Here is a 64,329-nt window from a genome sequence, read left to right as displayed (position 1 = left end):
AAAAGCAGAAATAGCATTATTATGAGCAAAGCAAAGCAGGCCATGCTATTCTAGGCTGCACATGCCAAAGTCCTGCATTGCTGAGCTGGACAGGAGTTGGCACTGTGTTTCTGTGCTTGGGAAGCGAGCCAGCAATATCCTTCATAGCAAGAAGGATGGAGCTCCCCAGGGGGGAAGCCACAAGGATATATGACTGAAAGCTGGGAAACAGCCTGGTGCTGTGGCCTGCATGAGTTGAAGTGCTGCTTCTCACCCTCCCCATCCAGTGCCATCAGTGCTGATGCCAAGTAGGGGCAATGCCCCAGGGAGCAGCCTACAGAAAGCACCCAGGGTTTGTGGCACGTGTTGTGCTGCTCCATGCAAAATAAAACGGAAAAAAAAAGTGTCAGCAAATTGGAGGGTCTCCAGGAAAAAGAGATAAAGATGATTAAGGGTTTAGAAGGATTGACCTATGAGGAAAGATTAAAGGAACTAATTATGTACAGCTCAGATAAAGGATGAGTAAAGAGGTGATTTAATAACGGCCTGCAAATACTCAGAAAAGTGTCAACAGTAAGGAAGGGGGAGGAATTATTTAGAGTCCTTCACTGATGAACAACACGAGATGGAATGAAAGAGGAAGGTTATGTGGGACACCAACACAACACAGAAGGAGATTTCTTGAGGGAACTGCAGGGGAGACAGGAGTACAAGTCCTCTGGAAATGTTTTGGCCTTCCATCCCTGAGTTACCTAAGAAAGCATTTCCAAATGCATTTAGGTGCTTAGAGGTGCAAGGTAGTTCTTTAATACGGTTTCCAGATGCATCTAAGCAGGTTAGGCACCAGATTTCAATGGGAGTCAGGCTTCAGTTCCATCAGATGCTTACTTATATCTCTTCACAAAGTAACTTGAAGGTCTGGCTCGAGGACTCATCACAAATTCCAGGATTGGAGGAGATTACAGCTGAATTCCACAGTGCTGGAGCAGCATTGAAGAGGGCTGGCTGATGTGCAAGAGGACATTTTGTTGGAAACCATCTTGCCTTGTCAGGGCATTGTGCATTGATCTGCACAGTCGATTTGAAAGTCAATGAGATTTAGACTCCCAGGCCCATTAAAATAAAAATTTAAAAATGCCTTTGGCAGTTCAGCACCTTGGTCAGTTAGGTAAGTCTGTGATGCAGAGTGGCTGTGGGATTTCAGAATCCAAGGTGAACCCAGACACAGGGAGAGGGGCTCTCAAAACAGCATGTTCTCCCTTGTACTTCACTTGGATGGGTCACCAGGATCTGAGGAAACATATCCCGTATTTCTACGTGCCACAGTTGAGTCACCTACTGTTTTCCTGAGGACAGGGACACCCTTCCCCTTTTGAGTGGTGAGATTACTCAACTGTCCTTGTGGATGGAGGAAGAGTGGGAAGACATTAATTACCAAAGAGAGGGGATGGGAAGACATTAGAGACCAAGTAGCATTGACAATGAAAACTGAAAGTCGAGAGGTTGCCAAGATGAAACCCCCACCAGAGATTCCAACCATTAAACCTATAGAGAGGAAATAGCACTTGTGGGGGCTTTGAAGAGGATTTCTGCTGCAGTGCCCCATGCAGACATTACCAAGGTTTCATGACCAAGCTGGTCTCCAAGAAGCTCAGCCAAGAACATCTGGGGCTCTCTGCTGTCAACAGCATGACCAATGCACTTTGCCCATGGCATCCACTTGGGCTTACTGCATCTACCTAAAGTAGGTAGCATGACCTCCCACCACACACCCTCCAGCTACTTGAGGGGAACTCTAACCCTGCACCACGCACACATTGAGCTCTACATCTCCGCCTCCAAGCCCTGAAGCACAAGAAGCTATAAAATGCAATTGGTTTCCCACTGTCCCCAGATACACATGCAAATTTTTAAAACAAGAAAAAAAAAAAGTGGAAGCCCAACCAATAGCCAGCAATTGGACTGTCACAGCTATCACAGCGAGTCCAGATAACATATGAAAACTTTGAACATGGTAATAATAGAAGGCAGAGTGAGAGGTTGTGACTTGTTCATGTTATCACCCTGAAGGATTCTTCAGGGCAAATATTCCAGAGACGGTTTTCATTAAACCACAAACTTGGCAATTTAGCCTAAAATATACATTTTTTTTTTTCCCCAAGTAATTCTTAACAAAGGGGAGATATTTCCAGAGGCCGATTAACCCTTTCACAGCACTTGAGTCCTCTTGAAACGCTATGACAGAGGAAAGTTAAATACAAAGATAAATGCATAAATGGCCAGAGTTGCTATGGAAATGTAAGAGGATGGAAATTGAAAGTCAATAGAGGACTAACTTACTGTTCAATTTTAAAAATAGTCTTTCTATACAGAAATGGAACATTTTTCAAATCTCTGTTGGCCTGTATTATACAAAATGGGAAGTGGTTTTGTAGCTGGGTACATCTATTTACTGCTGCATGTTCAATCTGAAAACTGCATGGTCAATGGAATATTCTAAGTGAGACCTGTTCTATGCTAATCTCCATCATGGCTACAGAGCCCTGCTAACAAATGCCAGCCATGAAAAGCACAGGTATGTGAGTCAAAGGCTGTGGGATATAAAGGCAAATAATTTGCAGAGATTCCAGGTCAGCTCTGTTTTTTTTTTTTTGTTTGTTTTTCCCATTTCCCAGGGGATCAAGGCTCATGTGATTGGACCAGCTGGCCCACAGGCATTGCATATCAGCTTTCTAAACCTGCTGGTCTGCAGTCAGGGCTGGCAGAAGAATACAGGTCTCAAAGGAATGAAGTTCTAACAGACTTTATAAGGAAAGATATACCCAAATTGACACTTCTTCCTGTTATCGTTCTACTTCCCACCCCACTCCCAGGCTGTGATATGGGCTTAGCCACTCTAGCTGACACCAATGGTCACACATGGGAGCCCCCATAGGAAGCCAGGCTTCCTATCCCACTGCTTGCAAGACAACCTGCTTTATTAAGACAAATGTAATGCACTTCTCTAGTTGCATTCAGAAGAGGAGAGAATTATGTTTGAACAGCATAAAGCCCTGTCCATGAGCAGCATATCAAAAGGAAAGCAGAGCTTTGAATCTGACTACACGTACATGTCTTCTCTCCATTGCCAGGTGCTGCCAAGGCTTGGTGATAGACTTCATTCACCTACAAAATGTCCCAAATTCAAGATCACCACATCTCACATCCCCAGGGCACAGCTCTTCGAGCCTCGCTGCCTTCTGTGCCTGCTTGCTGTGGCATCCTTCTTTTCTCTGCACATGAGTTTCCTACAGCTGGAGGCATCTCACTGACTTTAGCACAGCGAACCCAAAAAAAAGACACACAAGTTGTTGAAATTCAGCTCTGCAGGCAGAGAGCTGGCACGAGATTCAGCCTTGGCAAAGCAATCGCGACGCTTCCTTTTTAAGCCACATTCCCCAAGTCTAGCTCCATTCCTACATGGGGTTTGAAAGCAATCCGTGGCACCAGCAGGGTTCTCACCAGCTCTATCTCCCAGCCCAACAGAAACAGGCCTTTAAAAATAGTTCCGTGCCGCTGGGTGGGATTTTCCTCTGCAGGTGCTGCGCAATACGGAGCGAGATGAGATTCTAATCATAGCTCCCTCGCAGAGGGAAGGGTTCAGAGTTGAGCCTCATTTTCACAGCAATATCGCTATGTTCTCTGGGTGTCAGGGGAGCACATATTGCTGTCATTTCCCCATGCTGTGTTTGGGTATCGGATGCAAAGAGCAGCAATGATGCACGCAGCTTCCCCTGTTCTGACACCACAGCCCCACCCAAGTCTGCTAAAAATCCCCCACGCTGTAGAACAAAAGGTTTTTTCCCCCACATTAGTCATAATCAGCACGTTTCTCTGCACATGCAGTTGCCACCAGCTTGCTGGAGGTGTGCACCCTTCTTGGCTCCTCTTGCTGGCTCCATCACTGCCATGCCAGCAGCTGAACGCAGCTCCTGCCAGGTCCCTTCGCTGCAGAGCCAACAGCCCCTGGGAGGAGGAGAGCTCAGCATCTGCATCCCCTCGGCAGAGCAGTCAGGGCGCCACGAGACAAATGGGGGAATTCTGACAAGGTCTCTCAACCTGATCCAGCCAACGCGTCCGCCATCTGCTGAGTGCAGTGCAAGTGGGAATTGCATCACCAGTGCACAGCACAGACAATGGCATCTTCTCCTTTTGTTTTCCTCTTTATCTGGCACTGTCTCTGCTGAGCTATGCTCACTGCCTGCTCGTACAACTTGGGCTGTGGTAACTCTGCCTTCCCTATTTCTCCATTGCTGTGCTTTCAGAAGTTTGAGTTTGGCCACGCAAGGTGTATACGGCATAGCCTAAGCATTCAAGGCCAGGCTGAACGTGGCTCTGAGTATCCTGGTCTAGTGGTTGGCAACCCTGCCCAGAACAGGGGGGCTGAAACTACATGATCTTTAAGGTGCTTCTCAACCCAAACCATTGTATGATTCTGTGATTCATGGTTGAAGAACATTTCCCAATAGAGGTCCAAGCCAAAAACCCCACTCCACAGACTGTACCTGCCACAAACCCTGGGGGAGTTGTGAGAAGGGATGTACTTCTGGCACAGCATCCACCCCCGTTGGCTGCTCTGCCTGTTGTTCCTTCCTCTCTGATGTACAGACATTTTCTATGCCCCAGACTTTATGAGGATGTTTCATTTTTAGCCTTTTCCAGCATTATTAAAGCAACTCGGCTTTTTGCTTTGCTTTAAGGACATAGAAGATGACACGTGGGAACCAGCTTGGATTAGAACATGCTTGCACTGATCCTGCAGCCTGGAGTCACCTGGGTAGAGAGGCACTGGCACAGGTTGCTCAAGAGGTGGTGGATGTCCCAACCTCGCAGACAGCCAAGGTCAGGCTGTTGGGACTCTGAGCATCCCTGTTCACTGCAGGAAGTGGGACCAGATGGCCTTTAGGGGTCCCATCCAATGCAGACAATTCTATGATTCTCTGATCAAACAGGGAATGATGTGTGTATCTCAGGCCTCACCTAGAGAAGGATGGGAGCATTTAGGATCCATGCTCATCCAGCTGGGTATCCAACCTGGAGCATCCCCCCCAATCAGCACTTGCCCTGGCAAACCTGCCCATGTGCATCTGTGCCTGCAGGACCCTGTAGACCAAAATCATGGGAGAATAAATAATATTCATCACATGGAGTGAGGCAGCCACAGCCTCATCACAGCACACACAGTTTACTGCTGCCCTCCATCTCACGTCACCCACACTTTACCCACAGCCAGCAAACCACAGACAACAGCAAAGTCACAGCAGTGTGACCACAGAACTGTGACCTACTCTTAGATCCACACCTCCACATACACAGATGTTTAATCAGATGCATGACAGGGCTGGCAAATCCTGTCTCAGAGCTGTTCTGTGGTTACCAGCAGCGAAGCTATTAAGCCCCTTTTGCAGCCCCATATGCATTCACTTCATGCATTTAATCCTGACAGCCCTAGTAAATTCTTACTGAAAATAAAAGAAAGCCCTTGTTTCCCCCCTCCCTGAGCTACCACTTCTTGTTAAATGTCATTAAAAGCAGAACCCACAATAACATCAACCCTGCTGAAGGTTGAAACCACCTTGACTGCAACCCTGGCGTGGCACTGGATACAGAAAAATAAAGCAGAAAAGTAGATACTTCCTTCCACTTCTCTGTCAGCTCCACTTTGCATCAAAATCTCCTTTGTATGTCACACAGTTATTAAAGTTGTGGATTGTGGCTCACAATGTACGCGTGTGAATGTGAGTGTGCCTTGGAAACTGGGTCACCCAGAGAGCTCTGTGAAAACTCGGCCCTGACAAACCAGGCTGGCGAGGCTCAAAGATACCCCTTGTAATGCTTTCCTGCCTCCCGTCATGCTTTGAAAGGAGCAAATAATACTACTTTCTGCTATATTCTTGTATCTTTTATTCAGCAGTTTCCTGAAGGTAAATAACCTCCGGCAGGCAAATCTAAGAGGATGCTCCTATCTCGTTCGCTGTCTCCTCACACCAAAATCTTGATCTGTTTTGCTTTCATGAGGCTTTTTATAAAACATTCCCTTTTTCCATGAGAAGCAGCTATCACGGAGGGCAATCAGCTCCCCAGGTGTGGCTACAGCTCCATCCCAGCATCTCATCCTTCCATATCCCAGAGCCCCAGGAGGGCACCAACCCAGAGGGATGGGGAAAAGCATGGAGCAGGGGAACACAGCCAAGAGGCAGCTGCAAGGAAGGGTGTTTGTCAGGAGAACCAGAGGTAGGAAAGTGGTTGGAAGGGTCTGGCTTCAGGCATACACCTGTTGGCACAGTGAGAGAGCTGTAGAAGACTCTACACCCAGCCCTCCATGCTTCAGTCCATCCCAACATGCAGTAATGAACACTTGAGCCCAACGAGCAGAGGAAGCAAGGCAGGGGTCAGTAGGGTTGCTTGCTCCAGCAGTGAGCAATGGGACCTCCAAGCAATGAGCTGGCAGAGGAAATGACAGTAGGGGAATTACTGCTCATCCTCCTGCCTGGGCACTCCAAAGGATTTAAAGACTGTTTAAAAGACATTAGAAAAGGACACCCTTTTTCCAGCCTTCCTTCTTCCACGTGTTTTGGGATGTGTCAGTCACATAGAGGAGAGGGAAAGGATGAGAGAATGGGACAAGAAAGGATAAAGGTTGGAGAGCAGATCTGGAGAAAAGCCTATCTTGGCTTTGCTCTCTGGGAGCAGAGGCTGCAATTAGATCTCTTGCCATATTAATATCATTGCTAAATCTAGAGGTGCCTGCAGATGCGATTTGGGCAGCTGGTATGTGCAGACACTTTCAGGTTCATGTCTCATTTGCTAAAAATAAAGGTTTAAGGGGGAAGCAGTGCAAGAAAACTGGTTAAGGGAGCAGGTCATGCTTGTCTGAAATCACATCCAGTGATGGTAACTGCTAAAGTCTTAACTAAACTCAAATCTCTTGCAGACTGAAGTTGTAGAGAGCACTGCAAAACAGGGGAGCACTGCAGGACAGGTTTAAGGTTCCCCTAATGAACACATGAAGGTACATATATTACTTCTGGACTTCAAGGCCAGAGTTCCAGCTACTTTAAAATATGTGGTGAATATATTCTTCTTCTCCAGCTGGTGGGAACAGGATTAGTGCAGGAGGTGCATGCTGGCCCCCCTGGGAACCAACTGTACAGGGCAAATATGGAGAGGAACAGTCCAACCCCATTTTCATGCAGGATGGCTCAGGATGACTTTTCCAACCTTGGTTTAAACCCATCTTCTCAAAGATACTGATTTCAAATCATTTCCTTCTGCTATTACTCATGAAGAAAGCACTTAAAACAGACTCATCACAAAACTTCTGCCTTCCAGGTGCTTTATATACACAATCAGAGGTGTTGGAAGGGACCTCTGGTGATCATCAAGTCCAGCATGCTGCTAAAACATGTTCCCCACCTGCCTTATCAGTACTGGAAGCCCTGGGACCAAACCACCTCCAGCACTGAGCTACGGCCACATTCCTTGGGATGCTGCACGATTCCCTTTCCTATCCCTTCCATTCCTTTTCCATGATTTTCACAGCTTTTAAGAGACATCCCTGATTACTGCAATGTTTCTGTCTCTGCACGGGGAGACCAAGGCTGGCTGATAACATTGGCTGATGTAACATTGGCTTCACCCTCTGTGCAGCCTTGGAGCTGAGGGTCAGTACCAGAGGTAGATGGGCTCTTTTTCAAACCATGATTAGCTGTCATTTGTCACAATTCCCAACATGAGCTCAGACAACTGGAGAAGGAATTGCTTTTCTGCCACCCTGCTCCATCCCTCCCAGGCTCAGGCAATGAGCATGTATTGACATCACTTACCTGAGATATTTTGCAAAAGGCACTGAGTGAAATTCACTCTGTGGATCTGTCAGTGCTTTTTCACAGCCCCCCCCCACCCATGTGGTGCAGCCAGGCGATGGTTTAACATTCAAAGAGTTGGGGTGAGCTCCGTCATGGAAATGGGATTTCTGTTTGGTTAAAGGCTCCCAGCATGGCACAAAACAGGAAAAAAACAAACAAACAAAAAAAAAAACCCACAAGTCTTTCTACAAAAGCAAATAGGTGCTCTTTAATTTGCATAGGTGGAAGCATTTGTATTTCTTGCTTTTGTTATGAAAGGCTGGGCAGGTTATATTAACTGAAAGAAATCTCAAAATGAAAAGCTCTGGTGAAAAACATCAGCCTGAGACTGAAAGAGTGATGTTGTGGAGAAACATCAACCTTTTTTTTCCATTCTCTCTAGAACATATTTAAAACTGTTGTTTCCATGGGAAGTATCTACTCCAAGATGACACCTCCATGCAATGCAGAGCCAGAAACCCCACTATGGCTATTTCAGTTCTGTAGATTCTCTGCCCTACCTCATTAAATTACATAAACCACCTACAAAATAGCATCTCCCAAAGGACAAACACTCCTCTTGGAAAGTTTCAACCTGTTCCTGTCAAACATCATTCAGCTCAGAGAGAGCAGCTGCTTTTCCTCGTTGCATCATTACTTCTGACATCAGAAGTCTGTGCTGATATCTGGGGAGGCTGAGGGAGTCCTCATGCAGTGCTGCTCCCACAGCCACCCAGATCCAGGCAGCAGAAACACCAGTGGCCCTTTTCCCTTCTTAGAGAATGCCTGTGCTGCAGCATAGAGACCACAAATACAACTGTGTTAACGAGGGCTTGCTCTGTTCAGAGCCCTCATTGCAAACTACATATTCATGATGATGCTGGCATGGTGGCCTTCCTCGGAGACACTGATCTCTGCAATGCAAGTAAAACGAGAGCTACATCTATTCTGGTGCTTGGCATGTGTCAGATTAAGCACGTAGTGAAACCAGAGCACATCCCTGTTACAGATTAGATGAAATTATCTTGGCTGCAGCAGCCCTTTGGAGCTTCATCTCCATCTGTTTTTATGACCTAGGCCACAGTTGCTTTAATAATTGGAACATGCTTGGCTCCTTACATGAGAGATGAATACAGATCTGTTCACACATTCACCCACATGAGTAAATAGTAATAGCAAAGCTACCTGCTGTCCACAAAACCCAAGCAACAAAAACCCAAGTGAACTATAACACAATGGAAAGCACTGCAATGACAGCAGAGCAGCAAGGTGCTAGACTGCAGCAAGCAAGGACTTGCTCAAAAGCAACAGCCATGGGCACAGAAATAAAGGAAAAAAAGCTACTAACCTTTGGAAGGCCTTAGGTACACAGGGATCTCCAGCAGAATTCTACTGTCTCCACTGCCAACACCTAAATGAGGTCTGGGAAGGGGTGGATCCTGGCTCCAACCCTTCTGGTTGTGCACCTGAGCTCCCTTGGGTTGGCCCTGCCTTCCCAGGTGCTCAATCACTGCTTCAAGCTAGGACAGCATTTCCACGACAGCAATACATCTGAAGACATGAGAATGTTCAGTTTTCCTTTGGAGATTTGCTTCCAATAACAAGGGCAAGTGTATGTGTGTGTGAGCCACAATATTTTCCCTTTGACCCAGTACTGTTTTGATTTGAGAGGAGAATTTATTTTATTGGGGAAAGAAAATTGTTCTGGGAAGGAGGGGTTGGCTTTTTTCCCAGGTAACAGTGATAGCACAAGAGGTGATGGCCTTAAATTGTGCCAGGGGAGGTTCAGGTTGGGTATTAGGAAACACATCTCAGAACAGTGGTAATGCATTGGCACAGGGTGCCCAGGGAGTGGTGGATGTGGTCAATGGACATGGTGGGGTGGGCTGAGGTTGGACTTGGGGAACTTAGAGGTCATTTCCAATCTTAATGATTCTAGGAAAGCCAAATCTACTCTTTCTCTGCCAGGTAAATAGTGAAAATACAACTATTCTCAGCCTTTCTCTCCTCAGCTCATAAACCATGGAGTACTTTTTGGTGGCAGGTTGGGTTGGGAAGAGAGGAGAGCTGGGAGCATCTCACCCAGCAGAGCCTGCGGTGCACGGGTGGACACCCACAGCACACAGCAGCTTGGCACTGCACCCCAACATGGGCTGTTCTTGTCTTCTGCCATGCTGTTCTGCTGAGCATCATGCCTTGCAGGAAAGTATATCCTGCTTCTGATGCTGAAGATTTGGCAATAAAATAAATCATCTTGTGTCTTTTAAGCACTGACTATTATTGAGGCCAAGGGAAATATCTAAATGTATCAAGGGAAACAGGTATGATGTTGACTGAGCTCACAGAGGATAAGCCTCACCTGTTTCCCTTGTTTTCTGAATAAGGGTCTCTGCTCCAGTCTCTGCCTCGCAATCTCTCCCCTCTCACTCTTTCCTAAAGCCATGTTGGCTTTTGTTCTTTCTCTTGGGCAGCAAAAAAGCCCAGGGCAATTCACCAATCTGCCTCTGCTGTGGAGACCCCAAGTGTATTTCAAGAGGACGAGGATACTATGTGACTGCCTTCTGCTTACTTTGTACAGATGGGAGCCTCCTCTCTGCATCACCCCTGCTCTCCTCCTAAAGTTGTTTTGATATTCAACAAACCATTCCTTGTTAAACAATACTGGCCTAAACCCTTATTGTGATGCTCAGAACCACTTGCAGGGTTTCTGAAGCCCATTATTACAATTACAATCAAGAATCGTAGGATGCTGTACTCCGTGCCAGAAATACGTATGCACTGAACTGTTTGCAGAAGAGACACAAAGAAGGATGGAGAAGTGCTCAACTCAGGAGTGGTAACTCTCACCCCATTTCATTTTACTTCATTCTTTTTCTGAGGTAACTAATGATATCCAGGCTAATATTTGCTTTTCCTCCATAACTCTTGACGCAAGGAACCTAGAGCTGGGCCTGTGTCCCAGCTCTACCTCCCATAGCCCATCCCCATCCCCTGTCCTGGGTGAGGGCCTGGGGGTGCTGTGAGGTGCAGAGCTCAGAGCACATTGGTAAAGGCAGAGGTGAGGAGCATTGCACTTTGGAACTGACTGCAGCAATCCTCAGCAGGTGCAAAACAAACTGTCCAGGCAAGCAAATGCATTATCCAGCTTGGTTTTATTAAAACTTTGTCTCGTGGGTCACAGAAGACCTTAGAGAGGGCTGTGAGGTTTTTGTTAGTGTTTTTCCACTACACTACTGACAGAACACACAGAGAGGGGACTGTGGTGCAGCTTTTTCCAGCACAAGCTGTGAAATTAGCTTTCCCTCTTTTGCAAATAATGTCTGAAGTCAATCTTACCTATCGCTGGCTTGCACAGAGATGTTGCTATCTGGTGCTTAGAAAAGTGAGGTGAATCAGGCCCTTTCTTCTGAGAAAATATCAAGTCTGATTCACCACTCAATTGCTTCTGTTTTACCTCTGTAGAACGGCATCGATTATAGAGGGATTTGCAAGTTTAAGACTAGACTAATTCAGTGATTAATCCCAACCAAAGCCTTCTGTAAATAGAGAGCAATACTCCAACAGTATTCAATATCCAACACATCAATAAATTGCTCTGAACTGTGATTCAATGGCATTAAACTTTCCGTCCTTTTAGTCATGGTAGTGATGTGCTACTTTTAGTTTTGCTAACCCAGACCTAAAGGCCTCAATCTTGTTTCTTTTCCTATCGTGTTTAGAGTTTAGAAGCAATAGTTCTGTACCTTCACTGTCCTCTGGAAATCCCAGGGCCCACTCAAAGTGGCAGACTGAAATCCCCCTAAGCAAACAGCCCCTGGGCACAAGCTGAGTTTCAGAGGTAAGAACAGCCCATCCATTCTCGAATCTATTCACTCATCCCTGCATGGATTGCTGGACCAGCTTCAGCTGACTGCTACAGACAACCACAGAGCTCAGGCACCTGCAGTTTTTCGAGCTGTTGTCACTCCTAGTCTTGATAGCTGCCTGGAGGAAGGGCAATCATCAAAGTAGGTGTTTCTGTAGTGCTTTTATATTGCCTCTCTTCACTTTGTCCAACTCTGAACAGCCACAGAAGAACCAGCTTCTGAGCATCAAACATCAGCCAAGGCCAGGGTGGGAGACGGGACAGAAATGATGTTTCTTTCTCTTTACATGAGTTTTATCTCCTCGTGATTCCATTTTTTCCTTCTAGCAGGACTGATGTCAGCTCCCTCCAGAAGATATGCTTGCTTATTTCCTTGTCTTTCCACTCCAGATAAGTGTTCCTCCTCAGATATCGGGACAGTCCCAGCCTCTGCCTCAGCAAGGTCTTATCCACTTCCCCTAGTACGATCATGATGATTCCAGCCTTCCCTTCAACAAGCTGCCAGGACTGAGCAATGTCAAACTCAAAGCTACACCACTTGCTTTCCAGAAAGTCAGCTGAGATGACTGCAATGACATTTCTGCTACTCAGAAAACCTTCTTGGATTATATTAGTGACAATGGGTACCCCTGGTAAAAAATCCCTGTAGTAAAGACAAAGCTGGAAGGGAGGTTTTCCTTCTTCTAAGGGTCCCACCAGCTCTTTCATCACCCATTCTTGGTCTTTGCTGGAATGGATAACAAAGGCGTCATAGGTATCTCCCCTTTCTGCAGAGTGTTTACACCCACTGAGCAGCACCACTGAGTAGTATAGCTGAAAGTAGTACTTATAAATGAAGAATAGAAATACTCCTGCAGCAAGCAACACAGTCACTGAGCATGCTACTGTGGTTGGGTTGGGATGGCAAGAGGACATATCAAAGTCTAACAGGCTCACATTCTTCATGTAGGCAGGTGTGTGGCATATCATCGAATGCTTGTTCTGCAGTAGACCCTGCTTTTCCTTGACCCATTTCAGGAAGTTCAAGTGTATGCAGGAGCATTCAAACAAGTTATGAGAAATATCTAGCAAGACCAGACTGTCAGGCAGGATTTCCAGGGCTGAGTCCGACAGGAAAGTCAGCTGGTTGTTGCTGAAATCCAGGGCTGTAAGGGCTTGGAGTGGCTTGTAGGTTACAGGATCAAAAGTCAATAGCTTGTTGTTGCTGATGATTAGCTCTTTTAGTTCAGAGAGAGCATTAAATGTACTCTGGACCACCCATACTAATTTGCAACTTGAAATATCCAAGATGCGGAGGCGTCTTACGTTTTCAAAGTGGTTGGTCAACGTATTGTTCTCAAAGGAGTTGCCTGCCATCTTGAGCACTTGCAAGGAGTTCAAGCCATGAAAGATATGATGGGATATAACATGAGTTTTGGTGTGGGAGATATCAAGGTAAATGAGTTTCTGAAGGAGTAGAAAGACAGGGTAGGTGCCATGATGAATTAGCTTTGTGTGTTGAAGGTCCAAGTATAGCAGGTTTCTCAGATTAGCAAAATCTCCAGTCAAACTGATGTCAGAATTGAAGCTTAGGTTCAAGTGTTTCAAATTTGGAGACCTGGGAAACTTAGGGGAACAGCAGGTAAGGAAGGAGAGACGATTCTCACTCAAATCTATGACCTCCAGGTAAGTTAGAGTCCCAAAATTTTGCTCGAAGCTATTTAGGTCTTTGCTTTTGGTAATACGAAGGACTCTCAACTCCTTAAAAAGAGAGAGCTTCTCAGCAGGCAATTTCTGAAACCTACATTTCTTCCATTCCAGATGTTTCACTTGAGAAAACACAGGAACCTCTGACAATGTTTCAAGATTAAGGTCTACCAACCTAATAGTGGAGACATTGCTTATGCAGTCAAAAAGAGTGTCTGTGTCATTCTCAAACTCTCTGAAACACATTAAGACAAACTCCTGCATCTGTACCTGACACAGTCCACTCAAGAGTCCGTTCTGAAATGCTTTCATTTTCAGAATGTTAGAGAATTCTCCAACTATTAGTCTGTTGACCTGTAAACCTGCCAGGCCCTGAAGAGAAGAGTGCATCACACTGAAGTTCTCAAAAGAGGATCTCAGAACCAGTTCACCAAGGTGAATCTTTGCAAAGGATCCTGACTGGATGTACTTTATATTGTTCAGAGAAAGTACCAGTGTGAGGTTGAGCCTGTTTGTTTCCCTCAGAGCATCAAGGTCCCCTTTGGAGATATATGTAATATTATTGGAGGAAAAGCTCAGGTGCCTGAGAGAGGTTAGGTTGGCAAAATACTTAGGAAGCTTCAATGAAGCAATGTTGTTATGGCCCAGATTCAGCTCCTGCAGGGTATTCAAGTGTCCGATGGGTAGGTCAGACAGAGAAGATATGTTGGTTTCCACCAATACTAGTTTTTTCAGCGACGTTAAGCCATAGAAAGCTGCCAGACCCAGGTGCTGGAGGGAATTGGCAGTTAAAATTAAGGTGGAAAGGTTATGAAGATCCACAAAAGTGTTATCTTCTATTGTATGGATGTGGCACCTGTTGAGCAGGAAAAGAGGATAAATGTGGATGAAATAGTGTCCCTTTCACCCCACATTCACTAACACTACTGCACTAAGTACGGATGCAATGTTATCAGGCTCAGCATCACTCTGAGGTTTGGTTTGGCTTTATAGCACTGACCAGTACCCCTGAACCCAACCCCTCAAACTACAGGTGAACACTCATTTCCCAGAAAGGGGCACCATTAACAAAACAAAAAGAATTATGTAATAACAGGAGACTTCTCTCCTGTCCCTTCCTCCCTCTCTAAATCTGAAGCTCAATTGCAAAGCAAGATACCTGGAGCCATGGCAAAGGTCAGAATTCATGCAGGCAGAAGGACAGAAGACCCAAAATTCGAGGCCCAAATCCATTCTGCAATGAACTCATGAGCCTTACAGCCAACCTGCTCTGCCACTCAGTCACTTCAGAGCTGTAATTTTCATGGGATGGAGTGAAACAATTTACCCAGAGGAACCGTTGTCTCAAGCGAATGAAAACTATATATCTGTTCAAATCTGCTAATAGGCCTCCCCAGCCTCCTCCCCCAGATGTGTGAGTAGAAAGGAAAAGAGGATACGTTGATATTTTAAAGCAATCTTTTAAAAAATTAATGCACCTTCATTTTTATTTTTTATTTTACTCGTGATTAGAAAAACAGTCCACCCAACGTGTTCCACTTTGGAGTTTTTGTAACAGTGAAAAGTCTGACATTTTTCTCATTTAGAGAGAAGTGGAACATCTTCCTTCCTCCACCTCACATCCCGTTCAACAAGATCAGACTGACAGGCTCAGCTCTGGGCAGTGTGCACTCAGTATCTGGACTGAAAGCTGCAGGTCATTGCCATGGCATGGGCAGAGAGACAGAGGGATGGAGGCAAGAGTGAAACAGGAAACAGGCAAGAGCCACGAGACTCCAAAATAAGGAACTACTGAGGCCCAGATGGTGAAGACAAACCAATAACCATATAAAAAGGCTAATTACCTTGAAAGATCCAGAAGCTGCAGTTCAGGTACTGATGAAAAATGATTTGAGTTCAGCGATTGCAGATTGTTGAAACTGAGGTCCAAGTCTAGGGTGGTGTTTGGGATTTCAGCAGGAACTCCAGAAATGTTCTGTCCTGTGCATCTGAAAGCTTTGCTGGGGATGACCTGTGGCATATCTCAGTCAGCACCAAATGTCAGGAAATCATACAGCTATACAGGAAAGCAGAACCTTGTAGCTTGTTTCTAAATGAATCTTATAGCTCATTTCTAAATGAGCTGCCCTGAACTTCAGGAAATAAGCTCATATATCGAGCACTTGTCCTGTTTCTAATAGGACCAATCCTACTCCCCATTGAGAACTGCATTTATTGTTGATTGAACAGGATGGTGTTCCCTGGGGCTAAGGGTGACCCAGCAGCAACCTCTGAGAGAGCGAAACAAACACGCAGGGATGTGTGCTGTGCCCAGGACCAGCTCTCAGCTGGGTGACATTGCAGACAAGCCGGCAAAGAGAACAGAAATTTCTGAAAGTAGTAAGTAAAGTTTGTAACTGATTGGTGCCTGTTTGGGGCTTGGGGCAGTGGTGAAATCAGCGTGAATCAGGTAAAAATTGCATAATTTGCAGATGTTTTATGCAGGGCTTGGATCTCTTCCTGAAGGGAATAGAACCATAGAATAGTTTGAGTTGGAAGGGGCCCTTAAAGGCCATCAGGTCCCACTCCCTGCAGTGCACAGGGACACCCACAGCTCCATCAGTGCTCAGAGCCCCAACAGCCTGAGCTTGGCTGTCTGCAGGGATGGGGCAGCACCACCTCTCTGTGCAACCTGTGCCAGTACCTTATCATCCTTATGGCAATATAAGCTAACAATAAGGAATGGTTAAAGCTGCTTGTTCTGGTTCTCAGGTGCTTCTGAGACCAGTGTTTACTTCAAATATTTCAATCGCCTTGGTAACAGCCTTGGAAGAAAGAAGAGCTTTCCTAGGAAAACTAACACACGACAGTTTTGATGCGCAAAACCTCAAGCAGAAGAGAAAGTTGCATTGGAGAAGCGAAAGGATTTTGCAGTGGTTCGGAAATCACATACCTCCAGGCAGGGACTGGGGATGCATCCTGCCAGCAGGGACAGCACGAGCAGCAGCCGCAGCAGCACCCTGAGCGTCTGTGCAATGGGAGCCGCTCTGCTGGGCATCTCTGGGAGAAAGCACCATGGGTGGCACTCAGGGATGTGGAGTAAAGGATCCCTCCCCAAGCACTGCATGCTTCACCACGCCTGCTTCTCACTGCACGTCACTGTGGGCTGCACAGGGCAGGAAGGGAAGTCAAAGCGGTGGCTGCCCAGTTTCTAGACATGCTTGCACTGAATTCCTCTTCTAGCAGTGCTGTGCATTAAAAAAAAAAAAAAAAGGAGAAAAAGGAAGTAATTAAATGAAATGCATGGTGCACCAGTGTGATGTCACTTGATTGCCTCAGATTAGATCAGGCTAAATTAGTGAAAAAAGGAAAACTTCTCTGAAACTCTGAGCCCTGCTTCCAGAAGGCCAGATTTCACAGCCATAACACACAGCACTGACCCTGGACCAGGACTGGCTGGGCTCTGTATTCAAAGCCTTGCTACAAAATTGAGTTTGTTGAGGGCTGACTCAATGCCATCCTTAACTCAAAGCACAGACATGGCTATTGTTTCTGGAGGAAATGTTTGTAGTATTAATTTAATTCAGCTGTGAGCTTTCTAACAAAGCTCCTTGCCTTCATTTACCTTGATAAATGGTAGTGCTTTATTGTATCTACTCGTGTGTTTCTGTAGATAACTGAGAGTTGTTACTGAGAACGTAGCTGTAGGGTTGGGGGATATTACTGACACAGTGGCAAGAATGGGAAATGAGGGCAGGATATGAGTCTAGAAGTAGATAGAATAGGGAGTGGTGGCTAATCATGAAACTGAAAATTGATAGTAAATAATATAAGCTGCTACACCAGGTGAGCAGTAACACTTATAAAATCTCAGGGAGAGGAGATGGACATAGGACAAGGTCAACAGAGGGCCACTGAGAGATGAGGAAATCCTAAAATAACAGATGATCCCTATGATAAAAAACACATGGCAGCACAACGGGAGCTAAATGGGACACCCCGATATGCAGCCAGATAGAGCCCCTTAAGCCAGCAGGCAAAAAGTTTGTTGAAATTGGGCAAGTTCAACAAAATCCCTGTTCTGAAAAGCCTCTTGTGATTGCAGGTATTTCCTTTTGCAAATGGAATCAGAAGTGAATGGAAACAATCGCTGACTGCTTCTGTGCCTGGATTAAGGAAATTGGCAGAGCATCATGAGTCTGCAGAGAGGACAAATGAGCGTGTCTTTTAGTATTCAATATGCAGAATGAAGCAATCCACTTTTAATTTTTATCTAAAGCCAAGATGAGCCTGAAGTATGCTGTAGACATTAACATTTCAATGGAGACTCGCTGAAGATGTTGGAGAGTTTGGGAGCATCACAAAATCCATCCAACAGCCACGCTTAGGGGTCAAGTGGAAAGCACGATGTGAAGGACATGCAAGAAATGAGCCACTTCTGTCACAGGGGACAGCTTCACAGTGCATACCATCAATGGTTCAAGAGCAAACTGTACAGAAATTGCAAGGAATGGGCACAAGCAGAAAACACACCAGCTAGCAAATCAAACCCAGCCACCAGTTTAGAAAGTCAGTGCCAGTTAACTTCACATTCTTCAGCTTGCATACAATGTGCAATGACTGTAGAAAGCATAATGCCTCTGTAATTTCCTCTTTCAGTTCACAAGAAACAAAAGTATTATTTTGAATCCTTTAAAGTGACAAGAATAACATCTAAAATAAAACACGACTCACTGCACTGGCAATTTTCTGGTAGGATCATCAAAGATCTCTTAGGAAGGAGGTGTTAACGGAAAATCTCAGTGTTTCTAAAAACACTTGCCAGGGTAAGCCCTGTTCTCCTGATTATTATCATTCATGTAACGCAGCAGCACACGGCATATACGCAATCTCTGTCATCTGAAGGAAGATATAACCCAGCACAAGATGGCCACAACATAGTTGGACCAACAAAACACACTGCACGTTACATCAGTTAGACAGTTACTGAGTCACTGAGGTTCAGCTGAGGCATGGTCCCTCCTTATGCACAGCAACTGAGTCATCTGGCTGCAACGGGAAGGTTGTCTGAGTGGATAGAAAAAGCAAAAGGAAACATCTCAAATCCAAAATGTTGAATTTCACTGGTTATTTGCTGGGAGAAGAAAACAAATTGACAACAATTTATCTAAATCACAATGAAAAATAAAAAATAAATCCAAAAATGGCTCTATAAGATCCTCTTGCTGAGAATATCTTGCTTCCTGGAAACAGTGAGTCAGTGCCTCCCACAGCCAGCCCCGGGCAGCCATGGGTAAAGGCAGCACTGAGATGTGCCCTGTGCCAAGGCTGGGGAAGGGGTGTCACTGAAAGGGTCCTCATGCAGGCTTGGGTGCCTGCAGCTTGTGATGCTTTCCCACGTGGAATGGGTGTGATGGAAGATCAGCCTGAAATACCTCTTACCTTTGCTTCTGTATCTTGTACCTCTGAAGAACTACGTTCACACTGAGAGTAAATCTGCTTTTAGTTTGGGGGTTTAGAAAAATTGTCCGCTCTCCGTCTGAGCAGTGACTGATTCCAGTTACAGGTGATTTAACTGCTGGGCTCAAAGCAAGGGGCATCAGTGGTACAGACTGCGTGCCTGTAAGTGTCAGGTAAGGACGTGAAGGTGGGATCAGAGATGGTCTGTACGTGCTGTGTGGCACAGACCAAGCCAACTGCAAATGGGGCCACCCAAAACAAAGCATGATCCAGTGTAGCTAAGGTCTTTCCCACTGAGAAAAAGGACAGGTCTGGGTGTACAGAGAGGAAAGATACAAAACCAAAAACTACTGTCCAACTTAGTTTGATCGAAAGCAGCTGAGCCTACATTGAAGTAGGTAATGTGTGTCATCAGATGGGCTATTCCCCAAAGCCAAGGTCATATGAATACCCCAGATCTATTCAAAAGCTATTAGGGAAGAACTGTGTCAGGTAACCAGGGACAAATATACGACTAAAGGAAGTGATTAATCAGTGTCAAGGCAGTCACTATCTGTGGCAGGTACTCCATATGGACTATGTCAGGTCATTTAGGAGCCCTACATTTTACACAAGTCAATGTTCAGTTGAAATGGTTGGAAGGATTTCACACAGACGGTGGAGGCATGCAGACTCACCTGCCAAGTGCTGCCAGGCAGCCATGACAGTGGTCGGGAGCTCCCTTGTCCCTTGAGGACAGGCCGACAGGCACCACGCAGCCCAGCAGCTCCCAGCCCTTCTGTCGTGGTCACCCCTTGACTGCAGAGCTGGGGACTCGCTGTCAATGTCCATACAGGGCTGTTTGCAATGCCTGGCATGAATGCACTGTGCTGGGAAGGAGTGCAGGTGCCCTCCTGCTGCCCTGAGAAGGATGCTAGCTTTTGCTACTTGAGTAACAATAGGATTCATTTTCCTTTTCTTTCCCCCTCCATTACATCCTTACGGTACCTGGTAACCTTATTTACATATGTTCTGTATTACCATGGCTCTGCTTTATCCTACTTATTCCACCTCCTTTCCCTCAGTTCTCTTGATAATAACGAGCCTGCTGTAGGCCAGGGATTTATACAGACTACCAGGCAGGAAATCTGTGTAGGACGTGGAGGACTGCAGCTCTCAGCTTTGATGACTGTGACCAGCGCTAAGACTCCTGAGCCTGGTGTTTACGGTTTAGCTCCCATGACTTGTCACTACACAACAGGAAAATGTTGCAATGACTGCAGCACAAAGTGCAAACGCAGCTCCTACGAAGCATTGCGAGGTTCTTGCGTGTGTTACCTAGAGAGAAAACGTAGCCATCTCCTGGTAGCTGGTAGCATGCTTTACATGTCAGCTTTTAGACACTCAAACTTCTATGCTACTTTACCAAGAGAAGAACACAGAAGAACACAATTTTCCATATAGTTGAGAGCCCACTGCCACTGCATACAGAGCAATAACTTCTGGAACAGTTTGAGCCAGATCCAAATGCATATCTGTAAACACTCAGGAACACCATATTTTTGGAACCCAGCAGAATCTGTGTGGTTATTGTGTGCTAGGTAGAGAGTAAAGATTTATTTGTTTTCAGAACATAACCCAAAGCCAATGTTTAGCCCATAAAGAGAAATTTATTTAAGCAGCTTTTTTTCCCTCCCAAGTTCAGTTCCGTTCTGTTTGCATGTGCAAGATTAGATCATCCCCTTTTAGCCTGCAAGTGCCTTTTCTCAAACTGAGCTGCAGCGAGGCCTCGGTTCTTCCACAAGGCTCCCAGGGCAAGGCAGCTCTGGGAGATATTTGTCAGCATTTCTTTGGCCATAATCGCATGCAGGGTACAGGGCAAAACCATTTCAGCTCTAAAGGAGGAACCAGTCTGAGCGAAAGGGAAAAGCAGCCAGAGCAACATGAAGGGGATCGACTCTTCACGAGATCTGAGTAGGTGTTAGAGAAAGCCTTCAGGAGAGAGGGCTGAAACACTGGAAGTTACCCAGGAATTGAATAGCATGGAAAGTACCCTGAAAGCCTGACCACAGCAGGGAGGGGAAGGAAGGAAGTGGGAGGGAAAAGAGAAGCTTTGCCTGATGTAGAAAGTGTCAGCAGTTATATGGGTAGTGAGTGTAGTAATACTGAAAACTCAGCATAAGACACATGCAGCCTGATATAAGTTAAGCCAATTCCATCCTTAGAGCTTGTTCTTAAAAGCTGTGCAGGAGGAGCTGCCTTTCAATGAGGACCTGGCTGAAATGGATGCAACAAAGGGGTTATACCAATATCACCATCAGCTCAACATCACACTCTTTCCCCAAGTAACATTCTAGGGAGTCATCACCTGAGGCGAATCCATGATGATAAAAGGTCAGGAAGAAAGCAGTAAAGAAAGGACAATATGGTGTAGCACCATCCTGGAAGGAAGCTGAAGTGAGAAGATGTGGCCACAGAGGTAGAATGTGGATGCGAGCCAGCTGCAGATAGGTGGAGCTTTTAATGAGGTTTCTTAAATGTGGAAGATCTTCAGCACACAAAGCAGAGCTGGCAGGGTGGCTCTATTCTCTGAATGATCAGCAGGAGGCATGCAAAGCTCTGAGCAGTGTGCTGGGAGGAAGATAAAGGGGACTACATGGGTCCACAAAACCATAAGATCTCAGAGGGGATTTTAAGGTAACTAAGGTAACTTACTTGTCCCCATGAGGAATCCCCCTCCCACAAGACAGTGCCAACTCCTTGAAAACAGAAGTGCATTTATTCCCTAACAGAACAATAAAAGAAACAATTTTTTTGGTGTTTACTGCAGATGTTAACATTTCCCAACAATTACTGAGACACTAAAACTCTGTATTTTCAACTTAGTCCTTTTCCAAAGCTATAGGTGTAACTTTCTTCTGCTCCAATTTGTGCATGAAGGAGTCTGAAATCTCAGGGTAAGCACCGCACCACCTTCACCCCTGAGTTTCTCAGGGCCTGCAGACCAGCTTGGCATCTAAATCTCGTGCTTTTCACAAATAGCTCAGTGAGTACAGGATGGCTGATCACAAAGCAGGAGATTGCCCAAGGAAGAAGTGTTGTGCAACACTCCTCATCCTCCACTACAGCAGGCAGTGGTGAAAGCTAGTGGCAAATGGAGGATGAAGAAAGTGCTCTGAATCTCAGGGTTTAATCTCCCATTCCACCTGGGAAAGGATGTACTATGACATGCTGAAAACAACCTGGAACAAGGATGGAACAAGGGCAAAGCCCAACTGAGGTGTCTGGATGGGGATAGCAAGCAGCATGGCTTCCTCTCAGTCGTTCTGGGCCTGGAAGGTATGGCTGGTTAAGTCAGCAATCACTCCCCACTCAATCATTTTCAGAAGCCAGTTCCTCTCAGCTGTGAGATTATGCTGAAAGAGCTGCAGGGACAAGAGAGCCAAAGTTACAGGTTAGTCCTTACAATGCCTCTCATTCTCCCTGAAATGCACTGATCCTGCCTGACCCAACTTGCAGCCCCACTGCACAGGACCCTAGTCAGCAAACTAGGACAGATGAAAGGTACCATGAGGGAGCCAGCATCTGCTTTCAAGCAGTTTTGGGAAGAAAACGTACCCCAGCACTTACAGAGGAATTGGTCTAGATGACCTTTAAAAAGATCCCTTCCAACTCTAAGGATTCTATGATTCTAATTTCCACAACACTGGTGATAGCTACCAAAGCTCACAGCTCCTTTAGCCCAGCTTTTTCCAGTGGATTCCCTTATGGAAAACACCTTAGATTGAAGAGAAAGCATTTTCTACCTCGTTTTTCCGTGAGAGACCAGTATTGTAATAATGTATTGGTGTAGTAGTGTCATGGTTGCCAGGGTAACCAAAGCCTGCAATGTTGACCTCTTGGCACAGATGGAGGGCTAAGTTCAAAGCAATGATTCCCGTGGTGGCATATCTCTGGGAAGGGAAAAGAGAGAACATCTGTTTAGCATTTCAAACTCATACTTTTACAAAACTGACATCAGCAACACCTTTGCAGCTGGGACCAGTAGCTTCCTTCACACTCCATGCAGGGAAAAAAAAAAAAAAAAAAACATAAATAAAACAGAACAGGTGCCTGGATAGCACTCCCAGAACTCAAACAAGGAGCATCATATGAGGAGATGCTGCAGAAGATGGGGACTCAGGAGTGTACAGCCTCTGAAGTTATAAAACGTAGAGCTCCATGGAAATGAAAAAGCTTTTGGATGGAAGCACGCTTTTTAAGAAGACCACATCTATAATTAAGCCTGCACTAAGTCCCCACATCTCTTTCATTTCTGTGTGCCTCTTTGTGTGTGTTCCCTGCTGGGGGCCTTCGTGTGAAACCTCACTTCTCATCCATGCATTAAATTCCTGTCACTGGCCTATGTGTAACAAAACTTCCCTCTGCTCACATAAAACTAACATGGCCATGTACCAGCTGAGACCTTGCCTTAACAACCTTGTGATGGTGCAGAACACCCACCACATTGTGAGTGGCTGAACTGGTCCCTCAAGCTTAGCTGAGCACTTAGCACTCCTCCTCTGGATTTCTCCACTTCACACTTTCCAAGCAGTTTAGCAGGGAAATGTACTTTTTTACAGCACTGCTTCAGCAGTCAAGAGACTTGGCACCTAATCTCAGCCCCAGCCAAGTTAGTGCATGACCTTGACAAGGTTATTTCACCACATCAGGCCTTCAAGCTTCTCCTGCTTTTGTTGCAGATTATAAACATCCTGGTGGTGCCCAGCAGGCTTAAAGTTAATTAAAGATTGCACAGCACCATCACAAAGATCGTCAGGACCAAAGACAAAGTAGATTCATTAATGAAGTAATCCTCCATTGTGCAGTGAAGGGGAAATTTGCATTCCCGAAGTAGTGGGCATAACAGCCAGCCTCAGGCCAGAGATCTGCAAGACCTGAATGTTTTAAGGAATGCCAACCAAAATTCCTCTCAATATGCTAGCTAATTATCAGTAATGGTCTAGAGACAGGAAAATCACAGGAACATGTATGAAAGAGCTTGATGACAAAGCTGCTAATCACTAGAGAAGCAGGTGTCCTGAGGTCTAGAACTACGGCCAGAAACTCAACTCTAAAAAGTTACTTGAATTCAAAGTGGCAAAGGGATAAAAGGGCAGACTGGAATTAGTATAACACTGTGTTGTTGTGACAAGCAGGAAAAGTGTTCTTTTCTTTGAAGAAACAGGGTTCAAAACCCAAAACACCATGCTAAAGTAAAAGATGACATTTACTAGGGAAAGGGACCGGCTGATCTAACGAATATGTTTTCCTTCCCCTTATGTGGCACTGAAGCACTGAGATAATAGGCAAGACAACAAACACTGATAGTCATCTGTTTGCTCTCCAGCACAATCGCATACCCCACTTGATGCATTCAGCTGCAGCAGTTTGTATGTTGCCTCATAGGTGACATATGGATTGAGAATACGTAGCTGAGAGATGTTCCAGTTCCATTCCTGGGGAGGCTGGCGCCAAAATCCCTCCTTTGTCTGTAGGAGAAAGGCAGAGAGGTACTCAAGAAGTGTCCATTATCACCAAACCCTGCCAGGATAAAGAAGCCTGAGTTAGTTGTGGCCTGTTGCCCTGCTGGATGCTCAGGACTGAGAGTTTGGAGGGATGAAGCATCTCCTGGTCTTTTCCACTCATTCTCATGCACCCATCTGCAATCTAGGTGTGACTGGGTCTAATTAGTGACAAATAAGGTCTCAGGTGTGCCTTGCGTGTGTGCCTTGTGTGGCTCATTAAATATTTGAAAGATACATGATTATGAGACCAATTGAGTATGCGACTACAAATAACCTGGTTTCAACCATCCATCATTAAAGACATCTCACCTTGTTCTTTGTTTTCAGCAATACTTCCCTCAGCCATAAAAAATCCAAAGGCTTGAATGGGACAAACACCATCAGTGTATTGTTGTCACTGTTTTCCAGAGGATCGGGCAGAGCTGATTCAGGGAAGAAGAGACGAATGCTGGTTCTTTCTCCCACATCCTTCTTGTACTCTTTTACTGGAGCATCATTTAATCTGAGAATCAAAGCCAGAAGGGCTGGATTTGTATCATTTCAGTATTACCTGTTCCCAACTGTAGAGAGTTGCTGTCAGATGCAAGACTGACTGTGAACTCACATGAGGAGTTCACTCACAGCCTAGCTCCACAATATGGACCACCTCATCAGATATCCCAGTAGTTCCTCCTTTGCAATAAAAAGGCAGATGATAGTGGCAGGCAGCCACTATTTTTCAGAGAGGGACATAAAGTACATGAAATGATTTGCTTAAGTCAGAGCAAAGCTGAATGTAAGGTTGCAGTGCAAAGATTCCCTGCCACTCCACTGAACTGGAGAAGGCTATCCAGTCCCAGGTACAACATTTGTGAATGAGGAGTACAGTTTGTAGCTTCTGCAATGCCTGTGCCTGAATACAAACTGCAAGAAAATTATTTGATTACCTGGGTACCTAGATCTTAGATGTTATATTTCCCAAACAAGAACATCACATACACATTATCATTCTTCAATCTCTGATTAATCATTAATATTTTAGTAACGATTCAGTACCTTATGATAACATGATGAGAGTCAATCATTTTCCCAATGTGCTGCCCATGGACAGAGTAGCCATTGCCAACCACAATGCACCTCTGGCACCATAAACTGGCAAAATAATAGACAGAAAGAGATAAAGTTCTCTGACAAATTTCTCCACCAGGTTAGTTCAGCATCCCCTGAGGGTCTTTTTGGGTGATATTAGAGGAGAGAAGCCCTGACTAGTACTCTGGATTCTTTCTAGCCAGATGGTATTTGTCTTGGAAAGTACAGTGGAATGTGCTTATACATTCACAAAGGCAAAGGGATATCATCAACATGCTAGAGGTGGGACCCCTAGTTGGCTGGAGTGAACAAGCACTAAGGAAATAGAAAATCAAGTGTGGATACCCAGCAGAGCAGTAATTATATGGGCAGACCTCTGCTGAAGGCACACAGTGTATCAGGGAGAGGAAGGTCACAGAAAGGGTCTAAATTAAAGTGCTTGTAGGCATCTGCTGCAGACAGGCTACTTCAGTTCCTGCTCCCCCTGAATGTGGGCAGGTGCACCTGAGGGATCCACCCAACTCCCAGCTTGTCATGCTTGGGATGAAGTTAGCAAGAGAAAATAGATGGGACAGGGCAACACTGAGAAAAGAACTCAGGGTATGACAGAAGTTAAAGGGAGGGAGCTAGGAGCTAGCAGCTTAAGTTCATCAGTATGAGGGCTGCTTGAAAGGGTACATTTAAAAGGGACAGAAAGAGAAACCTACTGAGAGAGGAGATGAAGAGTGGCAGGAGTAAGAGGCAGAAAGACTGTGAAGTTAAACACCAAGAGAGAGAACTTCCAATAGCTGCAGAGACCATGACTCTCAATCTAGCTATCACTTCCCTGACAAAAGTGCTCCCCCAGCTTCAATCTCCAGCCCAGACTTCATACCGGCCAAAGGATCCAGGCAAATCCTGCTCTGGAAGAAGCTGCAATGTGCTAAAAGCAGAGAGAACTAGAAGACAAAAAGTTGAAGAATCATCTTCAAGGAAAAATTTTGACCCTCCCCCTTCACCCCGACTATCAATAGACTATCCTCCTCTTTCTTCCGCTCTAAAGATACAGGTTTCATTCCTATATACAATCCCAGGACAATTTACATGGGACAGCCTGTTCAAACACCACTCTTGGAACCATCACTTGCCCAACGCTGTCCAAACTAGGCATTTTTTCCACATGAAAGGCATGCACTTTTCAGTGCTACTAAAGCTGGTATGTAGTACCTCACACAGAAAAAGCCATCGGGTACCAACTCACCCAATATCTTCTCTCTATTAGCATTTGATAACTTCTGCAATGCCTCCTGCTCCATCCACAATAGCATTTGTCAGCCTTCCCCTTTCCATCTCTCCTGGCACAGCTACAGCCAGGAGTTAAAGCACTGTCCCCATTTCTCCAAGACCACTATATCACAAAGGCATCCCATCCAGTCAGTCCAGATTTCCCTTGGTGTGTTTCTCAGCTGTATTTCTATCTCCTCTGCAGCACTGCAGGCTGCTCCATGCGTAAGAGGCTCTCCAGCTCCACTGGGTCCACACAGTGGGGCACCACCTAGGACAGAGTATTTCAATACCTGAGCTGTGCAGCCCAAAAGGAAGTTTATGGAGCCACAGAACTTCTTCAAGCTCCTGTTTAAAAGGCCTGTCCAAGAGTGAGTATATGGATTTGCTGGTCAGGAAAGGCTCCCAGTGATATTTAAACCTAATGAGAGATACAGGCAGACAGCAGTTTATGGACAAGTAGAGCTGTTAAAGCAGTATCAAACACAGGACTGGTACAGCTGAAGCAGGCTGAATAATGAAGAGCTTTGGAAATCTACAGAACTATCCTGAAGTACTTCCCAGAAATGTCCCACATTTTTAAAATCTACTGCTGTTTCTAAGTCGTCTTTCAAGCAGCAGTGACAGCAAAAATCTCATTTCCCTTCCAGTTCTGCCCCACCTCCCAGTTCCTCTCCCTTCTCAGTCATTCCTCTCTCCATACAGGTTCGAGGAATGCCTATTCATTGTTTCATTGTTTATTTACAAGAGGTGAGAAGGGGAGAATTTCATTTAGGTTCCCAATTTCATGTATTCATTCACTTTATGACAGAGCCCATAACACCCACGACAAACTCTTACAACACTCATGACAAAGCACTGCACACAACCATTTCAGCTGCACATCTCTTTCTCTTTGCTTGCCCTTTGGAGGACATTCTGCACACACATCTGCATTGCATCTTCCTGCTGGCCTTTTGACTCACTTGGTATGGTGCCAAGATGCAATTGTGCAAGAGTCAGCTCTGTTTCCTTTTTGCATATCTGCCCATAAACCCCAAACTTCCAGTTTCCACCAGACAGTAGCCACTCAAACACTGACATCTCACTGTAATTCCCCAAGCAAATGAGACAGCTAACAAACCTTCTAAGAAAAGGCTTTCTCCACACAAAGCGTCTTTGGCAAGCACCAACGTGCCTCCTGCAAAAGAAACAAGGTTCATTTCTTATTAGCTCTTCCTGAAGGCTCTCAAGCCTGAGGCCGTGGCCTGAGAATCAGGGACAGTACAGGAGGCCTCCAAAAGGTGTCTACAAAGGGAGGGTTCTGAGCTCCTGACCATGTTGCTCTATCTCCCAGCTCCTGACCACTGGCGTCCATGAACAGGTCCCCTCCAAAGACTGTGTAAAGGGTTCCATTTCTATTCAATAGAAACACAGATGAATTTAGATGAAAAACAGATCTCTGGAGACGTAATACCAAAGTTAGGTCAAGCTGCTTAGAGCCTTGAACAGGTTGAATTTTAGAATATCATTAGCAAGCATTGCTCTTTCCTCCATACAGAGGGAGACAAAGAACAGCATGAGGCATCCACAAGACACCCGCCAGTGACCATGAACACAGGGAATCTCTGTGGTCTAGCTATGACATCTCCAGGCTCACCAATGCTGTTTTATCCTGCTACTTTTCCGTCTGCCCTGCTCTCCAGCCACTGCCAGGCAGAACACAGTCCTCCAAGGCCCCGACAACTGAGATCTTACTGGGGAATTGTTTCTCATCCAGGTTTTACCTTGGGAGGAGAGGATAAATCTGCTTCCCAGCATACTGAATTGTGCCTCACCACAGACCACAAGTAGCACCAAAGTCAGAAAATGAAAGAAGAGGTAACTTACTCAATATGCCTGCCAAGTGTGTTCATCACATGGTACAGGCTCTTCACGCACAGACCTGCAGAAGGCAATGAAACTTGGCTTGCTCTGAATGCCCTGCTCCACATGCATGAATTTGGGATTGTGGATGCAGCAGGGAAAGGCTCCTCCATCACTTGCACCCTTCTGTTGACGTGACAAGAGCACAAAATGGGCGAGAATGAACACCACAGACACTGCTCTAAGACCTGGGGAATGGGTAGGATTTCCCCATGACCCCTGTGGGTCTCTGATGTGGGACAGGCTCTGAGGTCTGACCCTTCTCCTAGCCCACTGTTGTGCCCAGCTCTTGCTGGCTTCACAAAGATGTGCTGTGCTCATGCTGGCACACAAGGATAAGGATTTTTCAGCATTTGTTTTTTCTTTTTTTCTTTTTACCATTAGTAAAGAATCCATTCTGATCGTAGATAAAAGACTTTTAATTTTACTTTCCTCAGCACTTCCTATATTGTACCACAACATTGTCATTATGTCACTGTGCACTGTGATAGCTCTTTCCTTTTTATGAAAATGACAATGGTCTCATCTTGTGCAGTGATTTTTTTTTTCTGTGACAAACAACTGGCCTCCCAAAGATGGTATGAAATTAGAATTAGTTTTCCTTCTTCTGGGGGGAGAACACAAGCAGTGACATACACTCAATATAGACACTGCAACACAGGGTCTCTCCCAGGCTTCCTACACTCATCACACAGAGACTTTCATCAGCCAGTTATTTCGGCATTGCTACATGCATACACACAACTCAGGTAAACACCCACTACTGGACCATGATCTTGCTAAGATCACAGCAGCATTTATCAGAAGGTGACTGCCAGACATTCCCCTCACCCCAGGAATTCGGTCTGAGTATCACAGAAGCACATTAACCCTGCCCCAGCCTCCACAGCCCTGTGCACATATAGCATACAGGAGGCAGGCCTTGTACTGGAGTTTTAAATACTTATAAATATTAATATAGGGGAGAATTCACTGAGTCAACGCCTGGTTGTACTAGCGCAAAACAACAGAGGAACTTTCATACTTGGGGAAGAGAGTTCTCCTTTCAGATGCTTTTCTGCTCTCCCCCCTCCCCTGAGACATCCAGAATGACTCAGTTTTCCAAAAATTCACCCAAAACAGGCACAGCTCATGCCTCTCTTGGAGGCAAGTGACAAATGTGAGTGCAAGGCCCACGCACAGGAGAGCAGAGCTGCTGCAAACAGAGCTGCACATGGTGGGTCCATTTGCTGGACAGGGCACAGCATTTGGGAGCACAGCTGACAGATACACATGAAGTGAAAGTGAGACACTATGACTGTGCCCATGTCCCTGCTGCTGATCCCTGTGCCTTGGAATTTAATTCACAGTTCCTTCATCTCAGCCTGTGGTGATACCCATGGCTGTGTGTGGGGGATTTATGGAATGATGTCCTTTCCCTCCCTGCCTTATGTCACACCCATGATTGGAGTCTCTCCAGTGAAGACATGCGTGAGGGGCATCTCACTCCATACAGTCCCAACCCAGCAAGGCCATGGGGTTGAGGGACACAGCAATGAGTGCTGGTGGGAAATAGCAGGGCTTAGCACGTGTTGAGGTTTTCTTACCCACACAGAGCAAGAACAGCAGCTTTTTGCACTGGAAGAGGACAAGGAAAAGTCTTCTGACTACAGCTATGGCATTCATGCTTGTTTTCATGAACATCCTGCAAAACAGCAAATTACATCAGTCAAACAAGACTAATGAGCTTTCATTTAGCAGTACTTTTGCTTGTCTCACAAGCCTAGATTTCCCGATGCTATGCCTCTGTTCACATGGCATAGGTACCCTCGTGCTCTGTCTTGTGACCCACAAGACCCACATGCACATTGATCAGGATCAGTGCAGCTCATCCCACCACCTGCACAGGGTCTGGCATCACAGCTGTGTGTCCAGTGAGGACTGGAAGCACCTCACCACCACCATCCCAAGGATGTTTCAGCCTCAAGCCCCACAGTTTGTTCCACTGACAAAAAAAGAAAGTCCACAAAGTGCTGCTTTGACTGCCACTAAAGTCCTGTGATCCTCCTAAACTGTGGAGTTTGTAGTGTTTAGATGTATGAGTCTGAATGACAGCCTTAATTATATAGGGACAGCACCACAGTTCACATAGACAATTACTGGCTCAGGCTGGTGAAAAACAAGAATAATATGCTTCTCTCTTGGAGGGATGGTGCAGAAAGTGAGTGCTGAGCTTCCCCATCTGATGATGACCATCTAATTATCCTCAACGAGCTGGATACAAATCTCAGCTTGGCAGCAGAGAAGTACTTGGGGATGTTCTCAGTTCATCCTCTTTCCCCCATTCTATGGCTTGGAAGGAGAACTTTGTAAGGCTGATTAATCCATCCAAGCAGACCCTTCTGCAGGTTGCCAGCTAGCTGGTGCAAGGCTGCCCTCCAGGGCTGGCAGCTGCTGCTCCCCTACACCACATCAAGGATGTTCCATGGTCCTCCTTGACGTGGGCAGCACCTGCAGGGCATCAGGGCTTAAATGGGAAACCCCAGCAGCACGCTGTGCTGAGACAGCAGGGTGTTTTTCTGGGTGGATGTACTTTCAGGGAAGGGAACTGGGAGGGTTTCCCATAAAGATATTAAGACAAGGACGTAGAGAGAGCTAGCTCATCTGCTCTGGCTGCAGACCTGCTATGGATATGGGAATGGGCTGAATGCATGCCTTCGCAGGCTGCTGCTGCTGCTTAAAAAATCTAAGGAAAGCAAGAGGTCTCTTACCCCACTTCCCTACAGGCTCACATTGTGCTCTGAATTATACAGATGGTAGACTTTTCTCCTATTCACACAATCTTAAGGACTAAGAAACAACTTTGTATGTGTATCCCTCTCGTACATCCCTAGAGTTAATACTAGCCTGGTAAATGTAGGCATTTCTTGCTGCTTTCTTCTGCTGTAATTTCCCCAAGGCTTGTAAAGGAGGGCCAGCATGTACAATTCATCCCATAATGAATTGCAGAAACCACCAGGGATTAATGTAACCCTTCCCTTTTAAGTGACGGACAGAGGCATGGCCAAGGCAGGTACGACAGTAAAAGAAAATCCCCTTTCCCCTTTATTCTCCCAACAGAATTATTGAAACCAAGCCACACATCTGCCCTGCAGACAGAGCAGGAGCTGTAGGAGGTTGAGCAGTTTGAGAACAGCTCTCACTGCCTGACAGAAACACAACACTACTCAGTGCAGCCAGGCTTCCACCTCTGCCTCCTTCCTTGCATGGAGCAAAGCAATCCCCACAGCTGGTGTGAGTACACGCACTTGTTTGTGCAAGATGCCTCCTGCCTGCCAAGGGGCTTCATTTGCCCATTTCTGCTTCTTTCAAGCTTTTCAGGTTTCTTTTCACCTAGCTGCTCTATTTTTCTGTATGATATTTTTTTCCTCCCTTCCATTCTAATTAAGGTGTTTGTCTCCACAGCAGGAAATATAAACTGCAGCAGACGATCTCGATTATGTATTTTAAAGGAAGAAAAAAAAATATTTAGAAAAGCTATTCACTTCAGATATGCACAGAAACAACCACTAACCATGTCCCCAGAAACCAGGAAAAACAAGGAGGAGAAAAAGAAAAGGAAGGATGTTAACCCTTTAAAAACTATTAAAAAATATGATGAAATCTTTAATTCCGTGCCTAGGAATTTTTGGTAAAGGAAAAACAGCCATTCCTGTTAGCAAAAGCAGGAGCTTTTCCTTAAGGCACTCCAAGAGTGGAGGAGCTGCTGAATTCTTTTGAAAACTTGCTGCTCAGTATTATCGCTGCTAAGCGCTACTGAAAACCTCCTTTTGTCTAAGCGTAAAGAGCTGAGCGCTGCCGAAAATGCCGCCTGGATTATGTGCGCTGATTGAACCGCTGTCCCACGATCTGAAGGGCAAGGAACCAATTTACTGCCTCAGTTTCTCCGCTTGCAAAGTGGAGATGATCACAATTCCCTACCTCTGAAAGAGGCTACAAACCTGAAATCATTGGCACAGAGCAGCTACAATGAGTCACTGCAGCAGGCCAAGAATAACACAAAAATAGCTAAAGAGACAAGGCATTTTCTATTCTTCAGAGAGCAATTGATTAGTTGAGCTATACTGGGATTTTTACCCATCCGAGATTGCAAACTTGAGAAAACGGCCTAGAAAATGAGAGTTCGTTCTCGTTGATTCTCCTTCCTTCTTCCCACACCACTCCCAGTCTCTACCTCCCCTGCTCCATTTTTTTTGTTGTTTTTAAATCTACTTCTCTAAATATTGTTTCTCTCACATCAGCCCAGCAGGAGAGGCAGAAATCAAATTATAACCACTGAAAAAAAAGCATCAGCACTTAGTTCCAGGGGGGTGGGTGGAGAAAGTGGAACATTTTCCTTAGATTCAAAAAACACAAACAAATAAACAAACAAACAAAAAAAACCCACCAAAATCTATTAAAATAAACAGGCAGAAAAGGAGAAAGTAAATCAATCAGCTGCATTTAAAGCAGGGAGATAGCAAGCAAAGAGCACTCCATCCAGAGAGATGGTCTGGAACTGTAGAAACCAAACCTCTCCATCCCTCTCCACTTATGGAAGAGCTTTCTGCTCTTCTGATGCTGATTTTGTGCTTTTCATACTGGGTACACATCTTCTTACTTATGGAAAAGTCCTGAGGATAACTTCTTTTCACAGAGGGATAACAGGAGGAGGAAAAGCAAAGCCATCCACCTGATAATTCAAGAAACCTCTATAAAGGTGACTGCACTGTTTCACATACTTGTGATCTGGGCAGAACTTGCTGCATGTGTACTTCTTCAGTTCAGCAGGAAGGTCTTGTCTGCAAAGAACAGCTAAATATCAGAACTGTCACATGCAAGTATTTTTTAAAGGACTATTTCAGGAAAAAGCACATGCTCTGTGGAAATGCCATTACAGCCTTTCTGTTCCTCTCTACACCACTCCCTGTTTTTTGGCTGGAAGATTGGTAGCTTCAGGAACCAACAAACTAACAAATGTGCTCACTCTATTCCAAGCCTCAGGAGCCAGCCAGCAGGACATTATCATGCAAGATGCAAGACTTGCACCAGGGTTTGCTTCTGACCATTATATATCTGAAGACCATCCCTCCACCTACATGAGCTCAAAAGTCAAGGCAGCTATAAAGACTCAGTGCACCCAGGTGAGCACATTTGGTGCATATTAGCACCTTTTAAATGCTATAGCCCAGATTAGCTCTCCACCTGTCTGGTCACCTAACTAAGCACAGCTGGTCTCTCTGGGGAAGGTCTGTTTGGGTCATCATCCACTGCATTTTGGAAGATATCAGTCACATCCATTGCAGCATTGTGTATTCATTGTGTATTCCCGTGGTGATGTAGAGGCAGGCAGCAGCCTGGACTCCAAGTTTTGCCCTAGCAGGGGACAGCACTGGGCTGTGAAGTCCCTCAGAGCTCTCTGCACCTCGTCCCTGGAAAGTCTCTGCACCTGCAGTTTTGCCTCCTCGGAGGGCTAAGAAACCCAGCTGAGCTGCAGAGGAGGGCTAAGGCAGTTATGCGCTCCTGCAGTGCCATCGTGTGCTGTAAGTGTGCACTGCAGTATCTCCCGGCTGCCAAAACTCACAGAGGATGAGGAAACGGTGAGCAAAACCCCAGTGCTCCCGGGTGTGCTCAGCTCCCAGCACTGATCACCCAGGAGTGCCAAATCCTGTGGCCGCTGCCACGTATGAACACCCGCACCCAGAGGTGTCTCAGGACAGTCCTACGTCGTGATGCTCCCCGGCCCACCGATGTGCAGCTGCTCCCCCTGCTGCAGAAAGTCAGCTCGGTGGCTGTGTTGTAGCTCAGACTGTGAAACCAGAGGTGCCGTAGCCAGCACAGCTTTATTACAGCTTGCTGTGGCTTAAAGTGACGTTTTGCTAAAGGAAAAGAGAGACTGGAAGGACACACGGATGCATTCGTGGGGGATTTTGCAGGGAGCACCCCATCAGTGCAGTGCACCTGCCCTGAACGGGCTCTCATTCCCTGCAGATACCCATGCACAGAGGCAGGAAAGGAGCCACAACTACCCTACACCAACTTGGGTTTCACTCTTCTGCTGGCTTTGCATTATTAAAGTATGAAACAGAAAACCTACAGAGAATTGCATAGGGTTGGGGAGAAGGAAGGCAGGCAGGATCTGTGCCCTGCTCCCTTCTGCAGTGAGGCCCCTGAATCCTAGCATGGTCATAATATATAGCTGAGGTGTGATGGGAAAATGTGAGTAAAACTCCAGACAAAATGTTTCTGCAGTCTCAGCACCCTTGGCCTGAAATCAGCCCAACATCTCCCAAGACCATCAAAAGACTACGAAGATCTCAGAGGGGAATAACAAGGAGTTCGCCAGAAAAGGAGTCGAGGAGTGAAAAATGAGAATTTTGCCCTTTGATTCACCTGGAAAATTCCCCATTCTGCATATGTCCCAGCAGGGCTTCCTCTCTGTTGAAGAAGCCCTGTTCCAGCTGTGGCATGTCCTCAGCTCCTGTCAGCAGGCACTGTGCCACGCTGCTAAGCGCATCCATGGGCGAGAGCACTCATTAACAATGTGAGCAAATGGCATAACGATGCCTTGACAGCACCTATGGTGACAGCTACAAAGTGCCCCAATCAGTGATGGCAGCAGCAAGCAGCATGCACAGCGTGGTCTATGGCCTCCGTGGGAGATCTGGGAAGGGGACATCCAGCTGTAAATCTGGGGACAGAGGAGCTCTACACTATGTGCAGCATAGGGAGGACAGAGCACATGGCTGGCAGCCCTTGGGGCCACTGGCATCACTGTGTTTCATTAGCTGGCTCCAGACTGGCTCCTTGCTGGGAAAAGGCACCTCAGGGTGCTGCAGCCTTGTCTCTCTGCAGCCAGACAAATTTGCCTTCCCTCTGCAGCCAGCATGACTCCTGTCTCCCCACACTGCTACTGCTGTCTTGCTCTTTCCCATTCCCCTACTCCCTCCAGGGCACAGCTCCAAAGGAAACCCTCCTTCAGAGCTTTTGTTTTCTCCAGTTGCTCTGATGTCAGCCTGCCAGCCCAAAGCTGTAGCAATTCATCCTGCCCTCTGCGGCTCTGTCCTTTCTTACTCCCAAACCTTGGAAAAGCAGCAAGGCACACAGGCAGGCCCTGGAGCCTAACCTAGACACAACTTATTCAGAAAAGAAAAATATAAGCTGCTGCATAGGAAAAATAAGCTAACTCAAGGATTCAGGGCAGGAAGAAGGATCCACGTGCACTGTCAGGCCCTTGGGCAGAAACTGGCTCTGGAAGCCCTGGGCTGTGCACGTGCTTTCCCACATGTCCCTGCCTGCAGCCCAGGCTGACACAAGCAGAGGGGACATTGTGCGCATCCAAAAGTCCCCTCCCGGAGTCCTGCCAGCCTGCTTGCCCTTACCATACCCTGGGGCAGACTGTCCAGTTAACCCCATGGGAAGATGAAGCAGGGGGAAAGGACTGAGGAAAAAAAGCCTTGTATGGCACCGTGTGCTTTGAAGAGCAGCTGAACTCAGGTCCAGCCCTGCATGTTTGGGGCCGAAAAGTAGACGCTGTGAGCAGCTCCACTGCAGGGACAGAGCCAGCAGCAGCATGGTGTGCTCCTGGTTTCACAACAATACAAGTGAAATAAATCACCAGAGGAGAGGGAAATGAAGCTGTCTGATGGCAGGAAGGATAAGCAATGGGGTACATACCAGCGAGGTCTGGGTTATAGTGCTGTAATAACTGCGGCCTGGAATATCTTTCCTGTGAGGGAGGAAGTGAGGCCTGCAGTTACACGGCGCAGTGTGACACGGCCCTTGGTGCAGCCCTGCTCCTTGGCCAGGCATTGTGAGCCCCCCCGAGGGGCTGTACCACCCCCTGCCAACCACAGCCCCAAAGAATGTTTGCTCACCTGTAACCCACTTGGCAGAGGTCCTCAGCCCCTGCTTCATCCTCCTTGCAGTCATGCAGCAGGCTGCCCTGCTGCCATTCCCCTCACAGCATGCGGCCCTGCAGGCCATGGCTTCCCTTGGGAAAGCCTCACTTTGTACCCCCCACCCCAGCATTGCAAGGGACTTTGGGGGCAGAAGGGAGACTTCTGACTCCTTGCCATCCCTACCTCCTTCCCCAGCCAGCTCACACCCAGGCTGGGTTAGTCACAGAGGCTTGCACGTCCCCAAAATGCCAACCTGCTGCAGGCCGGGCTCTGTAATCCCATGGTGGCCATGCTCCACCCTGTGCTTTGGGTGGCTCCCAAAGAGGAGCTTTATGATTCTTGATAAAATCCCTGGCAGTGATGAAGCTTGCACACAGAGGTGGATGAGGGAGAGAATTTACTTTCCTGGGAAGCTGCTTTTTCAGGGTGTGTATTTGTGTATCTTCCTATTTTCACTGCAATGCATGGCTTTGACTGGCCGTGTTTGGTTATTACTTTTTAATGAAAAAAAAAAAGGTATTTGGGAGAAAGTAGGTTCTTTTCAATCAAATAATAAAATAAAGAATCTACCTCATCCAGATTCTGAAAGAAAATTCTACTGAGAAGAAATTTATGCTAATACAAATGAATGTAAAAAGTATTAGAGTGGAATCATAATATTTTCCTTACTTTTTTTTGCTGGTGGTTTAAATGACATCAATAACATTAGCAAAATTAGAAATATCCATATGTTTTCAATTCTTTCCTCTTTGCATTTCCTTACCTCTCCTAGCCTGCTCCATCTGGAGGAAGGTTTCCAGCTAGGGAGCCTGGCAAGAAGTCAAGGGCAAGAGATGCCTTCAGGCCAGTTCCCCAGGGCTGAGTGTGGGGAACAAAAGGGAAAGAAAGGCAGGGTTTCTTTAACCTCTTGCTCTTTGCTAAAGCTTTATGGAAATGCACTGTGATAGAAAGGGTACTGAGACTGCCCACTGCAAGAACACCCTCAACGTGTCTTCTACTGCTGTGAGCCAAAAGCTTCCTACGACTAACCATTCTCTCGGTCCCTTCTCAACTTAAGCATATGCTTTGAAATCACATTGACAACAGTAGGATGCAAGAAGTTTTGCTTAGATGCTTTCCTGATGTGGGTGTCAAGCTACCCATCAGCCCTATCCCTCTTCCTTCCCCCGCTTTGAGTCACTCTTCCCAGTTTTTTTTTTGCTGGCGGTGGTGTCTATTTTAGTAGATGGGAAAGAGATCCCTCTTCAGACAACTGTGCTGCAGTCAGGTAGCTAAGAGTTGCTGGATTCCTGGTTTCTAATTCATAGAAACATATAATTATTTGAGTTGGAAGGGACCCTTAAAGGTCATCTAGTCCAACTCCCCTGCAATGAACAGGGACACCTACAGTTCAGTCTGGTGCTGAGAGCCCTATCCAGCCTGACCTTGGCTGGCTCCAGGGATGGGAAATTCACCACCTTTCAGGGCAACTTGTGCCAGTGCTTCACCACCCTTATCATAAAAAGCTTTTTCCTTCTATTCAACATAAATCTCCCCTCTTTTAGTTTGAAACTGTCTCCGCTTGTCCTGTCACAACAGAACCAGCTAAAGAGTCTGTCCCCTTCTTTTTTACACCCCCTTAGATACTGACAGGCTGCTCTCAGCTCATCCCCGAGCCACCTCTTCTCCAGGCTGCACAGCCCCTCATTTCTCTCAGCCTGCCCTTGTAAGAGAGGTATTCCATCCCTTGGATCATTTTGGTGGCCCTTCTCTAAACGTGCTACAACAGGTTTAAGTCTCTCCTATACTGAGGAGCTCACCTAACTGCCATGACATCAAACGTCATTGAGAGGGGCCTGAAGACTACATCACCTAATTTCCTCAGAACTCTGGGATCCATCTCATCAGGACTCATAGACTTTCAGATATTCAGGTTCCTCAGGTGGTCGTGAATCTGATCTTTGCTTACAGACATTGCTCCCCCACTCCCCAACCTTCTACCCATCTGCTTGAGGGCTGTGTGAAGAGCAGTTGCCAATGAAGACTGAGGCAAAAAAGTTAAGTACTTCTGCCTTCTCCATGTCCATTGTTACTACCTGCTTGTATTGCTTACTATGGAGGGTATGCCTTCCTGAATTTTATTTTTCTGGTTGATGTGCCTGTAGAAGCCTTTCTTACTGTTCTTTGCACCTCTTGCCAAGTCCATTTCCAGTTGGTCCTTGGCTTTCTTGATCCCATCCCTACACAGCCTCACAGCATCCCAGTCTCTTTCCCAGGTTACCTGTCCCTGCTTCCACTGCCTGTGCATTTCTTTCTTGCTCTACAGTTTCACCAGCCGGTCCTGGTTCAGTCATGCCAGTCTCATGTCTTCCTTTCCTGACTTTCCCGGGGATGGAGAGCTCTTGTGCCCTAAGTAAAGCTTCCTTAACGATCTGCCAGCTCTGCTCTGCTCCCTCGTCCCTGAGGACAGTTTTCCAGTGGGGAAATTACCCTTTGCATACCCAAAAAGTTGGCAGGCAGCTCCACATCTGCTCAGAGTCAAGTTCTATGTAAGGGCCAAGCCTGTTGCAGCGCTTTGGCCCAGAGGCAGATAAAAACACAGCTTTGATTAGAGATAAGCGGCATGTTTTCCATTCAAAACTCTCAAAGAGATATTAGGCAGGATCAATGGAGCAAACTTCTCTTTAAACACCATCTGTAGAAGACAGATCCAGAGTTAATGGGGAAAAGAGCTGTCTGACACAAAAGTGGAGGCCTTTGATTTCGTCTTATCCCTGTGCCAAAGCAACCAGCCCTTAGGAGCACAGTGTGCTTTGGTGCATAGTGAAACATCCTTCTGCGGTTCAGAGACTCTGCACAGGAGCTGGGGGAAACCTCACTTTGCCCTAGAGCAGACCCACGCTAACAGGGATGGGGGAGGTCTGAAGCAGCAGTTTGCCATCATGAACCAGCTCCTGGCAGTGGTGGGTGCTGCTCTTAATTGCACTGACCCCTCTTGAAAGCAGGTTAAGCCCTTGCCTTACAAGTGGTAGCTTTTGTTCAGTGTATTTACACAGGATGTCTGCAGGAGGGCTGAAACAAATCATAGGAGCAGACAGAGCTTGAAGGCTCTGCCAGAAATCTGGTGAATTGAGCTTTTTTAGCTAAGACGTTTCGTGCAACTCAGTATCTAACAGACACTGCTATCCCACCACAACTGGCTGATCCCACCGTGGATGTCTGTCAGAGCCCTCATTCCCCACCCACTGCAAGGAGAGGCAGAGGAGAAAGCACGAAGGCTCTCTGTACAAGTTGCCAGCCACCCACCTGCGTCTGCCAAACTTCCCAGCATGCTCCCCCAGCCCAGATGAACAGTGTAGGTTCGGTCACGCCACTGCAGAGCATCACTGCTTCGAATCATGAGACTGACTTAAAAATAATAAACTTTGAGAAGTATGAATGTTCCCATCCTCTTCATTTCCCCAGGTTTTTGGAGGAACTCCTGCTTTTAACTTTTCTTCACAAGGTGTCCATGGGCACACTCCAGCTGACGTGCCCTGTGAAATCAGGCTTAGTAATTCCAGTCTCCAGGCATCCCTGTGCTGATCCCTGTTTTGTGAGCCAAGCATGTCCAAAGGATGGGAGTTGAGGAGAGGATGATTTTTCACTGTCTCTTTAGTGCAAGGACTGGAAGCATCAAGTAAAATTAGTAGGTGATATGCAGAGAACAAAATAAGACACACTGATCCATTCAGAAGAACTGTGGGACTGAGTGAAGATTTTGTGGATACTGGAAGTTTTCATGAGTTTAAAAAAGGACTAGGCAAGTTTGTGGAAGAAGATTCCAGTTGGAGGTACAAACCATAAAGATCTCCCTGGACTGCAGATTGCTGGAGGCTGCTAGAGAAATAGCACTCTATGATTGACCTATTCCTGTATGTTTCCTAAAGCATCCACTCTTGGCCATTGCTGGAGACAGAATACCTGGCTAGATGGATTTGTGCTCTGACTCAGCCTGGTCACTTCTTTCCCTTGCTTTTACTGCTGCAACAGCTCCTGAGGAAGGAAAGATCTGTGCCATTAAGGAGCTGATTTCTGTTTTCCGAAAAAGAGATTCTTTGAAGACTGAGTCTCATCAAGAATCAGTGGTGGGACTTTGGGACAGCAAGTCAAGGGTTCAGTGACTGACAATATCAGCAAAAACATCCCCAAAACAACCGGTAGAGCTTTATTAATAGACAGTAGTCTCAGGTAGCTTGGGTGTAAAAACACATTCCTGCTATCAGCTCCAAAGTCTCAGCCTGGCAGAGAGTGTGACTGCAGATTGTGAGTGTCTGCTTCCTTTTCTTTGTTTCCTTGTTGTCTTTTTTAAACAATCTGCCAATTCATCATTAAGAAATTAAATATTTTATAGCTGCTGTGACGCTGATGACAGGTGCCAGATTGATTGGTTCTGGCAGAGGAAATTTGTTGCTCTTTTCTTCCCTTTGCAGCAATAAGTTATGTGCACAGGGGTAAAAAGAAGGAAGAGCTGAAGTCTCCAAGCTGTCCAGATCTGACCCAATAAAGAGTTTAAAAATAGGTGCAATCTGGAAACATTTTGGTGCCAACAACAACGGCAACAAAAAAAGCGCAGCTAGAATGGCTGCATTTGTTAGTGCTTTCTGCAGTGGGTGGAAGGAGAGAGTCCTTGGCGTGGCTGGCAGAGATGTCAAGGTTGCCCTGACTTACAGGACCCCTAAGAATAATCATGTGATTGAGCCAATAGCCCTACTGCCAGAGACTGACAAATCAGGGAGTCATCAGACCAGCAGACGTCCCCTTCCCACACACAACCTGCCTGCTCTTAGCCCCATCCTTATCAGCCCCCATCTTGCATCCTTGGAGCGAGGGGAGTTGGGAAGTCTGTGACCATCTTTGATCGCCTTCACCACCTCCTTCTCCACTGCCTTTCCCATAAGCCAAGTTCCCCTGGGGCAACATGGTTTATGCAGCACTCGGCTGCAGAGACAGACGAGACACATTCCCAGAGATGACACTAACAAGATTTACTACGTGACTAAGGCTTGCAATCGGTGGTGATAACTAGAGAATTACCCTGATAAATATTTGATATGATTTGGAGAGTAATAATAGATTTTTCTTGCCCACGATTTCCATCAGGAAGAAGTAAGGGGGAAAAGCTGCTGGAAAGGGGAATGTAATTATGGCATCTGTCTTTCTGGCTGAGGTTACCTGTCCTCTGCAATAGATCAGTGGGGAATAGGCAGAGGGATGTGGAGGGGCAGAAAGTGACAGTGCATCCCTCAGCCCCATTGCATGCAAGACCTGCTGGCAGGTCTGTAGCTGTGGGAGGCTTGAGTGTGAGACACGTGAAAGAGGAAGAAAGGGAGAAAGGGATGTCAGAGAAGGAAAACAGGATGGAAAGATGCTGGGCAGCAATGAAAAAAAAAGGCTGGGGTGAAGAGGGAGAGCAGAGATAATGAAGGGGAGGGAGGGTTGGGATGAACACGCAGAGTCCTCCTTGCTGTTGGATGTGAAAGGACAGGAGAGCTGCAAAGGCAGTGAGTCCTTTTGTAAATCATCTTGGGACGTGCGTCCACAGGGAGATGGAAGCAGTCTGCCTGTAACTGCAGCCATTGCCAGGCCAGGGGAAGGGCTTGTGTCTGTGTTTATTAGCCCTGTTCCCAGGCTGCGGGGCTGCTTGTGAGCTGTGCATTATTTTTAAACATTGCCACATCCAAATAGGAGTTCAGTTCATCAGCACAAATATATTTTATTAATATATAGCAGCAAACATCTCTGTTGGAGGTTGGAGCAGCCAAAGACACACAAAACACAGCCTCGATGAGTGTGAAAGCAAATCTTCCCCTCTCCCTTGGCACAGGGTGTTCTCAGTTTTTTCTGTGTTGGTGCCTTCATTTCTCTCCGGTGCTTCATCCACCTGTTCTAGCTGTCCCCTTTGGAGCAGAGGCTTGACAATGCCTAGCACAGTGGCAGGATATAAATCGATGTGTCCTGATTTCCAGAGATGCTGTCACTGGTGGAAGCAGCAGGAGCTCTCTGCCTCTGGAACAGTGGGTCTCCTTTCATTTTGGTGCCCAATTTGAGGCCTCTGACAGTAAATGTTCGTCTCATTCTTTATTCCCATCCTTATTTTCCACTCAAGTCATTACTCAGGTTGCATTCAGTGACATTGGCTAAAGGAGATTTTAAGCTAAGGCAGAGAAAGCAAGTGTGAACAAAGATCACAGCAAGGAAAGTGGTACTTTGGCATGTTCACATAACAGCTACTCCGTCAGGTGGAACATGACAGTTATTGTAGGAATCTCTTCATAAACCCTAACACACTCAATTATATACTGTTAGGATTCTCTTTTTTCTCCATGTCATTCATCTAAAGAAGTGTCAGGTAGAGAAAGGTAATAATCCGCAGAGACCCCAATTCATTTTATCCATATACTCAGAGATATTTATTAATAGCAAAGCTGCTGGTTAATTGCACGTGTCCTGTTACAGGAGATCAATCACATACAGAGGATCTCAAAAACAACTCAGTGTCATTTTACACAGAACTGTTTAGTCTTTGCTGGGCTCAGACAACCTTTGGAGAGGGTTAAGATTTGCCATGGTTGAGCTGTCCTAGAAACATCGCTTCCTTCCCCCAGCATGGAGCTAACCTTGGTTGGACTGCTCAGGCCAGTGTTATACCTTTGGGGGGTGGTGTAGGCACAATACGTGGGGCCAGGGCTTGCAATATTGATATGCACAGCCTTGATGTCTTCCATTTTAAAAGATAACAGGAAGAAAAGGGCAAAGGGCTTTTCTGCTGCAAGAGCTTGTGGACAACCTGGTTGTCTCTTTCTCAAGACAGAAGGAAAAGGAGAAAAGGAGATGTGCAGCACATAACAAACAAAAGTAACCAACATGCTATTGATAAACACCCATGTTTTATTTAGGATCACATAAAGTTCCTAGACAGAAATAGTGATCTTTCTGCATGAGATGCTGTGCACTCATATAAATAAAACTTAGACTCCTTCAAATCATTTCTTAAATTAATAATAGCACCACAGTGAAATCAGATGTGAAAAAAATGGATCAGAAGAGCCCAATCAAAGGCAAACTGTATTTTCTCCTCTCATCTCTGTCCCCAAATCTTAGTCCAGTTTTCATCACTTCCAGCTCCTGATAATATTCATGGGTTCTTGAAATGAACAACAACTTCCATCATCACATCGTAAAGGTTAATCTCCCCTTCAAGCAATCATCTTCATGAGAATGACGAGTCTAATTTTAAGGGATAGGACCTAGACAATAAAGCTACAACTTACACTTGTGGGCTGAAGTCAGATTCAGACAAACAAGGCACTGTCTCCAATGATGGATTCATTCAAACCCAGAGAGCTGGAGTTAAAAGAAAAATTCAATAATGCCTGCTTGATTTTTTCCTTTATTGTCCATTAACTTGTCGCCAGATGCCTTAATTAGATATTGTTATTAACAAGAACGTAACACAGAAATTAAACTTACTCCACGCTTCATCTCATTTGGCCAGTAAGGCAATTTTACCCAACTGTGCTATCTTGGGGGCATTGGATCTGCTTTGTCTGTTTTCTTCATCTCTGGAATAGCTCCAGATTTGGGTCCCAGTTTAGCTGTGCATTTGGGCATGAACCTCTCACTAAACATGTGAGGCAGTGAGATAACGAGGCAGTGAGACAGGCATTTCACTGAGTTCAAATAGTTAGCAAAGAGTTTTGTGTCTCATCCTGCAACCAGGACCTCCAAAATCACACCAAAAATGTGGCTGATGGAACCCTGGAATCCGTCTTTTGTCTTTATTACATAGGACATGGGACAGCGGATGTGGATGGCCCAGAGGAAGTCAGACGTGGCTCCATTCCTTACTCCCCCTGCATGAATCTCTGACCAGATGCTTGGAGCATGCTGGGTTGGATGATCTCATAGGGTGGGGAGGAACTAGAGGAGAATCTTATAGATACGAGGATCAGTGCAGAAGAAGGAGGTTGACTTCACACTGCTTCAAGCACTGCAACACCTCTGAAGTCGCTGGCTGTAAACCAGCTGAGAACAGCTGAGGAGCTGGCTGCAAATGTGTGTGTGTTTGGGAGACTGTTATGTTCTGCCACTAAAACAGACTCCTGGAAAGGCTGCCAGCTGCCCTTCTGCCCTGGCCTTTCTCCACAGAGCCACTTCCATCTGTCTGTGCTTTGAAAAGGTCATGGTGCCACTGCCCAGAAGTGCTGGGCGTTGACCTTTTCTGGAGAAAGCAAATACTGATACTTAGAGGTTCACTGTAAGCTTTCCAGCATGGTGATCCCACAGGAAGGGGAGGGGGTTCAACACAGATGGGGAAATTGTATCTGACACACTACATATGTAACAAAAGAGGACTTCAGCCTTGGCAGAGCTCGTCTTCCCCATACAGACGTGCTCTAGGGTGGTCTCCTGAGCTGCCAGGACAAGGAGAGAGGCAAGGACAGGAGGGGGTGACATGTAAGTCACTGAGCACATACCTGTGTGCTGGCTGGGCACGCCTGGGTCAGGGCAGGGGAAGGATACTCCCATCATTCAGGCTCAGCAGTTGAATCTTACATCACGTTGAATAAAGCATCAGATGCTTAAAACTCCTAAATATTTTTCATGGCTTTATGCCCTGAGTTTGGGGCAGCCGCTTTCACTCTCTTTGCCTCAGTTTCCTGTTCTGACAAATAGGGATTACAGCATTTCTTAGGGTTTATGGTAAGGGTGGATTGAGGACCACTGCCTTTCAGGCCAGATCCTGCCCACCAGCTTCTCTCCTATGCTGTGTGTGAAAATAATTTGGGTCCAGTGAGTCAGGAGCTGCAGACAACATACAAGTGATTGTGTACATGAGAAAGTTGAGCTGCTCCAGCATGCTTGTCATAGTGATGGGGCAGTCATGAATGCAGACATATAATCATAACATCCAAAGATGAAAATAAAACCTGCAGAATCACCAAATTCTGCCCCTCTCTCACTCCCAACCACTTCCAGGTGTGGATCACCTTGATTGCTCAGATCTGACTGTTCCCCAATCTTCATCTTACATTCACCTCCCAGCATGGCAAGCAGCAATAATTAAAGCCATGACACATGTGGTAGCCCTGTGCCAGACAAGGCATTCACGCTCCTTTAAATTTAAACCCAGCTCACACCCATTGGTAAAGAGCCTTCCCAGCAAAGTCCTCAAATCCGTAGTCAGATTGTCACAAAGCACTTGTCCGAGTTTCACAAAAGACCTGAGAATGAAGCAAATATAAAGCAAAAGAGAAGAAGAAAGTGCTGCTTAACATGTCTCTGATACAGGAGCAACAGACAGGAGGGGAAAACACGCTCTGTGCAAATTGTATCACCAAGCCAGATTCCAAATGGCAGCTTAACCTCTTTAGGCATCTTTAGACAGCAAGATGGAGATGTGTTTATTTCATATTTTGATGTAAGTTAGGAAGAAAGAAATGATAACCCAGAAGAATAAAAATACGATAGCACCAGGACCCCGGGCAGATAGCTCAGGTTCTTACATTTGCTAATGTGTTGTCCCTGATTTTGCTGCCTGCTCTGGCCACGTTAGAGATATATGGCTACAATCATAGCTTTACTTTCCAGCATAGATGCACTGAATTTCTGGCAGGAGCCCAAAGGGATTTTCAGGAGCATCAGGAATGAGGAAGCTGGCCAGAATACTAGGAAGGACTGAAGGGAGCAGTGTCCTGCCTGGGAACACACTAATGACAGGGTTAGGAAGGCCAGTCCTTGTCATTGCAAATGTGAGAGGAAGAGTTCAGACCTCAAAACTTTGCGTTCTGTTCCTGCAGCTTCCACCAGTAAGCAGGTGGAATCTCTTTTCCTAATTCTGACCATGTTCCTGCCCTAGGTGCTTCAGGACCAAAATCCCATCAGCTCACATAGCTCTTTTCATAGAACCATAAAATCATTGAGGTTTTACCACTCTGGAGCTTCTCCTACATCAACCTGTGTTTTACCAAATCAAACATGCTGTTCCTGACTCTTCTGCTCTTCTCTCTCTGATCTCTTTCCATCTTCTACATCATCTTCCAGCCTTTCTCTGTGCTGCTGCAAGGTTAAGCTTACCTTGACCTTGAAAAGTAAGGCCCATAGTAGTGACACCATTTGCTGAAATACCTCTTCAGATAAATCCAAGAATATCACTTGCCTTTCTGTGTCTGAAGCCAGCTTTCCCTTAGACCATGCAGGTCTTCTTGATCATTTGCAGCTCATAATCTCCTATACTACATCTGAAGCTGTTGCAAGTCCTCAGATTTGTGACCTGTCATCTGAAACTTTTTGTTTTCCATCTCATTTCTATTATTCTTATTCTCAAGGTCATTTCGTTCTTTCCGACTCATGTTCTCATTTTCCTCTGCATCAACAAAACTTCCAGTTCTGTGTCACTGGGGGATTTCAGCTTCAGGATTCTGCTTTCATTGCCAAGATCATAAGCAAGAAGAAAAGAAGATCAGTTCCCAGACTGTTTTCTAAGAAACTCCTCTAGTAAATTCCCTCCAGAGAGTTGCACCTCACCTTACAGTTTACTAATCCTCATTTCCTCCAGCTTCACTAATACTTTCCCGCATGGCACCTATCAGATACCTTACTGAAGTCTAGATAAAGGAGATCAGCAGCATTTCCTTTGTCTAGCAGGTATCTTATCAAAACAAAGCTATCGTGTTCGTCTGACACAATCTACATTTCGTAAACCCATGTTGCATCTTATCTCATTTCCTCTTTATCTCTGGGTATTTAATTGTTCTTTCCTTCCAAATTCACTTTGAAATCTCAAGTCAAGGTTAGACTGAGAGGCGTGTAGTTAACAGGATAACTTTTTATCCACAACTTTCTATTTCTGCAGTTCTCTGCCAGCATGGCATAGCCTCTACAAGCTGTTATGAATCATCTTTTGTGGTGGACCTTCACTTCAGTGTGCTAATTCCTTGTGACCTACAGCTCTATGTTGTGGGAACTGAGTGGTTTCAGGTGTGGTCTGGTGTCAAAGCCTTCTTGGGGATACGTTGCAAGAGAAAGGATTTGCCCAGGTAACCCAGCAGAGTGCTGGATGTGATGGACAGAGGTTGGCAGGAGGAGCAATCTGGGACCTGTTTTCTGCTGAAAACCAGCATTGAAGTGGGTAGAGAGAAGGTTGGCTCTGCTGTTCATGAAAACAGGCAGCACAGGGTATTAACAAGGTGCGACCAGGCTGTTTTGTTTGTGAGCAGCTTTTGAAATGTTAGACTTATTAGCGACGGTTGTCAAAGTGCTGCTTGCAAAGTTGCAAGCGACTGCCAGAGCTTTAATGTTAATTGGACAGATTGTCTCTGGTTTTGAAGAGAAAGCTGTGATTAATGAAACAACTGTTAACGAGGCTGGAGGAAAGCAGACCCTTCACCTTCCTTCTTTTGAGAGGAGGTAAACAACAACTGGATTTGGCTGCCCTTATGAAGTAGCAGATTGAGGGACCACCTTAAGAGCAAGGCCGAAACCAGGCTGCAGAGATGAATTCAAGGAATGGAGAGAGATGAAGCAGCTTCATACCTTTATGAAGGTGGAGGCTTTTGCTTCCAGCCTGCCTTCTGCAGGAGGAAGAGGCTGGAGGGTTTGGTGCCAAGCCCTACCAGGACCTTCCTGCTTCCCCGGGAATTGACTGAAGCATTTCTATGGAGCCTCCCAGCCTTGTCACAGGCAAGTACATCTTAATGTTGTTCCTCTTGAAGACAGCAGCACAACTGCAGTCCGACTTCAAGAGGACAAAGATCAGACCTCCAGTGTCTGCTGTGAGCAGTGAGCCGTGAGTCCTCCCCCTTCTCATGGTGTGCTCACACTCTGAGGTCTCCGGTCATTACTCTCTTTGCTGCCTCATTACCAGAATGTGCCATTAAAGTTTCGCTCACTTGAAAATGATCTCTTATTATCTCTCCATGGAAATTGCCCCGGCAACAAGCTTCCTTCAATATCTATCAAGCCAAAGAAAGCCATTAGAGAAATTACAGTGAGCTGCACGGATGCTCACGCCCTTTCCCTGGCAGGTAGGGTCCTCTGGCACGCGGTGCCACCTCCTCGCGCTGCTCTGGCTCCATCATGAGGCCGACAGAAATGTGCCTGCCAAGGTGCCAGCAGGGATGGGCTGGAGGAGATCTGGAACCCAGGCCAAAACAGCACTGCTGGAGGTGTACCCAAACATGGGTAAGGGCTCCCAGATAATCCTTGCTGGTTGCCTTTATTTTGGGATGTTCTATTTGAGATGCCCTGAGAGCTTCCTCTCTTCCACTTGGGTGTCTGTTGTGCTGTTCATCTTCTTTTATCACACTTTCCAGCCCAAAGAACCAAGCAAGAGGTACATCCAGGGCATGATTCATTTCACCTGTTTTACACATCAGCACAGGATGAGTTGTACCCCAGAGCTGTCTGCTTCTCTCCCATGCCTACAGAAGTCAAAACACTCTACTGTAGGTGCCTGCATTGCTGGATGAAGCAAACTCTGTGCACAGTATCCAGAAGTGCTAAAGCATTCAGATTAGGGGCTTTGAACAGTTGAGGAACACCAGCTGATTACCCACTTCCAAAACATAACTCAGCACTGTGCAGAAGGACTTTGTCTCATGTCATCTTGGCTGTTTGACAGGGGAGGTGTCAAGACTACTTGAAATTATATTTGATGTTTAAAATGTTAGGAAGTCCTTTGAATTGAGATGGGTTGGTGGCAGGCCAGGACCCAGGTCCTCCTTTAATCTGTACTCCCTCCCATGACTCTAAGCCAAAGTGAAGACACATGGTTATTATTTTTATTTCTATTCCTCTCCCTTGGCAGAATAACAGCACTGGCTTGTCTGCCACCTCCAGCAACAGTGTAAGAACAAAACACTGAAGGCATTTGCAGAGCAGCAAACCAAAAACAAACTGCTAGAAACACACTGCAGGAGCAGGGCCCTGCTCTGCCCTCTCCATCACCAAACTCTGCAGGCTGCCCTTCCACACTTCAGAAGAGGTTTGATTCACTAACTGCAGCCCTAAGAACGGCGAAAAGAAAAAGAAGGGTGTTTTCTTACTGCCAGCTGGATGTCTGTCTTCAGTAAGATTTTTGTACAAGGAGCTGCCACGCAGCATCTTTTTGCCAAGCACTGGACAGCATAAGCACAACACGGCTGTACTACCAGGGTTACATCTTGCCTTTAGCTAAGACATACTAGAAGGGAGGATGGTAAGAGGTTATCTTCCAGGCTAGTGACAGGAGCACACGGTTTGAGTGATCGTTATGCTAGAAGCATAGACTGATCCCTAAAGGGACTGCATGTTGGATATCTGCTTTCTCTGAGTCGGTTCTGTAGTGCCTTCTTGTGCTACACAGCCCTCCGCTGTGTGTGCATTCTCCTACCTCTCTGCACATCTCTGTCAGGATAGTTTGTGTTTCCCATGAAATGCTCAGAGCTTTCTTCTCCCTTTTGCCACCAGCTTTTGCAAATATAGGCCACTGAGCTCCATATTAAGCAAGGGCTGACACGTTTGTGGGAGCAAGTGGCTCCAGAGAGACATCCCGTATCTGCTTGCTGTTTTCTGGATCTTATCTTCACTATATTGTCACCTATTTCAGATACTCACCATGGTGCTTCCAACTTCTCCCTGACCCCCAGCCAAGGTCTCCAAAGGCCGTAGTTACGCTACTAATTAAAAACAGCTCAGTGTCCTTGTGTCTAACTTATTCCACCTGTCCAGTTTGCCAAACAGCCCAGGCAAAACAGTGTTATGTCTTATCTCAGGAAAGGAGGGGAGAGCGAGAAAGGAAAAGGGGGATTGAAAAAGAAACAAGAAATCAATAAGAAAAAAAGTTAAAGCGATGTTGGTACTGAAAAGCAAACAGGAGATATGGGCAAAAAGAAGCAAGCCACAGGCATGTGTTAAGTTCATTGTTCTTAACTCCTAGGGAGCAACGGGTTTCATGGTAGTGCTTCTCAAAAGCCTAACTAGATGTGTCGGCCTCTAGAAAGCTTCACAGTGCAGAGGTGAAGGGTAGAGAAACAGGGGAAGTGTTGAAGAAACACATTTATATTTACCTTCACAGAAGGCTTGCAGCCTGAACAAATCTTATCTTCATGGTTTCCCTTGCCAGTGCCACTAAGGTGAGTTCATACCAGAAAGCAGAAGGGCTCATCTCACGCAAGGAGAGGCAGGTTTTTCTAAGCACAAATAAGAAGAAGGGTTTCTGGAAGCTCAAGAAGTGCTTATGGGACTTGGTTTGGACTTCACAGCCCACTGAGCTGCAGCAAAGAGATGTGGCCAGAGATTTTTGTTAGCTTACTTGGTCTTAAAACAGCCAATTAAGTCTGAAACTCCCACGAGAGGATTTCATTTATTTCAGCTGGACCCTACGTGTGCTCTCTTTCTCCAGCTGGCTGGCAGCCAGGTCTGCTGGAGCAGCCTGGGTGTTTCTTTTACCTAGAGAGCCTTGCAAGCACTCTTTTGGTTTCCACTTACGCTCCATAATGGACTCTGAATTCCTTTCCTGAGCCTACCTCTTCCTTGAGGTACAACTTCAAATAAATCACTTCCTTTCCCTGCGCTTGCTGTGTGTAAAACATTGCTAGTGATACTCTGCCTCCTTTTAAGATCACTTCTAGATTCTCTATAGAGTTGAGGTAGTATAGTATTATTGTAGCAACCCCTCTGGACTTTCCTGATGCAAAACTCATTGTCTGAGGTCTGGTTGTGCTTGTTGATCTGAGGCAGAGCAGTGGCCAAACGGTAGAAGATCAAGAGGTGGGATATAAGAGGCTGGGGTCTGCAAAGATTGCAGCATCCCAAGAACGTGGTGAGGAGCAAATGCAGACAGCAGAGATGGTCTTTCCAACAATCTTTCCAACAAAGGGATGGGGTCATTTTTTCCTTACTGAAACATGCTGGCAGTTCTGGTTTTGATTCTGTGGAGTGGTGAAACATCCATAGTGGTACCTGAACTCTTGGCCTGTGACAAGGTATTCAATCTGAAATTGAAGGCAGAGCTTTCAGAAAGGTATTCAATCTAAAGAAAATCTTTCCTGATTCCATGGCAATAGATTATCAATATTATGACAGAAAAGGGATTTTAAAATAATCTCTACAGACCCAGGCATGAGTGGACAGCCACAGTACAACACTACCATTTCAGGGAAGAGAAAGACATTTGAGCTGTGGGAATTGGGATTTGAATTATTAGGTGAAGAGCCACTGCCCATGCTTCCCATCTGTACAGAAAGATCTGGCCAAATTTAGCCTGGATATACTTAGACTGTATCATTGTATGTTCTGGGTCATTTCACACCAGGGAAGATGTCAACGTTTAATTGAGATTGAAAAATTGAAGGGAAACAAAGGCTATTGAAGGCCTAAATGGGGTTTGTCTGTGACTACCCCATGTGGCCAGAATTCTCAGAGGATACTTAGCCTGGGGAGGAATGTTAATGGCAGGAGTATTTTAGAATTATACGAGGTATAGTGAAAAGCAATTTCTTGCTCTCCTTGTCTTATCCCATAATATGAAAACTATGGTGTTATTCCATTAGATTAATGGTTAGGTAAATTTAATACAGGTTAAAAGGAAAAAAAACCCACACCTGATGTACTGTGTAGTCAGTTCATGTAATTCACTACTGCGGGAGGTCAGAGAGTGATATGCTGTTGCTGGAGTTAAAAAAGAGCTCAGTAATTTTACAGCCATTAAGAGCATGTCATTATATCTGTGAATGGGGGAATGGAAATCTCCAACTTCAGAATGCAGAGAAAGAACAGGCTTGGGAAAGAAATTTCTTCATCTTCTCCCATCACCTCTCACACTACTGAGGAGCTGTATTAGACTGGGTTACTGCCATTAGCCTTGGAATTGCCAGCCAGCAGCCTCCATAATGTATGCAGCTGTGCACTGGTGCAGTGAGGCACATCAATGGTCTCGTTCAGTTTACTGAACAACACTGTGTTTCCTTGCAGGATCAGAGAGCCCACATATATGTTTAAGGGAACACATTCTGCCCGCACCCTGAAATGCAGCAGCCACATTGCTCCCCATCAGCAGATCCCTTCATCTCTGGTGAATCTGTCCAGAAGCACGTGAAAAGAAAGGAATGCAGTTTTTCTGGTACTTGATTACCAACGAAGCCAGAGGAAACTGTTTTTCTATGGTGGCAAATAGCATCAGTAGCAGCCAGAGTTCCCCAGGTAAGTCAGTTCATTCTCTAGATTTTCACAGATCCATGAGGTCAGACTAGTTGTAAATCCGGAGTTTCCTTCACGGTTTTCTTCTGCCCAAGGAGAACCATGACAATAGATACCCAATGCCATGCCCCCACTATCTGTGCTAACAGCTCCTCATATTTGGACGAGGAAAGGACCAAATGGAAGGGTCTCCAGGGTCCAGAAAGGATGTTATGGATGTGGCAAGCACGCTGTGAGCCCATGGGACACTTTTTTGGGTGATGTTTCTCCACCTCCCCCACTTTGTGGTTCATCTGCACCTTCAGGTGCCAAGCTACGCCTTCCTCCCAGCAGCCAAATGGAGACAGTTGGGTTTGTTGCATTCCTACGGATTAGCCACACATGGGAAACCAGGGCTTTCTCCACCTGCCTTTATCTTCAAAAATTGAATTAATCTGAATTTAAATTGGCATTGTTTTGTGTGTGGCGTGTGGAACTGGGGAATAGATTCTTGTTTTAGTCAAGTTCTAATTCGGAGAAGAAATAAAGCCTAATAAATAAGGCACAGTATTTATTCTGCACATATGACGAAGATATCCTTCCTATAGTGCCAATACAATCCTTTCTCTTTCTAGAAGCTGGAGACAGAGAAATGCAAACATTTTGTATGCCATGAGCGCATAAAACTCATGGCTGAAGCACTTAGCTGGTGCAAACTGGCACCGAGCAGTAGCTGGCAATGCAAATGCATCCACCAACCCTGCACAAGGAGGTGGCAGAGCTGACCTTGCTTTGCTCTCACACATCTCAGAAACACTGCTCCCAACCTGTGCAGTCACATATGCATCTCCTTCCAGCTTCCCTGTGCTCGCTGTCTGTTCTCAGTCTGCAGAAAGCAAGCACAGCCCTCTGCTCTGTGCCCACCTGCCTCACCAGCTTCCCAGGGTCCATGTGGCCTTTCTCCAGCTCAGCTAATCCATCACTGCTGTATCTGTCAGCTGGCAGATAATGTATGTGCTCAGCCCTCACCAGCTCAGAGGTGAGCAGGGAGGGATGGAACAGACCCAGGATTTACACACAGAGGGGAGAGGAGGAACAAAAGCTGCAGGCACGATGCTTTTCTCCCCCTGTTCCCAGCAAACTCCCCATTCCCTTGCAGGGGGAGCAGTCAACTACTGATACCAAATTAATCCCAAATGTTGACTATCTCCTTGCAAATAGCCTCTGAGTAACTTGCATGGCAGACATTTGCCAGAAAAAGAAAAGCAGGGTGCTTTCCAGAACCACATTTCCTGGTCTCCTAGGTGAGTTTGGACAGCACTTCCATGCAGCTCTCAGTGCCTGCCACTACGGATGAGCAGATCTGCAGTTACAGCATTCCCTTATCAGGTCAATCCGGTGCTCTAAGCCCACAGGCTGTATGTGTGCCCCCCAGAGCCCGCAGCCAAACCCCATCTGCAGCAGGCTTGGGCTGCACCCTGATGGCAGGAGCCCAGCTGGCACTGCTTCAGCTGGCCATCATCTTCCTGTGATAAGCCGTGCTAAGGCTGTGTTTCACAGCTTGTGAATCTCTGTCTGTTCCTGGCTATCTCCAGGCTCTGCACGGCAGCCAACACCTTGCTCAGCTCCCTCACCTCCCTGTTAAACAAAGCTCCTTATAATTAACCATGACCCAAAGTCCTGCTCCTTCCCACGAGGCCACCAGGCCCTCCCTGAAGGGCAAGCTGTCTGTTTCTAAAGGCATGGGTTGAACAGCAGGCAGAGTTTTCAGAAACACACATTGAAAAGAATGCTATGACAGGTAATTATGGTGATCCCTGTCGTGGAGATCAGAGTTAGACACACAAAGCAATACAGCTAATCTGTGTGGTAGGACAAACCCGAATTCTTGCACTCATGTCCAGTCCCACATTGCACTCATATCATGTACCACATTGAAATATGTGGACACACGCCTGCTTCTGGAAATTCCTGGAGCGTTATAGGCTACATGCTGGAGCAGTTCCCAGTGCACTGGGCAGGACAACTGCAAGGTTTCACAATGAGCTGATGAACCTAACGGCGCTCAGCATCGCTGCAAGCACCGCATCACCCAGGAAGACAGAGCGTGCCTTTGTGAGGCTCACTCTAATTGCATGGAGCTGTGACAGCTCTTGTGGCACCATGTGAATTACTTTGTCAGCTGGACACTTATCACCAAGAAAATAATAAACACTTAGAAACAGGGTACATCAATGATGTGCATGGCCTTTGAAGCACGCTCGGTTTCCCCACCACCAAAGCAGGTGTCTCTACTTGATGCTCTTCTTGTGAAGCCAGAGAGGCAGAATCCCACTGCATGTTTCAGTGAGATGGAAAGTAAACAGTAATTTACCACCTGCTCTGCTCTCAAATCCTTGCTGAAGAATTGGGACCTAACATTATCCCCCAAAGACAGACAGAAGTCAGTAGTGACACTATGGCAGTCTGCTTGTAAAGTTGGCCAGAGGTGGCCCCAGAAGGACCACATTTTCTTGTCCCAAGCTTCTTCACGCATCTGCTCTCTTCAATTCCTGCTTTTCAGTGCATCTGTGTGTCTTCTGCAGACTTGCATCCATGTAGGGCTGGATGCTCAGTGTGGGAAGAACCAAAGCTCCACCACTTAGTATGAACCGATGGTCTGCATGCTTTCTGTGGTCACTGGAAAAAGATTGGGACGTCCCTGGGCAAATTACAGCCGTTGGGCAGTGGGTATCTAGGGAAGGAGGGGCTGGATTACCACCTCATTAGGGCTATGTAAAGCAGAAAGAGCACGCAGCTCACCTTGATTTAGCTAAAAAACCTGATCTGCCCCTGGGGTAAGTTAGTAAAGCTCCTCTAAACCATGCCAACAGCACATTTGGTTTGATCAATAGCTCTGGCTCAGCTATCCTTGATATGCAGTCGCGTTCATCTACAGCAATTACCTAAAAGCCTGGGGAGGGGAGGAGTTCAAGTGATTTAGCAAGGGGACAGGGCCTTTGCATTGATGAAAAATATAATGGGATCTTTGCAATGGCTTCGGAGTTGCCCCTGATCTACTTCATCTGCTCCAGGCAGGAGCTGCAGCGCTGCTGGGCCTTTGCACCTATCCTCCAGCCCAGCAAACCAAACACGGTCAGGGGACCTCTTTTAGGCAGTGCCTGGCTGGGAGGGGCTGTGTCTCTATAGCCCCGTTACAACAGCTGGAGATCGCAGACTGAAAGAGAGAGAGATGTGCCAGAGATTAGAGAGCGTAGGGATGGAAAGAGGGACAGGGCCAGCATCTTTAAATCGATGGAACAATCAGGCGGAGGCTAAAGCAATTTTGAGATTAGACCTCCTTTATGGAAAGCAGTGATCTTTGTCTGATGAAAAAGCCATCCCAGCCTCTTGTCGTAATCTTAACTCTGCTCATGTACTTTCCATGTGTCTCCTGGCTGACCCACTTCCTTCATCTCCTTCGCTTGTTTCCTTCAAGTGCAGTTTTAGCTCCAAACCACATAAACACCTTGTTTAAATTGCTTTAATCTCCAAGTGCTCTTTCTATTGATTTGAAACAGTTAAGCTGTCAATCAGCCCTTTCTCTTCACACTGTAGACCAAGGAGGAAGATTAAAATAACAAACAAACAAGAGGCGGATGGGCAGGGACTTTAGTCTGAGTTTTGCAATGGAGGCTGGCTCCTAAGAGGTGGGATTAGGTGTAAACAAAGTCCGTCCAACCCCTGAAATCTGTAGAAAGGAATTCAGAATGGAAGGCAGCATGTGGTGCTGTCCAGAGAGTGGTGGATGTCCTTGCAGACAGCCAAGGTCAGGCTGCTGGGGCTCTGAGCACTGATGGAGCTGTGTGTGTCCCTGTGCATTGCATGGAGTGGGACCAGATGGCCTTTAGGGATCCCTTGCAGCTTAAACGATTCTACAATTCTGTGTTTCTGTGTTTCCATGCTCTGAACACTTGTATCCTCCAGGCAGTGCATTCAGCACAGCACCTAGGTGTCTCTTTAAGCTCAGTGCTTGTAATAGGCAAACTCAGTGTAACAAAGTTTGCAGTCAGTGATGATAAGACAATCAAAAATATACACACAGCCTCTGAAGCACAGACTGCTTGCATCTCCGCCCCCCAGGTCTCTGCAGAAATGCCATTGAGGAAGGACATCCAAGCTGGACCACCGACACTGTGGATGAATCCCCTGGCACGTCCCCACACCTCGATAGCACACCAGGCCATCTGCACTCAGGGCAATCCTGATGGCAGGCTGGAGGCAGCAAGCTATTATTTCATCATTACAGCAGGGATAATGACAGGGCCAGGGAGGCTGATTGCTGCTGGAGAGGTGAAGGGTCAAGGAACCACGAAGGAGAATGAAGATGAGGTATGGCCCATGTGGCTTTGAAAGAGGTGTGCAGTTGGCTTAGCCCTGCTCTGGTTGGAATATTGATCACTGAAATGAAGCTGAGGTTCTCCGGATAGAGTCCTCAAAGTGGTCATGCACTGAAGCCCAGTTCAGTGCTAGTCACACGCTCTGAAAACCCACACATTAATCACATTATGCAAAGCCAATATTAGTCAGAGCAGCACTCAAATACTCCATGAGCTCGCATAGGCTGAGGAGAAGCCTTTCTGGTGCCCCACTTGTTTCTTTCCCCAACATCCCTCCAGAATGACAACCCCAGAGGGAGCAGAGGGACCCAAAGATGACCAAGCAGCAGCACCTGCTTGCCCTAGGCCAAAGCTGCCACTCTGCAGCCAGGCATGGAATCATTCCTGAAAAGAGTTTGCAGAAGAAAGAGGCTTGGAACTGATTGGGTTGTTCATTTGAATGTGTAATATAATTATAATAAATATAACAATAGTAATAATAAAACTCTTTGAACGGGTTTCTTTGCCCTCCAGCAGTTCAGGCAGCTGCTGGATTTCCATTTGGCATCAAGATCCTTTTATTGATACGCTATAAAAATGTGCATGTGGTGCAAAGGTCACTGGAGAGCTGCCAGGCACAGGGGAACACCTTTTGCTGCAGGGACAGCAGAGCTTTCATTTTCTTCTTCTGACTTTTGGGAGAAGGAGTGGGAATAGACACTGGGGCAGTGGGGTCATGGAGGAAGAAGCAGAGATTAAAAGTGAAAAGATCACCTTCTGAAATGAAGTGACAGTCCTCCAGATAACATCTCCTCCATTACAGTTCTGTCTCAAAAGTATTAGGCACAGACTAAGGCGAAGGTCCTGGGGAGAAACATGAGGTGATCAGAAGAATAAAGATGGCATAATGAATTTAAACAAGCGGCAGATTTAAGGTTAGATGGACTGGTCTTTTACTTCTAGCTGTACAGATAATTCCTTTTTACCATTATGAATAGTCTTTGGTCAAACGTGAGAAAGGGAAAAGGAGAAGGGAAAAGGGAAAAAGGACAAGGGAAAAAGGGAAGGGGAAGGAAAAGGAAAAGGATCTATTTGATTTTTGGAATGATGTGCAAGGATGTTGTGGTCACGTTGCTTCTGCCTGGTAGTGCTTCAGGAAACCCTGACGCCTCAGAGAAACCCTTCTGGATGCCAGAAGAGGGCAACTTCACACAGAGAGCAATGTCACATGGAGGAAGAGGGTTATATGTCAACATTCCCTTTCTGATGACAGAGCAGTGCCAGTCCAGGAAAACCAAATTTTAAGAAGGGAAAGGAGAAGCTGTGAAACCAGATTGTTTTTCATACGCTAAAGACAAAGGCAGGATTGATTTCATGTGTTGAGAGAACTTCAATCAAATGAATAAAGAACACTTTCCCTTCCCTTTTCCCACTCGTTAACAGCTGGCAGTGATCACACACTGCACTGAGCAGAGCATCCAGAAGAGGCAGTGGTGAATGAGGACTCCAACAGCAGGACAGAAAGAGGGCTGGTGAGAGGTATCAGCTCGAATAGAGAAGGACAGCAGCAGGGCCACAGCACAATTACTTGATTTGTGGGTTTGTTTGAGGGCTGATGTGACACCCACGCGCTGAGCAACAGCTGGCAACATCTGCCGCAGCTCCTCCCCTTCTCCAGCTTCCAAACACTTGCTGTCCTCATCAGTTCTTCCTCCTTCTCCTCCCCTCGTGCTTCCTGATTGCTGCAGTTTGCTTTTTTTTAATGAAGTCCCATACTGGGGCTTCAAAGGGGAGGTGTACAGAAGTCAGGAAGAGAGGGGGGAGAGGGGCCCTCCAGCCTTTCAGGTTAAAACTGCAAACACGCACATATGCAGGCACATTGAAAAAACAAAGCAAGAAGGGAAATCAATAGCCCTGGTCAAAACTCATTTTCAAATCTGAATGAAGCTTGTGATTAGTAGAACCTTGCAGAAGCCGTGGTTTCCAGACTTGATCTCATCCTTAAATGTCAACCTTGTGGAATCATGGGAGGTTAGGGACCAGCAGGACTCCCAGAGGTCACCTAATCCATCCTCGTGTCAGACAGCACCATGTGCACGAGGTTCACCAGCAGCAGGAAATGCCAGCTCCCTTCTCTGGTCCAGCACTGTGTTTGGACCAGCAAAATGCAGCAGGCAGAGCCTGCTTTCTTTACTAATGGTCCTCATCATTGCCAGCTCCACAGATGGGCTTCAGCATCTTCGTATCGGGGTCAAGAGGGATGGGACAAGCTGGGCGGGATGATCATGTTTGATGAAGAGTATATTTACACAAATCCAATGCTGTCCCCAAAATTATGGTCATTTTTTTTAACCTTTATTTCATCAAATGGCACTTTTACCATCTCAGTCAATAAATAAGTGGAGATGGATGGGAAGGTGGGGAACCAGGCAGGGAGAGATGGGAACATGAGAGAGAGGAAACGAGGAAAATAAGCTTTGGCCACCTGAGCTCATTTCTGAAGGTGGTCATAACTGCTGATTAGCAAAGCCTGGCTTTATTACTATTATTTCCTCCCCAGCCTGTGATGTAAATGTCAGCTTCCAGCAGCAAGGAGAGGACCACTAATGGCTGCAGCAAAGCAAGGAAGGGTGAGGAACTTTCAAATGAGCTTGACATTTTCTTAACCTGATACAAACGGAGGCTGCAAAGGGCAGGGAAGCAACCCATCGAGTGACTGAGAGGGCTACAAATGAAGAGCAAGACCTTGCTTAAACACAGCCATTTGTAATGGGCTGTTGAGCTGCGACAGAGGGTGAGCTGTGGGAGTTTGCATTGGGAGGGGGTGCCAAGAAGGTGGGTGGAGCAGCAGATGTGTTCACACTCCCTCTTGGCAAAGAGGATAATAACATTTGCCTTCTTTAAAGGGAATACTGATGAGTTGGTAAGTGTGGGCTGGGCTGCTTTCCGTGCGCTCACTGTTTTCTCTTTGGGCTGATGGTACAGGATAGTTTGAGAAGCAGGACCTCCAAACTGAAAAAAGTAAAAATAAGAAAGGAAGCTACACAGCAGGAATGATTCCCATGCTTGCAAAACTTAGAACTCCGAAAGAATCAAAGGAATTTTCCATCCTTTTGAGGGGAAAAAAAACAATGAAATATCAAAGTGTAGTAGTACAGGAAACACATTTCTTCAGATGAGTCAATATAATGATAATTAGCACAGCCACCTAAGACTTGTCAAACAAATTCAGTTCTTTGCATCAATCTGCTTCAGACCAAGACTGGTCTACACTGCAGCCCACGCTCTTGGTGGCAGTCCTGTGCTCCCCACTGCTGTGGCTCAGTTCTGCATCTTCCTGTTGGGCTTCTTCAGTTGGGAATTCATCTCACCTGGCTCATTTCCCCCAGAAAGAACTGATGTCAGCCCATGGTTTTAATTTTGCAATTAAAACCCATTTCAGAGAAATGAGGGCTTAATAAAGGGTCTATGTTGCTGTGCCAGACCAAAAGTTCCTTGAACTCAGTCTTGGACAGAGACTGCGAAGCTTCAGAGTGGGTTTAAGATCCGTGCACAAAGAATGACCCTTTCCAATGGCAAGTTTTCAAAAGTTACATGTCTTACTAAATGTAATTTGTGCCATTGGAAGAATACTTGGATTTGAGGTGCACCTCCACTCCAGGAAGACCAAGGCACCAGAACTTTCCTTGAACCTACGTGGAATCTCCACATTATTCTTGCTGCACATAGGTACGTGCTTATCATAGTTCAGTGGAGAAGCATAGGACATATTTTACCACTTGCAAGGTTCATTACTGAATTTAATGGACCTGTGCCAGGAGGCAACAGCGGGTCCAGTTTCTTAGAGGGAAGGAAGGAAAATTAAATATACTCAATCCTTGTCACCTTAGCAAACATTTATCCATCCGGTTCTGTGTGATGAGAAGTCTCTATTCCAAAGAAGGAATTAAATTTTAATGGGACAAAAAGTTGTTTGTAAGGTGTCATGGTCCAAGATTGGAACAGATTATTGCACTGCAGGGGAACACCGGAGGCTGCTGGTAGAAGAAAACAAGGTGATAACTTATTCCTGAAGTGACTGATGGTACAGGAATAGGTGATGCAGAGCAGAATGCCCTCTGATGACATCAGAGATATTCCCTTCTTGGAAAGAGGGCAGAGCAGCTCCTAGCATTACCCTGGTTGTAGTTGTTGCTCACAAACACGATGCTGAAGTTACAGAGGAGGCCAGCAAATCCCAGTAAGGACTACAGGGCTCCTCATTGGCGTATACTCAGTGCCACGGGCTTCCAGCAGCTGGAACATGTTCCCAAGTTAACACCCTCCCCTCTTTGCAGATGGATTCTGGTTAGGGAATGCTTAATCCCTCCAGACAGCGGCAGCCAAACTCAATGCAATTGAGAAGTTGGTCATCTTGTTTGGACAGAGAAAAGCTCCCATGGAGGTGAAATGTTTGCTGATCTTCTGGACTAAAGTGGGTGATATAATGCAGATTCAGGAATTGCGCCAGCATGGGCTGGCAGATGGTTTGGGCAGCCAGCACCTTCTCTGCTGTGCTTGGCACTGCAAAGTGGGCACAGCAGACGTTGTGCACTTCCACTGTCAATGCACACACCACCTTTCACTCCGTGAAGAACTCAGTTCACTTCCTGCCCTTTAGTGGCCTCCACAGCTTCTTACTTCCAGTCATTACCGGCCACGGTCTGGATTTAATGAGGCCAGAGTTCACCAGATGAAATAAATGCAGGTCCTCGCACCTTCTAAACCAAAGCTAATGAAAAATATATGCTCCCTCACTCCTGCTCTCATTTTCACATCCTGCAAATTATCTGTGCTAATGCACGCAACTCTCTGCTCCTCCGCGGCTTCAGATGCTGAACTTTGAGTCTTTGTCACATCAGCCGGCACCAAGTAATTCCGTACAGAAGTCTGACATTTCCAGTTGAAAAAAATAATTGATTAAAATTCAACAGGCATGTAGTGTTCAGCTTTTAAAGGTCGGCGATTCTAAGGAACTATCAACTGTAAAATAATTCAGCATTTAGAAGGGAGGGGCAGCTGGGGGGGGTCCTGGGAAGAAGAAGGAAGCGAAGAACATCAGGATCATTTACCACCTTTATTTCACTGTCAAGAGCATAATTACAGGCAGTTTAATTACCTCGTAATGGAAGGGCTCCATCTTACTGAGCATCAGGGCCAGATCCTGCTTTCTGGTGCAGTGCCAGTATGGGGGACCTCTGACAGCAACTGGGATGTTCCTCTGGGTGAGCATCTGCAGGGACCTCACAAAATGAAGATAGGTGATGCTGTTTCTAGGCTGCTACTCATGACAGAAATGGTTTGGGTTCATCTGAAGACTTTCTGTTGCCTAGTAGAAGGACGAGAATGGTAGAGTTGTGGCAGAAAACCCTGCTGAGAGAACTGCTTTCATATGGGGAGGGTGAATCCATCCAGGCAGGGGTCTTCCATCGAGCTCACTGCTGTCTGGTTCTATATGTCTCCTGTGACTTCTTGATGGAGGCTCTGCTGAACCTGGGGGCCAAGATGGGCACACACATCCCATATGTGAGCTGCAGAGAGGAGTAACGATCTCAAAGAAAACCAGGTCAGATTTTGAAGAGCTGCCTCATCCATTTCACTTCACTGGAATGCTGCCTATATCCTAAAGTTCTTCAATCTGTGTCACCTGGATTTTGCTTTTTGAGGTTTGTACTGCCTGGTTTTGAGTTAGATCAGGTTAGACAAAGAGGAAACAAAGCCCATTTGCATCAACCTTAATGGATCACCACCACTATTTACGTGAGCAAGAAGCTTGGGCACAAGTGGAAATCTTCAGCATGAGCATTTTGTGAGAAGTCCCGATCTCTGTCCTTGATTGCATTGTGTATGTATAAATCACATTATCCAATTTCTTCTCTTCCTCCTCCTCCTCAATGGCACTGTCTCGATAAAGTCCTTGTTTTTCACACACTTTCTGTGCACTTCTGGCTTTCCAGCCTGAAATACATTTGGATCCACTGTGTTGAAGTTATGAAGTACATCCTATGACAATCATCTGGATCTCAGGGGCAGAAGGAGGCAGAGGAGGGGTTGGAACCTACTTCTGAGTGGGGTTGGTGACCATGGGCTGTGGGCAGTTGGCATCCTACTGGCTTTCTGGACATTGATTTGGCAGGAGGTGGGCAGTGTGTGCTCTGATTTCCTATCCCAAGGATGGGATCACAACCTGTTGTACAATCCAACTGTGACCCCTAGAGGTCTTTGATAGGAGAAAGCTGATCTCAGATGCACAGGGAGAGAAAAAGCATGAGCAAGGGATCTCCTTGGCCCTTATCACTCAGCGTCCTTGAATATCAGGCCACATGTGATACACTTGTGATTCATTATTCCTTGTAATATCAAATTCTCCCCACATTCACACAGTTGCCATGCCATTGATATCAGTGGAAAACAGAGAACTACGCCTGAAGGAAAAACATGATCCAAAGGTTGCTGGTGAATTGTGCTCTCCAGACCAGAGAGCACCAGAAGGACTCAACTCAGGAAGCAAATACACACATCAAAGCAGAGCAGGATGCCTCCTACCGCAAGGTGGCTGTAGGAAATCGTGGCTGAACAACGGGTCACATCAACCTGGAAAACCGTAACGAGGGAAAAGAGATACCAGCAGGCACACTGCTGCTGGGTATCAGCACAAAGGAGAGGCAAAGTGAAGGGAATGCTGTGTCTTCTTCACGTGAAGTGCTCCTAATCTCATTTTGCCAACTCATCTTCATCCTTAGGCCTCTGTCTTGCCTTGCCTCAATAGGATTCCACTGAAATATACCATTGCAAACTCCTGGCAAGATTTGATCTCACTGCTATTCATATCACCAGCTGAGTCCCCTGCTCTTTACCTTGTCTAGCGGGTCCATTTTGCAAGCAGCAGGACACCAATTGCACCCATGTCTCCATCCACTATGTTAGCCCAACAGAGAGATTCACTTACTCATAAGAGTTGACATCACGTTGTGTGGCATGGTCTAGACCACACAGGCATGGGTTAACACTTGGACTTGATGATCTTATTGGTCTTTCCAACCTTAATGATTCTGTGATTCTATGGTCTCCCTACAGACCTGGGCATTCTCCACTTGACTTTCCTTCTCAATGCCACAAACAGAGAGCCACAGTCTCCAGTGTACTGTGTACTTACCCTGGCTCATGATGGACCACAGGCTGCACAGTGGTTGAGAC

General features: G+C 46.2%; 2 protein-coding genes across 3 annotated transcripts; both read right to left on the bottom strand.

Annotated features, from left to right (window-relative positions):
- Positions 1–10,981: 10,981 nt before the first annotated feature.
- TLR4 (toll like receptor 4) lies at positions 10,982–16,615 on the bottom strand. Its single transcript, XM_003211211.4, is given in 4 exon segments — positions 10,982–12,048; positions 12,051–14,272; positions 15,261–15,427; positions 16,349–16,615. Coding segments are annotated over 4 exon segments (2,598 nt in total). The 5' UTR covers positions 16,523–16,615; the 3' UTR covers positions 10,982–12,013.
- A 3,915-nt stretch (positions 16,616–20,530) lies between these two features.
- Positions 20,531–36,693, bottom strand: LOC104913713 (CMP-N-acetylneuraminate-beta-galactosamide-alpha-2,3-sialyltransferase 4). 2 transcript variants are annotated; one of them, XM_019621409.2, is made up of 12 exons: positions 36,533–36,693; positions 30,224–30,321; positions 28,602–28,656; positions 28,049–28,129; positions 27,856–27,912; positions 27,026–27,153; positions 26,344–26,407; positions 25,437–25,532; positions 24,711–24,903; positions 24,237–24,365; positions 22,641–22,787; positions 20,531–22,259 (listed from the first exon to the last, which is right to left on the bottom strand). In XM_019621409.2, exons 2-12 carry the CDS (start codon positions 30,318–30,320, stop codon positions 22,152–22,154), a joined length of 1,155 nt encoding a protein of 384 aa, XP_019476954.1. In that variant the 5' UTR covers position 30,321; positions 36,533–36,693; the 3' UTR covers positions 20,531–22,151. The 2 variants fall into 2 exon arrangements, with proteins under 2 accessions (XP_019476954.1, XP_031412027.1); XM_031556167.1 differs by lacking the exon at positions 36,533–36,693 and adding an exon at positions 36,333–36,524.
- Between the last annotated feature and the right edge of the window lie 27,636 nt (positions 36,694–64,329).

The sequence above is a fragment of the Meleagris gallopavo genome, chromosome 19 (genome assembly GCF_000146605.3).
Source record: "Meleagris gallopavo isolate NT-WF06-2002-E0010 breed Aviagen turkey brand Nicholas breeding stock chromosome 19, Turkey_5.1, whole genome shotgun sequence".
In the NCBI taxonomy this organism is placed as follows: domain Eukaryota; kingdom Metazoa; phylum Chordata; class Aves; order Galliformes; family Phasianidae; genus Meleagris; species Meleagris gallopavo.
This window is presented reverse-complemented; position numbering and strand designations above follow the sequence as displayed.

Excerpts from the sequence above, each read along its gene's own strand:
- LOC104913713 (XM_019621409.2), bottom strand. The coding sequence starts at position 30,320 with ATGTTCATGAAAACAAGCATGAATGCCATAGCTGTAGTCAGAAGACTT. Across the intron at positions 28,130-28,601 it reads ACACTTGGCAGGCATATTGA|AAATGGAACCCTTTACACAG; the intron begins GTAAGTTACCTC and ends TCTATTGAATAG. Across the intron at positions 27,913-28,048 it reads CTGGGAGATAGAGCAACATG|GAGGCACGTTGGTGCTTGCC; the intron begins GTCAGGAGCTCA and ends TTTCTTTTGCAG.